Source organism: Cryptomeria japonica, chromosome 6 (assembly GCF_030272615.1).
Source record: "Cryptomeria japonica chromosome 6, Sugi_1.0, whole genome shotgun sequence".
Classification (NCBI taxonomy): Eukaryota; Viridiplantae; Streptophyta; class Pinopsida; order Cupressales; family Cupressaceae; genus Cryptomeria; species Cryptomeria japonica.
This window is the reverse complement of record NC_081410.1, coordinates 570,722,985-570,795,073: the sequence shown is the minus strand read 5'-3', so window position 1 is coordinate 570,795,073 and position 72,089 is coordinate 570,722,985. Positions and strand designations below refer to the sequence as shown.

Sequence of the window (72,089 nt, the reverse complement as noted above, 5' to 3'; positions counted from 1 at the left end):
CCAAAGTAACCTTTTCCTCTTTCAAAGAATCCAAAAGAGTCATTATTCTTTTCATATTCAGATATAAAAATTGCTGCCCCAATAGTATCAGCAAATTTCAAAATGGTACCTCTGGCCTTTTCCTCATATTTATTTGCAAAAATTGACTGAACCTGCTTCAATTTTTCAATTTCATCTTGAACATTTTCAGTTGACTGGAAGACAGGAGTCATGGGGGAAGGTGGAAATTCAATGATATGACTGGAAGGAGGGGGCTTGGAAGGATAAGAAGCAATCATTAGTTGAGAGGACTCACCCTTATGTTGTTGTCCTTCCAATTTACCCATTAACTCTGTAATGGTGTTGTCTTTGAAAGCTATTTCAAGATTTTCTTCATTATAGGCCTTGAGGACTACTTCTAATTTTACGTGAAGATCAGCTTTCTCTTTTACCTCCTTCTCGACCACTGCCATTCCAAATTTAGCAGACTCTAAATTTGTGCTAGCAGTTTCAATTACTCCTGTATCTTTGACTCTCTTTACTATCATACCCCCTGAGTAGTCAGATCCTGAGGATTCTCCCCTTCTTCTATTCTCTTCTCTTTTTAATGACCACATTACTAGATCTGCATGGTCATTACTATAAGCTATCCCCTCCAAGGGTTTTGTTTCTTTTCTCACTGCATCAAAAATTATAGCATCTGTTATATCCCATTCTGGGAGAATTAACACTCTAGCACTTTCAATCAATTTTCTCCCCTCAGGGGTAATCACCTCAAATTCCTTTAGCGTTTCTTGCTTTATTTCTGCTTCAATAGCAGATGAATCTTTATTTGGTTGCTCACCTTTTCTTTTTTTACATCTCTACTTAAATTGATCCATATGCTTTCTCCAAAAAAATTATAAAAAGGCTCTTGACTTCACAAAATTGTCATCGACTAAAAATTCATCACTGGCCTGTCTTATAATAGGATCCAATTCTCTGCCAGCAAATTCCTCAATAGTTAGGTCTATTTTAGCACCTGCTGGCTCCTCTGGCATTCCCTCCTGCAATTCTCCATAAGTGAAATAAATTTCTCCCACGCTTCCTAATTGCATTAATTTCTCAGCTACGGCCTGCTCATCACCTATAGGTAATGGGGATTGGGAAGGTGAATATAGAGCTTGACTTGGTCGTGCCTCTTCTTCCAATATCTTCCTCTTTGGGGAGGTTTGGGAATGAGGAGCATCCTCTATTGGCCTTTTTCCCTTTGATGTGGAAGGTTCATCCCTCCTAGGCATCACCACATTATAGTCCGATTTCTTGTACATTACATACTCTCCAGGGGGAATGATCTTAGTAAAAATGGGTTTGGTCGAAATGAGCTTGGCCTTCTTAGGATCTACCTTTATTACTACATCATTTTTCTCATTTAAATTTTGCATGACATCCTCAAAATACTCTATCAAAAATTTAATCTTTTCCCCGAATGGGTTAAAACTCTTTAATGGATCATAATTCTTATCAAAATGTTGGACATAATCAAAAGTTTTCTTATATACTAACCATTTTTCTTTCCTCACCTCTTGCTCAGCCAAGTTAAACTCATTCCTTATTAAATCTTAAGGGAAGTGGAACTAATGAACTTTGGCCTCACACCTGACCTTCTTTCTAAACATACCATTGAAGAAATCTTCTAGATCAACAAATCTAGAAACTGTTGTTGGCAATCTGTATGGCTTGAAGAATTTATCAAAATGCAGCCAACCCCCTTTAGTAATAACAAATTTATGTGCCATGTTAATGGTTAGAAAAATTGTTCCTCTGCCCTTATTTGTCAATTTTGTTTCCTGTAGACCCCCAATCTGCCTTATGATTTCAGCAATACCTATTTTCAAGGGAACCTGATAAGGGAGAAAGTATGGGGTTCCCCTGAAGCCATACACTCTAAAGACAATAGAACTAGGATATAGAATTATATCACCCCAATTATGTACAATTTTAATGTCTTCTGCAAACTCCTTGGGTCTAATAAATTTGAGGAGAAATTTTGGGATCCTAGGGTTCTCTTGACACGGAAGAATTCTTAGCTTGTATGCAAAGCATCTGTCAAATTTCAGATAACTAGCATCTTCTCTATCCCAAGATAAATTTGTACTCCATAATTGTACAGGCATGTCTTCACCATCTTTTTCTCTCAATAGGTCCATACCCTTCGCAAAATATTCTACACCCTTGAACAAAAACATGTGCATTAACATAGAATACCAGCCAAAAGGTCTATCCACTTTGGCATTATTGATCCCAATCAACCCCTCATGGATGACATTTACAAGATAGGGTGCAAAGTCATAAGATACTTCTATGGATGGATTAAGAATTTGTCATCATGAGCATGTAGTGAGTTGGCATAACATTCTCTGCATCTTCTCCAAAAATCTGACAGATAGACCAATATGTACCTTTAGCCCTCAAAGTGAAGAAATTCATAGGGAAAGGTTCAATTGTACTAGGCCCTACCAATGTTAGGCCTCCTATCTTTGCAAAGAATTCCCTCATTCATCCACTCCTAAGATGATCCTTCTGAGCATCATAAACCTTCCTTAGCATTTAAAAATCAATAGGCTCTAAATAACTTGAGGGTTCATTTAGCCAGAATACCTTTTTAACCTCATCAGCTGTAATTTCAATCAGAGGGCCTCAACTTATATTCCTTACAATCCTAGTAATAGGGTCATAGTTGTTCGCAATCTAGATCAACAAGTCAATATCCATGAAGACTCCATGGACCACCAATTTCCCAACATCTAATTCTCATAGGTTGTTTGTAGGAGTAGGTGCATTTCATTGACTAAACCCTACCCTGAGTAGACCTAGACCAGACATGCCTATCTGAGGATCTCTTAGCCAACATCTTTTTTCATACAAACCATCACCAATCTGTAGGAGAGAACACTTGGGCACAAGTTCCTTTAGTTTGGAAGTACTATTTGTGGACTGAACCAATTATTCCAGAAAATCATCGCAAATAGCCCTTTCCTGATAGTCTAATTTTCCTTTAAATTCTCGTCATGGTGCCATTTTAACAATCTAAGATTTATCTTACTTCAACTTTTACTCAAACAACCTTTCATAATTTCTAGAACTAGACAATATCAACACACAAGCAAAAATTACAAATCACAGTTGCAGAACAACTTACTTGTCGCCTGAGAACTCACAGAAGCTGCACACCTTGTCTTTGCTAACCTTCATGAATGTCTTTTACAATTACAATCTCAAAATAAGGTTTTATGAAGCAACCTCGGTGGCAAATCAACATTAATTACCATCAATGGAGCCACAAGCTCTGCAATTAATTTATTTGAATTTCAAATTTCCCAACGGACCAAAGGGTTTCTTCTTTATGATTTTTCCTTCGGTCAGTGATCCACAAAGAGTAAAACTCTAGCAACTCTCCATCGTGGTCTAGCAACAACCATTAGACCACGTAGAGTTAGCACACCCTTTAACCACGTAGGTTTTCAAAGAGGGCCCACCACACTTCATTCGCTTGCCTTTTTTCGTTGGGTCCTCATCGTGGTGTCACGACCACCATTGATTTTCCTTGGACCTAACCACAATTTAAAGCACTTTTTCCTCTTCACACTTTCCAAGCCCACCATACAGTTGTTAATCCATGAATAGTAAAAGGACTCGCAACTCTCCATTGCGGTCTAGCGACAACCGTCAGATCAAATCCTTACCCCTCAAACTTTAAGATCCCTTCATCACTTAACTGCCAGCGTTGGATCTCTGACCGGCCCCGCCACTAGCGGCTTGTCATTGAGTCGCGATGGGTATTCAACGTGCAACTTCCCATTGTGGTATCACGACCACCGTTGGATCAAATAAGACCTGCCTGACTTTTAAGAACCCGATGCATACGTTAGAAAACCATACTTAGACTTACGAAAATTAAAGTGATCCAACTTAAAAGATGAAACCCACCTAGACATAAAACTCAAATGGCCCCTTTTCAACGACATAAAGACCCTTCCGGTTAAGTGGAGAAAAAGGTAATGGACAAACACATTTTCCTTAGAGACAATAAGACATGAAGGTTTTTTATCAAATGTTCTCGAAATTATTAAACCCAAAACCTCTGGAAACCATTATCTTGCAGACAAGGAACAACCTAAAAAATTATAGAAAAATTTAGGCATATCAGGAATGTTTCAACACCTTCCAAAATACTGATAACAACGGCTCTAACTGGGGATGGTTGGACGTGAGATCAAGACAAGATCCTACCAAAACAAAACCCTAACCAAAGCAAACCTAATATATACAATTCTTATAGCTAATGTGCACGGATAAAAAGAATTATGAGAAGTAGTGCTTCAAGAATTGTCCATGCACTGGCATTTTTTGTAGCTCACCATTCATCCTTTGTAGAAAGTATGAGTCTTTTCCATTGACATCAAAGACAATAAAAGGGCCTATCCATAATGATTCAAACTTCTTGTGCTTTCCCTTCTCCTGTTCTCCAGCATTCCACTGAAGAACCTTAATTCATGGATAGATTGTTGTTCATGCATTGGGCCGCAACTATTTTGGCTCCAAAACAGACCTTTCGTATAACATGATAGCAACGTGCTAGTCAATCCCAGTCGTTTATTGCAAAATAAATGGTGTAAAACATGCGACTAACACGCGTGTTAGTCAATCTGCTCATGAACCCTTGCTAAGGCCAAGAGCAATACAAATTTGTAAACACACCTCAAACCTGCACCAAAAGAAATGAAAAACACCTCCTGAGAAATAAAATAACATACACTAAATCACTCTAAAAGAATAGTAGCAAGGTCAATCCATTTGGTACAGACTGCTACTACAAAAATGACAAAATTACAAGGTAAATCTAGAAATTGTCTTCAAAATCTATTCAAACTTGCTCACAAATGTTCCAGCCCATGCCATTCTCAGAGCATTTTATATGCCATTTTGGTCATAACCAACTCTTCATCGGTTGCCTAAGCATTGATTTGCTCAAAAAATGAAAAGTTGCTCAAAAAGTTGTAAAATGTTGTCAAGCAACAACTTTTGCTCAAATGTACATTTTTGCCTTTTATGCATTTTTACTTATATTGAACCTCCGAGCATGACTTCCTAATATTAAACCGACATGCCTAAATGCCTAATGAGGCTTTACAAGTCATTTTACATCATAATGCAAATTTATGTCATTTTAGGTTTACAAGGGCTCATAGGCCAGATTTGAGAAAAGAAACAACCTAGGTGACAATCATCCTTCAAATGACTATCAAACACACATGTGGAGCTCTGAGTAGTCCATTATTAAAATACCTAATCCAAAATATGGATCATCACCTCAAAATGTGGAAAATGCATAAAAAATGGTTAAAAGCTAGGTGCTCCTGCACCAATGGGTGTCCAACTTACCTATTTCAAGAACTTTGGAGATTCAACATTATACATTACGATTGTAATTAAATATTAGACTATGTAAACAAAAATTTAGAGATATACTAAATTAATAGTATTTGGAAACCTTGGTAAATAGTTTCCTAACACCTCATTTGGTATGACCAATCTCTTTAGCATGGTCTTAATTTCCCTATCTCTTCCATTTGGTAGAACAAGCTATTTTAGTATAAGGAATTCCCTTTACTCTTCATCAAAAAGTTTAAAGGAAAGAGGTTTGTTAGGAAAGGCTTCTATATGTTCAAATAATTGGGGCACCTCCCAATCTCCAACAAACATCGTGAACCAACGCAGATCTCGAGCTCTCTTATGATTGCGCATCGAATGTCGGTGAATGTGGATCGAGCATGGGAGCTTTGTTTTAGCTAGAGGTAGACCATACCTTAGTGGAAGGACAAACTGGAGACCTTTGTCTTTTCATGCGCTTTGGCAGATTGGTATCAGGCCGGTTAGATAAAGTATGTACAAGAAGGGACTTGACAAGTTCTCATAATAGTAAAGATATGTTGTTCGGATGAACCTTGATTGAAATTCGGGCCTGTTCTGGTCTCTAGACTTCTCTAGAAAGTCTGAAACTTTATATAAGGAATTGTTCAGATTGCATTCTTAAGCCTGGAAGTATCAACCTTAACCGATGGTGCATCATTTTGGTCTTAGTTGCCTGTGTAGAGAGGAATCGATCCAGGCCCAATGCAGCCGGCTATTTCAAGCAAACGATGTGCTCTGGAATGTTGTATGTTGGGTAGCTAATGGTATATTGGGTGATAATCGACACTGGTATGATGGGTTTGTTTATGAGCCTGTCATTTTCCCTATGGTTGACATATTCGATTCAAAGGAAGTGAGTATATAGAGGATCGACGGCTTTGTCAACCCATCTGATGGACAAGCCCTGGCAAATGCCATTCTAGAGTTGGATTATGATTGTTGGTTAAGCACCCTGGGCATATATTTTAACCACACTAACTACATCTCCTCTGAATCGGAGGAGTCAGACAGTGAAGACAAAGAAATTGCCCACAAAAGGGTAGCACGGGAGAGGAGGAAGAACTTCATCCAGGAGGCATGGGAGGTGTTTAGGGTAGGGATGAGGAATGGGAATCTAGATCCCTTGTGCAGACTACTCAACTCTGATGATAATTGGCTCTCAGCACTAGCCGTTGTCAAAGTAATGAAGATTGGAGAGAACATGGTTGGCATACTCCAATACATTGGGAATTACTTTTGTTGTTTATCTAAAATTTCTTGTTTTGCATATGTCACTTGAAACTACACTTCTATGACCCTATGGCAGACAATAGGAATAATTTTGTAAAATTAGCAGTAGCACTATTTTAGGTACTTACCCACTATGTTATAAAACATCTTTTTATGGTAAATAGAAAAAAGTGTCAGTTGACACTATGTTCTAAATGGCTCACCATTGTAGGTGCATGGAGTGCCTTTGATGGTCATTTTGTAGCCAATATTTTGACATTTAAAGATGTCATTTTCATCTAGATGTACTGATGAGGGATGGTAGACATTACAATTTGTAAAGAATCAATGCTTCTTAGACTTCATGCTGCCAATTTTTTAACACAGTGTGTGTTAAGTATTGATGTAGTCAAATACAAATTTTATGTCACATGAAGTATTGATCTATAGTTGTTAGTTTTTCCTTTTCTACTTTCTTGTTAGAAGCATACCCCTAAAAAAGTTAAATTACATCAAACAAGGGAATTGTACCTCTAAAATTTAGAGGAAAAATCACTTATTTAATAGTGATTTCTTCAACTATTAGTGATATTTGTCTTTATTGGTTCGGTAATTCAAGTCATTCGAATTATTATTTTAAAAAGACAAATTTCTTTACTAATAATAGGGAATGGTTTAATGAATGTACACAATGCAAGAATACTCAATCTTTAAATAGTTACTGTTATACATGCAACAAGTTTGGTCATAAGGCAGGTAACTGCATATCCAATACAAGAAGTGGAAATAATCCACAAGACATTCCATGTTATAACTGTAAAAAATACAAAAAAAATTAATAAGTATTGCAGAGGAAATAATACCAAGTCTTTTCTTTCAAAAAAGAAGGTTGATCTAACTCAAATAAAGAAGATGGAAAAGATGTAGGCTCAAATATTAGAAGAAAAAGAAAGAAGATTACACGTGGTTGCACAAAATGAATTTCATTTCTACGGACTTATGTTACATAACACTATAAGTTCCAATAGAGAATCTGAAAAGATAATAATCTTACTTATGTTTTGTGTCTTACGGAATACAAAATGACTCTCTATACATACATGACTCAAACAATATAAATGAAAGGACACATCCTTTCATTTGTACAAACAAAGACTAAAAAAATTCCTAACTATCCCTCTTAACTGCTATAACTAAAACACATGACAAAAACATAGATTAGCCTTTTCCATCTAGCCGCTAACCACATTTCTAGATATGATGAAGATATTTGTCCTCTTTATATGTAGTAGTGTTGAAGATAATATCTCTAACCGCTATCTTTTCTGTAACAAAACCTTCAACCTGCTCCCCTATTTCATTCATGTCCAACGCATCCGCACAGGCAATGCTAAGGGCTGAACTGAGTAGAGACCTGCATTCGGTAATCCACTGGTGCTTGTTTTTCATGACCCCTGCATCATCAACTACACCTGGAAATCCATGATTGATGATCCCTTTACAGTCCTCATACTCAATATTTAATTTTGTAGTGAATTCTTGATGAGTGTCAATTAGCCTTTTCACTTTATTTATCCTTTTGTCACTCAAAGTCTGATCCTGCAGTAGCATGTTTTAACCTATTAAGGATCCTCTGGTGCGATAATGTGTAATCCATGGTTTTCTGGTAAACAGTCTAGAATTCCTCCAATACCTTCTGCAGATTTTCAAACTATTTTGTCAATATCACACATGTTGTGTTTGTCCTTATGCTCTGTATTCTTTCCTTCAATTTTTTGTTTTCCTTGTACACCTCTTCACACTTCTTTTTCAATTTAGATTCGTCTGCTACTTGGGGTACAGGTTGGCCCCTACTCCTCAAAAGTTCTTCATACAACGATTTATACTTTCCTGCTTCTTTCATCAACATCTTCATCTGTGCTTTGTTTAATTTTGAGATATCAACTCCCATATCTACCATGACAATGGGATCAACCTCTCCAACCTTCAACTTCATCATGTGTCCAAAAGCCTTCTCCACATCTATGATCTTTGGCCTTTTATTTGGGGGATAAAGAGCCCACAACCGCATAGCCTCATCATCTATATCATATCTTGATCCGATGAAGATTTTATTCATGCCCTGAATGTCCAATTTGAAATCCTTCTTCTCTGAATGTAACAGGCTATCAAAAATGAAGGACGCACTAAGATCCCACCTTGGAAATAAGATAATCCCTGCCTCTACAAGAAGTTGCCTTCCTCTTTGTGGAGTCATTCTTTCCACTCCTGCATCAATATCTTCCTTTAGTTTCCAAAGCATCTCTGCCTCATTCTCTAGTGTTATGTCAGGCATTGCTTCTCTTAGCCTTTTCCCCTTGAAGTGATACAAGAAAGACTTGAATTCCTTTGAATTGATGAACTCATCATCTGACAGAAAAGAGGTATTCTCCTCTAGCCTAAAATCCACATCCGCATTTATCCTTGCAACAGTTGTGTCTTGTGCTTCAGGTTCTTCCTCCCTTTCAGGTCTCCTAAATCTTGAAATAGCTTCATTTTCTCCTTATTCACTCTCTGCCTCTTCTTCCTCTCCTATCTCTGGTAGTCGTGCTTCTTCTCATCTAGTTTCCATTATAAACTTTGGACTATCTGCATAGCCTCCTCAGACTCTTTGTTCCTGAAGATATCTCAGGCTTCTACATACTCATGAAAGTAATCACCCAGATTTTGTGTTTTCTTGCCCTAGTGGATATAGCCCTCAGGGTCATAGTTCTTCTGACCTGTGTGCTCATAGAGGTTGTAGTATTCTATCAAGCTCTTGTCAATGATCTCATATGCCTTTGTGGAGACAATAGTGAAATCACCAAAATGTAAGGTCCTAGGCAGGAAAACTTGTTTGTGAGCACCCCCAAAATACATTGCATTTGAGACACTCATTTGTCGTATAATCTCCAGATAAGCGATCCTATCAGGTGTAGGCTTCGAAAACACATAAGGAGCTCCTTAAAACCCGAAAACCCTAACATAGGTGAAGTCCTGACACACATACCAGTCACCCCAATTATGATTTACTCTAGTATCCCCATGTTCATGGGGTCTAAGGAATCTTTTGATTTCCTCTGAAAAAGACTCATCAAAAGACACTTGAAAAGCTCTGAATAAAGGCTACACAAAAAACTCTTCAAACTTGATATAATGGGATCTCATGAAACGTGAATCCCACAATGACTACCATAACTATACAGGTTGCTCCTCTCCATCCTTACCACAAATATTAAACTTTAGCTCCTCAAGCCACATTCCCCTGAGTCATCCATAAAACAAGACCACATGCATCAACAAAAAATAAAACTTAAAATATTTATGAGGGTTATTTTGAAGGCTCAAGAAACCCTCATGTATTTTCTCAACAACATAAGTAGCATAGTCGAATTGCCTTGGCTCATGCATCTGTGTGTCGGCAGCAAGGACCAGAGGTCCCATCCAAGCTATATCAGGGACTTCAAATCCTCCCACCTAACTGCCTGCCATATAGGTATACTACATATACTGCCTAAAGATATTGATATAAAATGGGGGCCCATCCTCTTCTATCAATTTTCCCTTTTCGACTTTATGAATGGCCAAATTCCATCCATTATACATGGTGTCCATCTTTGTATACTCTTCCTCTAGCTTCTCAAAAGACAAAGGAACATTAGATTCAAAACCTAGACCAAAAACCTCCTGGATGGTGGCTATTGAGATATGGATGAAAGCGTCACCATTTGGTAACTGGATACATCTTTTTGCAGCATTGTAAGCCCTAGACAATGTTTTCATCAATTGGACATTTACAAAGACGTTAGGGACTACAAGCTTACCCAATCCAATCGTCCATGGGTTTGAAATTGGGGCCGACTTATTTCTCCTTGTATAATGATATAAGAATAATTTGTGACCTCTAATCTTGGTCCATACATCGCCAATTTCTTTGAACTCATCCTCTAGTTGGACAGATGGGTAGGTTAACTTTTGATCTCCAAGATTTAACTCTTGGTGAGCTCATTTGATCGATCATATCACGGTTCAGCTTTCATTTCAGCGCACCTTCTCCCCCTTTAGACTTCTTAGAAGCACTTTCAGAGACTTCTGTGACGTTCCTCTTACCTTTGGAGCAAGAACTGTCCATATTTGAATCTTTCAAGCTTTCTGCAGTTTGATTCTCTGTAGTTTAATTTTGCTTCAATCTCTCTGTTAGCTTCAAACTGTTATGCAAAATCCTTGTACTGACTCTTCATATATGGATTTGACAGATTAAAAGCATTTACTCAACTTAAATCCTGCTATGATTTGCCTCATGCGAACACCAATCTACTCATTCTCTGCATTTAATAATGGTGGGTTTAGGGTTTTGCAATCAGATTTCGCAACGGCTAATCAGCATAACTTTTCTGATAATTCAATTATTTGGTGCCACGCGTCCTTCAGTCGGCATAGGTCTTACCAATCACTTTGCCTCTTGGATAGGTTCTACTTTCACCTTTATATCACATCAGCGTAGGTCATTCTGATACACCCTCATTTTATTTCTCTATGGCATTCTGCCCATCGGGTTTTGGCATAGCTCCAAATATGTTCCTTCGATAGTGAAAAGTTATTCCAATGAATCCCCCTTTGGTAGTCTGCATCTCATTCGTTACATTGAGTCACCTTATTAGGTATCGAGACAACTTATTTTATGTTTCCCCAATGACTCGATGACATTTAATTCATGGTTGTGCTTCCTTTTTACTTCTTCGGTCTATCGACATATAATTTCTCAATGAAACTTCCCTCTTGGTCATCGTGTTGCAAAGCTTATCGGGTGTCAGGATAACCCTTCCTGTGTTTCTCCGATGACCTGATGACATCGTGATCCAGCCTATTTCTTTTCAGATCCATCGGCTTATGTTCCCCTGATGAGGTAGCCTTCCTGATAACCGCTTCAGATTCATCATCGAGTATCGACATAGAGGAAAATGTCTTCCTCTGAAGGGTCGATGTCATCCCGATGACTTTACCTTGTTGCTCTTTTAGTCACTTACTTCGGTGTAGGCTATCCTGATGAAACCTCATTTCCATCCATCATGATATATACCCTATCGGGTATCGGGGTAGCTTTTTCTTACATTGTCCGTTATCCCGATGATTTCAATACATATTCTCTGCATTCTCCTTAGTTAGTGCAAGTCATACCGATAACCTCCTCCTCCGTGATCGGATTTTTCTTTCTTATCGGGTATCAGCGTAACCCAAAACTACTTTCACCGATAGTTTGAGCTACCCCAATGACTTAGTATTCCCACTTTTTGGTGTTGCTTCATTGGATAAAGTCATGCTGATGACAACGCCTTTTGCCACCTAGCCCATTGGGTATCGAGGTAGCACAAGATATCATTTTTTGACAATTGTCTACTTCACATTATCTTTCATTGGTGTAGGTTATACAGATCACCTCATCGGCTATCGGCACAACATTTTTCTCATGCCTCCGATAATGAATGTTATGTCGATGAGCACCTTCTTCTAAACTTCCTTTTGGTTCTCCTTCGGAGTGATTGGTCTAGGTCATGCCGATAAGTTTTCTCATTATTTATGCCAATCGGTCTTATCGGGGTAACTTACACCGATAGTTCAATTTTCACAATTTATGCAAATTAAGCACTTCTTCATATATCACTCGCACTTGTAACCTTTTATGGAAACTTTGCATGTACTAATAGATGATAGAGACTATTCACATAGGCCCAGAGAATGCCTTATAAGGCTCCCAATGCTGTCATGTTGAAACTTCCTCATGTAATTCATACTCAGTGCCAACCCTTAGCATGCCCTAGCGGTGCTTGTCCAATTCTAAAAATCAAGGTCTCAGAGGGATTTTTTCTGATACTGCAACACATATCCTACACATACAATCCAGCAATAAATGCTCTTATGTTTAAATGTACATATAAAATAGCAAAGTAATTTCTGAAGGAGGCAGAGTTAAAACTAAAACTCTTCGTTGTTAGCTTAGATCTATGCAAGGCATGAGCAATAGTCTGTCCATGAATTAGGGAGATAACATATCCTGGCTCCAAAATGGTAGTACAGATGACTAACACGCGTGTTAGTCGTGCATTTTACACCGTCGATTTTTCAATAAATAGCTAGGATTGACTAACACGTCGCTATCATGTTGTACAAAAGGTCTGTTTTGGAGCCAGAATAGCCACGGCCCAATGCATGAGCAACAATATGTCCATGAATTATGAAGATAACAAACTTCAAGTTGTGCTAACAGTAATGTAGCTTTGTGAAGTCATTTCTGCCAAGTGACCAATATCATGGCAAACACATTTGACATCAACCACTATCTCAAAAAACTATCACACTGAAGATATCATCACTATGGTTGTTTACTGTTGATAATGTCTCTATCTTTGTCTGATATGTACAGGACCAGGATGGGAAAACACCAAAAAATTGCAGGACATTATGGTATTGAAAGTTCAAGATGGTGGTGAAGGTTTGCGTCATTTCTGTTCAAGGGATATTCAGTGGATGCCTATTTGTGTCGAAAATGATTCAATGGTAGACCTCTGTGCAGCAATTCCACTCGGTATATTGGATGCATTCATCAGAGGGGAATCATTGCGCGAAGGTGTTCAAACCCAAGTCCTCTGAAAGCGGCACAATGAGCACGATAGTGGTGTGCACAACACGCATACAACAAAGATGTACAACCAATTCATAGACACATTCTTTCCTATTCTTTGTCTATGTTTAATGACATTGCAACTGTTGTTGGTAATACGAGAGTTGTTTTGGAAGGTATTGGTATTCTTATGGACCAGGAGACAGTAGGAAAAAGTCATCGAATAAGAAGTGCGCCTAGACATATAAAAAAAAAGAGGTTGTACATGCCAATTCATTGTTAAGGTGTTATATGGTAGGCCAGATGTGGCCATCTTGATATTGAAGCAACCGTTGCATGTAGACAAGAATGGTGAAGCTTGTCATGGCGTGGATGATACCAGCAATGATCTGTGCTCTCAATTTGCACCAAACCTTTCCAATGAATGAAAAGCATATATAGAGAGGCTATTGCTGATGGATGTGATGTTGATGCTATTATGGAAAGACATCTTGATGATCTCGTTTTTCATTACATGTTGAAGAAGAGAGATTCATTCGTCACACGCAAGGATGTTATCAACGCGGTGACGAGGGTCCATTCTATTCAGTCACGAAAGCATGTGCACGATGCCACTAGCATCTTAGAATAGAAAAAACAAGATGAGGCTAATTTTTTTTTCCAGCAGCCACAAGGTGTCGACAAACCTTTCATTATGGGAATACAAACGTCTTGGATGCTTGGCATGATGGTTCGATTCTCGCATGACTCAATCATCTCAATGGATTCAACATTTGCAACAAAAAAATACGGGGTAAGTCTCTTCGAACTTAACCTATTTTCATGCAGCCCATTTGATTTGTGGATGCTCATGATCTTCCTGTTTGTTGTTTAAAATAGTATCAATCGTATTCATGTCTCGTCTTCGACAAGAAGCAATCGTGGGTGCCTGTTGCATGGGTTGTGACATCGAAGAACAAGATCAAGGATATTCAGGTGTGGTTGATGGAGTTGTGGAGATGAGGAAAGGAAAAGAGGCCTGATTGGAGGATCAATGCATTTATCACAGATGATGCGAGTGCAGAGATTCATGTGATAGAGTAAGTGTAAGAGAGAAATGTTTATCTACATGAAATGAAAAATTATGATACGTTGGTCTATGTTTTATTTCAAATGAGCAGCCTCCCAGCTCAATTAAACATTTTATTCCTAACAGGAGTGTTTTTGAATGTCGTGTCATACTTTGTATTTGGCACGTGCATCGAGAATGGTTGAAGAATGTGTACAAGTATGCAAAGAAGGAAAGAGCATTGGACATTTTTCATTGTCTAGGGGCAATAATGATGGCAATGCATGAAAGTGAAGAGAGAACTGTGGAGGAGCTGCACACTTTCTTTGCCGAATTTAGTGATCAGCCACATTTTCTAGAGTACTTCTGCAGCACATGGTGTCAAGGAGAAGGCCGTATTGGCAAGTTGGACATTACCTTAAACTTGGCTTTATGACTTGTGTCTCATTTTGGTTGTCATTTGGTAGTTGACATCCTACTGCTATTTTTAATTTCTTTTTTTCTATTTTTTTTTGGCTAGCTATGTGGGCGAAAAAACTTCAAGAATTTCGCTCGTGCTAACCAGGACACAAATAATACCATCGAATCATACCATGGAAAATTGAAGTCGCTGCACCTAAGAGATGATAAAAAGACATGCTCGAGGAGGATGAACAATCTGTATTTTATGCTTGTGTATAAAGTGGAACCATTCTACCACCATAAGCGAGAATTGCCACATTTTGGATTTATCAAAAACTACAGGTTGACACATTTGCAAACTAGTATGGAGAGGGCAAAGGCAATTCCTGATGCCAATTGTGTTCCAGACGACACTACTTCTGGTTGGTACTAGGTGAAAAGTCAGTCCTCGTGCAAATGGTATGTGGTTAGCAAATTTGGGGATCACTTCTACATCTGTGAATGTCTGTGGAGTTTGCGAGGAAACATGTGCAAGCATGCATTGAAGGTTGTTGCAATGATGAACAATCCATTCCATGATTCATGTGTTCCGAGTAAGTGGATGGTCGTGAATGTTGATCTTTGCTAACTTAAAAGATGTGTAGTTCACTCTAAGATCTTGTTTCATACATATCCTATTCCTATGTTGACTCCAACATCTGCTAATACTAATGAAAACCCAACACCTGAACCTGTTGTTGATAGCATTTCAAATGCACATACAAATTTAGAGGATGTGAACACCATAATGTGGAACGAAGCAAGCAGAAAGTTAAACATGTTGTCGCAAACAATGCCAGGTTCAGGTGATAAACTAAGGGCATTTGTAGGTTGTCTGGATAGGTTCATGGCTGATCTTCAAAATATTGGTGCCATGTCATTTGATTTTAGTCCCTCTACCGATCCAGTCAATACAACCACCGAACATATGTGGCCTTGGTTTAGTGCAAGTCGGGTCCGTCATCGCAATCGACGGAAACATAGGCAGAGTACTACGAGTGATATCTGTCATGATGTTTAGCAGCCTGTCACCTTTGAGTTCCCCTTTGAGACTTCTAGGAGGAGAACGGGAAAGAGGCAATTGGACCATGCACCGGAACTGCATGTCCTTGCCACTGCATCGGTTGTGTCTAATATAGGTTGGTACTCTAGTGTCACCTATAAGTGGTTTCTAAACATGTCAATTTTGCACGCATTTATTTAGTTGTGATGTCTTGTAGTCGGTGAAAGTGATCCACACTTATGTGTGATAGTGTTCGGCACCCCCTCAACACCTGGCCATAGGAGTAATCATTAGCGATTGGCTTTTGATGGTCTTTTACGTGGACAAGGATCACAGAATGATCCTCACTGATACTAATTTTGGTATTATTTGTTCAAATTAAGTTTTTTGTTTGTAATTATGTCATATATGTGCTTGATGTTTAGCCATTCTTCATTCAACCTGTTGCGTAATATGGAACAACTTTGTTTATTGTAGTTGTGTTGTAATGTTTACTATTACCGTCCCTAACCATCTTTTATAATGTATCTTTGTATGCAAGTCTATTTTTTTCACCATTTTTTATCCCTCAATGGCTTTCACATACACGTCGGGTGACAGGCACAGGTTTTATGCAACTTAATTTTCAGAATTACGCTTTTATGTCTTCAATTTATTGAATGCTCTTGTTAAATAATTAATACTCTTATGGTGCTCTTATGTCTTGCTAATTTTTAGTGCTTAACACTCTTATGTCTTATATTTATTGAATGCTATAGTTATATTACTAACACTCTTATCGTATGTATCTGCAGACTGCTACAGAGGTTGGCAGAGAACAACAAGGAGTCTGCCTTATTTTAGTGCCTCCTAGATATCCTTGTTGCGGATATTATCTGAACGATAACTCCCAAACGGGCTAGTGAGTGGACCATTTGAATTGGAAGACATTATACCGAGGATAATATGTACACTGTCCACATAGAAGAGGTGATGTTGTTTGCCCGATTGTCGACTCCGGTGACAGTCACTTTGTATAGGCGACTATGGCCAGTTTATTTCGCCCTTACGTACTGGCCAGTCACTCTCCCTCAATTTCACATAATGTGTGCTGACAGACCCCATTGGAGACATGGACGGGCCCTGGTGCCACACTTTGTTGAAAGTATCGAGGATGTCACGACATTCTTTCCATGGAACCTCGTTATTATAGACTACACCTACTTTTTCACGGGTTATGATAGTCCTCAGCCAACACCGAGGTTTGTCGGGATACAGAGTAGATTCCCAACGCAAAGGAGGTCCTCTCATTAAAATTGAATAACTATTCCTATATGACTATGCTCTTTTTATAAAACAATTAATTTCTATGGTTACATAGCCGATCTTTGTACGTCGTTTGTCTCGATTGTTTACGATTTATATGTTTGTGTCGGTTATGTTTACAATTTATATGTTTGTCTCTACACACTTTATATGTCTACAAACCAATACACTTTATATGTTAATTTAAATCTAATAAATATAATCCTTTCTCTAAACATGTCATATCATTAAGTCTACTCTAAAAGGAATAGCATTGATTTTTGTAATAATGCAATTTTGATATGCAATGAAATTAAGATGTGAGATATGGAATGCAAATGTGTAAATTGTGAAGACATGGATTGAAGACAATTTAAAAATGCATTATAATTACAATATAAACAATTAAGATGTGAGATATTGGAATGCAGATGTGTAAGGTTAGGTTTTAGAAATGCATTATCGTTACAATATAAACAGTCCATTACATGTCATCAAAGGGAATGGGGCAAGATAATTGAAGACAACACTGCACTATGTGTATAACACTAGTAGATAGTATAAAATAATTTCATAAGTGATTGACAAAGAAATTTAAAAATTGAACATAAATTACATATAGTAGAAATTATCGACAAAGTTGTCAAACATGGGAAAGACAGTCCAATATCAGCGAAATCAACTAACACGGGGTGTAACTCGATTTTGGTGATTCATGGACTGCCTAGCCACCATTTCCTTTTGGCCCACGAAATGGTGAAATCGACTAACATGACATGTTAGTCAATTTCGCTGATTCACGGACTAGCAGGCCACCATTTCCTTTTGCCTCGCGAAACGGCCAAAATGACTAACACAACATGTTAGTCTATTTCGCCGTTTCGCGGGGCAAAAGGAAATGGTGGCCAGGCAGTCCACGAATCACCGAAATCGACTAAGACGTCGTGTTAGTCGATTTTGTTGATTTCAGACTAGTTGGCCGCCATTTCCTTTTGCTACACGAAACGATGAAATAGGCTAGCATGTCATGTTAGTCAATTTCGTCATTTCGCAAGCTAAAAGGAAATGGCGGCCTACTAGTCCGCGAATCAGTGAAATAGACTAACACATTGTGTTAGTCGATTTCGCCATGTCGCGGGCCAAAAGGAAATGGCAGCCTGCCAGTCCGTGAATCAGCGAAAATGACTAACACACCGTCTTAGTCAATTTTGTTGATTCACGGACTACTTGTCCGCCATTTCCTTTTGCCCCGCAAAATGGCAAAATAGACTAACACGTCGTGTTAGTCGTTTTCGTTGATTCCCAGATGGTCGCGGCTATTCTGGCTCCAAGCCACCATTTCCTTTTTTCCCAGACGCCTCTATTCTGGCTCCAAAATGACAGTATCATGCGTTTTACACCGTCGATTTTCCAATTAACGGCTGTGATTGACTAACCTATTGCTAACACGTCATACAAAAGGTCTATTTTGGAGCCAGAAACTGACTAACACGACGTATTAGTCTATTTCATCGTTTCGCATGGCAAAAGGAAATGGCGGCCAGCCAGTCTGCGAATCAGCAAAATAGACTAACACGTCGTGTTAGTCGATTTCGCTGATTCATGGAATGTATGGCCGCCATTTCCATTTGCCACGTGAAATGGAGAAACTGAATAACATGGCATGTAAGTCTATTTCGTCGTTTTGGGGGCCAAAAGGAAATGGCGGCCACGCATTCCGCAAATCAGTGAAATCGACTAAGATGTCAGGGAGTCCGCGAATCAGCGAAATCGACTAAAACGACATCTTTGTCGATTTTGCTGATTCGCAGAATGTGTGGCCACCATTGCCTTTTGTCCGAGGAAATGACAAAATAGACTAACACGTCGTATTAGTCGTTTTTTATGATTTACGGACTGGGAGGCCGCCATTTACTTTTGGCCCGCGAAACGACGAAATAGACTAACACGTCATGTTAGTCATTTTCACTGATTTGCAGATTGGCTGGCCGCCAATTCCACGTCCATGTCTCACGGCAAAATAGACTAACACGTCGTGTTAGTCATTTTCGCTGATTCGTGGACTGGCAGGCTACCATTTCCTTTTGGCCCGCAAAATGGTGAAATCGACTAACACGGTGTGTTAGTCTATTTCTGTTGGTATTTTGGTATGATTTTGTCATTGATGTCAACACCTACTAAACCTTATCAACTCTGGCATTTTGGAGAATCAGCAACATTCACCGGCAAGCAAATGACTTATGCACAGTCACTAGTATCTGGTACACCAGCAGGATATAATGATCACCGACACTTGGAATGGCATGGAAAACACTTGGTTATGTTGAAGACATCGTTTGGACACTTTGTCTTGGAAAATCATTTATTAGCATATTCGTGTTTGCATATTTGTTGTTACCGGCAAATAGGTCTAGGTTATACACCGGCAGGTTTATCTTTTCCAGATCAGCATGGCACGCTATGGAGATGACTTATTATTGTTGTAAATTCATTAAGCCGACATGTTGAATCGGTTATTGCATCAGGAATTAATTTATTTGTAAATTGATTTTATTGTCATATCTCTTAGAGCCGACCTACTAAAATTGGTCCTAGGTTATGATATAAATGTAAGATCTTATTTGTAAGATCGGACGTGGAATGTGAAGAAGGATTGTGTGAAGGTATATGTGAGATTGAATAGAGCTATACACACAGACATCATTTGAAGGTGAAGCATGGTTTTTGTGAAAGCATATCAGAACTACATCGGTACTGAATCCAGCATATGAAGATGCTATTTTGAACAGTACATCCTTATTGGATTTAACCATCCAATTGTAGTCAGTGTGACTCCTATTTTGTGTTTGAGCAATGAGCTCTAGGCGCTTGGCCTTTCTGCATGTGCAAACCCCATTTGTATACACTTACTATCTTCAGTAGTATCATCTGATTGTGGGTAAGGTTTCCCACCATGGTTTTTCCCCTTACAGGGGTTTTCACGTACAAATATTGGTGTTAAGTGTTGTGGATGACTTTGTCTTTTTGTTTCATGCATTAATCTTTACCGGTATTGCAATTATCTGATAAAACTGTCCACCAGTATAAAAGACTGGTTCACCGGTATTAAGCAGTAAGTTGGTTAAGTTGTTTTTATTTTGAATTTATTTGACAACTGATTCACCCCCCCCTCTTAGCTGTCTCTGGGACCTAACAATTGGTATCAGAGCTTAGTCCTCTTTTGTGGAAATTTAACAGCTTGAGGAGATCCAATGTCTACTAACTATTTCAGGAAGGACAGTCCTAAACTTGATGGAACCAACTATGGCATATGGAAGATCAGAATGAAGACACATTTAAATTGTATTTGAAAGGACATCTGGGATGTTACAAAGAATGGCTATAGTGCTCCTACTCAAAGCCAGCCTAATCCACCTAACTTGACTAAAGATGAAGAAAATGATTGCAAAGCAAGAGAAGCACTTTTGAGAGCATTAACAGATCAACAAATCATGGGATTATCAGATAGATCAACTGCTAAAGCTATTTGGGATCATTTGGAAACACTAAATGAAGGAGATTCCACAGTCAAAATTGCAAAGCTTGAAAGCTTCCGGGTCAGGTATGAAAATCTGAAAATGGAAGAAGATGAAAGGATTTCTGCTTTTATGGAAAGAGTTAATGAAATTGTTTTGGGTATTAAATGTTGTGGAGGAACCTTAAGTGAAGATGAAATTGTTTCAAAAGTTTTAAGAGGATTTCCATCGGCATATAAAATGAAGGTCACTGCTATAAATGAGTTAAGAACAATGCCTAATACATCAGTAACTAGAGATACATTGATTGGAAAATTTTCAGCCTTTGAAATTGAGTAATTTGGTCTTGTTGCTACTATAAAAACAGATTTAGCCTTTAAAGCATCAACATCATCTACATCATCATTTGACAAATCTGATTGGAAAGCCTTTTATGCAAGAGAACTTGAAGAAAGCAGGAAAGAAAATGAAGAACTTGAAGCACTATTTGCAAGGAAAATGCCTAAAGGTCCAGTTGGAAGTAAGTAAGAAGGTAAAGCACCCTTTAAATGTTTTAATTGTAATAAGATTGGTCATATGGCTTCAAGATGCCTTGATATACATGCTAGACTAAGAGAATAAGCTAGAAGAACATACAAGCCTAACCCTGAATATCAGAGATACAGATTTAAGAAGAATAAAGATAAATCTTGTTACCTTGCTAATGAAGGAGTGACTGATGATTCTGATGAGGATCCAACAGACAATGGATGGGTTTTTGTTGCTATAAAAGAAGATCAACCGGCACCTACAGTCCAACTAGTAGAGCAGGCCTTGATAGCTAAAATTGAAGTAAAGGATGAATGAATCATTGATTCAGGATGCTCACATCATATGATAGGTGATAAAGGTAAATTCTTGAACTTTCAAGAATATAATGGAGATCTAGTGAGATTTGGAGATGATAAAGCTTGTCTGATCAAAAGTAAAGGTACAATGTCTCTTGATGGTAAGCATAATACTGAAAATGTTTACTATGTTGAAGTTTTAAAGTATAATCTTTTGAGTGTTGGTCAATTAGTTGAGAAAGGATTTCAGCTACAATTCAAAAACGAAAAATGGAAAATCATGAATAGAATTGGTTTAGAAATTGCAACCGGTAATCAAACTAGAGGTAATATCTTTCATTTGAATAACAGTGAAAAGACATGCTTGATTGCACATATTGATGAAAGTTGGCTATGGCATAAGAGACTATGTCATGTAAACTTTGATTGCATGGTGAAAATCAGTACTACTAAGGCAGTTAGAGATTTACCTAAAATTGTCAAACCAAACAATACAGTATGTAAGGAATGTCAATTTGGAAAACAAGTTAGAACTACCTTTAAAAGTATTCTAGAAAAATCCAATAATGCTCTTGACTTAATTCATACTGATTTATGTGGTTCAGCTAGAACTAAAAGCTTACAAGGTGATAGATATTTCATGCTAATCATTGATGACTATTCTAGAATGTGTTGGTTTACTTTTCTCAGAGAAAAATCAGAAGCACTTGGGAAGTTCAAACTGTTCAAAGCTATGGTAGAAAATGAAACCAGTAAAAAAATCAAATGTCTAAGATCAGATCAAGGAGGAGAATTTACATCTAATGAATTTAATGCATCCTGTGAAGTGAATGGAATCAGAAGACAGCTATTAGCACCTAAGACACCATAGCAAAATGGTGTTGTTGAAAGAAAAAATAGAACTATCTTGGATGCAGCTAGAAGTATGTTATCAGAAACAAATCTACCACATGTATATTGGAGAGAGGCGGTAAGTACAACGGTCTATACATTCAACAAAGTTCACATCAAAGGTGAAACCGGTAAGACCCCTCATGAACTATGGTTTGGTATTACTCCTACTCTTAAATATTTCAAAATATTTGGAAGCAAATGCTATATTAGAAGAGTTGAGTATATTGGGAAATTTGATCCTAGAAGTGATGAAGGAATATTTCTTGGTTATTCATCTAAGAGTAAAGCATATAGATGTTTCAACAAAAGATTACAAAAAATTGTTGAGAGTACAAATGTGAAGATTGATGAACAATTCAGAGGAACTTCAAAGTATATAGATTTTGAACCGGCAACAAAAATTCTAACAAATGAACCTACACTGAACCCACCGGTATAGAATGAAGATCCAGTTACACCGATATCATCTGAAAATTCTACTATGATTGAGGAACAACAACAAACAAAGACACCTCGGTATGTAAGATTGAATCATTCTGAAGATCAGATAATTGGAAACAAGTGTAAAGGAGTTATGACAAGAGGAAGATTGGCAAATGAAGAGGTATGTCTTATTTCTCAAATTGAACCATCATCAGTTAATGAGGCATGTGAAGATAAATATTGGATTAAAGCTATGGAAGAAGAATTAGAACAAATTGAGAAGAATAACACTTGGACATTAGTTCCCCGGCCTAAAGATAAAAATGTAATTGGAACCAAATGGGTATTCAGAAACAAACTTAATGAAGATGGTAAGGTTATCAGAAATAAAGCAAGACTAGTGTAAGGGATATTCTCAGAAAGAAGGAATTGATTATAATGAGACCTTTGCACCGATAGCTAGAATTGAGGCAGTCAGATTATTTTTGGCTTTTGCAGCACATAAGAACTACAAAGTATATCAAATGGTTATTAAATGTGCATTTCTGAATGGAGATCTTGAAGAATAAGTTTACATTGAACAATCTGATGGATTTTCTTTGATAGACAACAAAGATATGGTTTGTGGGTTAAAGAAAGCTTTGTATGGATTGAAACAAGCTCCAAGAGCTTGGTATGCAAGATTGGATAAGTATCTTTTGAAGATTGGTTTTTCTAAAGGTAATGCTGACAGCAACATATATTTTAAAGTGAATAATGATGACATCTTGGCTATAGAAGTTTTTGTTGATGATATAATCTTTGGAGGAGAAGATGGATTATGTAAAGACTTTTCTATTGAAATGCAGCAAGAATTTGAAATGTCTATGATTGGAGAAATAAAATTCTTTTTAGGATTGCAGATTTCACTGGCTAATAAAGGTATATTCTTGAGTCAATCCAAGTACTTAAAGGAGTTACTAAAGAAATTTGGGATGGAAAACTCTAAACCGGTAAGAACACCTATGACTACAAATGACAAACTATCACTCAGGGATGAATCTACACCTGTTAATCCAACTAGGTACAAATCTATGATAGGAGGTTTACTGTATTTGACATAGACCAGACCTGATATCATGAATGCAGTGTGTATTCATTCAATATTTTAGAGTAATCTTAGAGAAAATCATGAATCAGCAGTAAAAAGGATTTTCCGGTACTTACAAGGCACTACAAATCTTGGATTATGGTATCCTAGAGATGAAAACTTTGAATTATGTGCATACACAAATACAAATTGGGCAGGAGATGTGGATGATAGAAAAAGCACCACTGGCGGAGCATTTTTTCTTGGAAGCAGACTAGTTTCTTGGTTGAGTAAGAAACAAAGTTGTACATCCTTATCAACAACAGAATCAGAATATGTTGCAGCAGCAACTAACTGTACACAGGTACTATGGCTTAAACAAATGTTGAAAGACATAAAGGTAAAATGCAAGGAACCTATAACTATCTATTGTGATAACACTGTAGCAATTGATATATCTAAGAATCTGGTACTACATTCTAAAACCAAACATGTTTCCATCAAACTGAATTTTCTAAGGGAAAATGTTGAAGCAAAAGAAATAAAACTGGTTTATGTGAATACTAAAGAGCAGATTGCAGATATTTTCACTAAACCTCTGCCTAAGGAGACTTTTGAATATCTTAGAGATCAGCTTGGGGTCATACCCCCACTAGTAGATACTTAGAGAGTTGATGTTTGTCATCAACCGACAGAATTAATAGAGAAATCTTTTACTCCAGCTTTGATGAGGAAGCTACTTCTCAGGGGGAGTAGTTAGTATACTAAATTGGTTGGTATTTTGTAATGAACTTGGTTTTGTAGTAACTTTGGCATTTGATGTCAAAGGGGGAGAGATTGGTATGGAAAAACACAAGGAAACACATGTCACTCTCAAGGGGAGAGATTGTTACTTTGAGAAAGATTACTTATATTTTGGTAATTATTGGTATTTTGGTATTTGGCATTTCTGTTTTGGCACTTTGATGGTTTTTCCATCTTGTGTTGCCATCAATGCCAAAGGGGGAGATTGTTGGTATTTTGGTATGGTTTTGTCATTGATGTCAACACCTACTAAACCTTATCAACTCTGGCATTTTGGAGAATCAGCAACATTCACCAGCAAGCAAATGACTTATGCATAGTCACCAGTATCTAGTACACCGATAGGATATAATGATCACCGACACTTGGAATGGCATGGAAAACACTTGGCTATGTTGAAGACATCATTTGGACACTTTGTCTTGGAAAATCATTTATTAGCATATTCGTATTTGCATATTTGTTGTTACCGGAAAATAGATCCAGGTTATACACCGGTAGGTTTATCTTTTCCAGATCAGCATGGCACGCTATCTTTTCCAGGTTATATGGCACGCATATTCGTATTTGCATATTTGTTGTTACTAAAATTGGTCCTAGGTTATGATATAAATGTAAGATCTTATTTGTAAGATCGGATGTGGAATGTGAAGAAGGATTGTGTGAAGGTATATGCGAGATTGAATAGAGCTATACACACAGACATCATTTGAAGGTGAAGCATGGTTTTTGTGAAAGCATATCAGAACTACATCGGTACTGAATCCAGCATATGAAGATGCTATTTTGAACAGTACATCCTTATTGGATTTAACCATCCAATTGTAGTCAGTGTGACTCCTATTTTGTGTTTGAGCAGTGAGCTCTAGGCACTTGGCCTTTCTGCATGTGCAAACCCCATTTGTATACACTTACTATCTTCAGTAGTATCATCTGATTGTGGGTAAGGTTTCCCACCGTGGTTTTTCCCCTTACAGGGTTTTCACGTACAAATATTGGTGTTAAGTGTTGTGGATGACTTTGTCTTTTTGTTTCATGCATTAATCTTTACCGGTATTGCAATTATCTGATAAAACTGTCCACCAGTATAAAAGACTGGTTCACCGGTATTAAGCAGTAAGTTGGTTAAGTTGTTTTTATTTTGAATTTATTTGACAACTGATTCACCCCCCCTCTCAGTTGTCTTCGGAACCTAACAATTTTGCTGTGAGATGTGGATGTAGAATTGGTGGCCAGTCAGTCCCGGAATTAGCGAAAAATAACTAACACGACGTGTTAGTCTATTTCGTTGTTTCGCGGGCCAAAAGGAAATGGTGGCTTGCCAATCCATCAATCAGTGAAAATGACTAACATAGCATGTTAGTCTATTTCTCCATTTCCTCAGACAAAAGGAAATGGCGGCCACGCATTCTGCGAATCAACAAAATTGACAAAGGCATCGTGTTAGTCGATTTTGCTAATTCATGGACTAACACGTTGCTATCAAGTTGTATGAAAAGATTATTTTGTAGCCAGAATAGTCGTGGCCACTGCATTGAGGGCACCACAAACAGAGGAGCCATCTGATCTTCTGAGAATACTGTAACAGTATGTTGTACCTCATTTCAATGGTGAAATCAAAAGAAGAATCAGAAAATTTCTCACATATATATGAAGTGTTACTTTGAATTTCAATTTGTTTGTTTAAAGAATACAAGTATAACTAACCTACGCGTTATACTCCACCTTATTCGTGTGCTAAAGCTTAAATAGTTAAATACTCATTGATCTATATTTAATATTTACGAAGAAGAATACTCATTGAGCTATCTTATGTACTTGCGATTCAGTTTACCCATCATTTATAAATAAGCATTTTTCAGTCTTCAATAAGCAACTATTATAAGCAGGTGGAAGTTAAGAAAAAATGCCATCATACAATTACTGGTTCTTTTAAATCCACTATATAAAAACCATTACACCTATAGATTTAGGTTTCAGGTATAGATTCACCCGCCTTGGTTTAGCGAAGCCTAAAGTGCAGGGGAATTTGATCTATCGATCATTCCCATTTGTTTGCCAAGACTGATTTGGAAATCATTAAGAGAAGTGCCAAAACCATTCATCATACAAGATGTGTAGAAAAGCCACATATAACCATTCAGAAAGCATGAAAAGTGTACAAGAAACCAATCATTAACCATTGAAGTTGTTTAAGTGAATTCAATCACATTTATTGAAAATAATCATTCATGAAGCATACAAAGTGTTTTCTTAAATGAAAGAATATGTCTGATTACAAACAACCTGCACTACTGCTGACCTTTTATTCAACAAGAGTCAACAATATACATCTAGAAAACTTTCGTAATAGTACAAGCCTCTTATGGAGGCAAAGGTTGAATATTTAAATGACTTTTGTTTCCCCCAATGGTCAGAGTAAGGGGAGGCACATCATTCCCATCATCTTCATCGATTACGGAGGTAGACACCTCCGTTTCCAGTACTGAGCGCATTGCGCACAAACATCTAGCATGCCCTGCATCTGGTCACTTATGATTTTGTTTCTTTTAGCGCATGCCTCGCGCACTACCTCCTATCTCTCATTCGCCAGCTGCAATCTACACACTTCCAGCTCAAGATCTGTATTCTTATCGTCCAAGTCCATGACCTTGTTATTAAGTTCCATGCATTTCTTATTGAGTTCAGTGCATTTCTTATTGAGTTCAATGCATCTCCTTTTCACTTCAGTGAATTTCCATTCAAGATCAGAAACAATCCCCTTCAGCCTTTCATTTTTAGCGTGGGCCATTTTGACCTTCTGCATTAACAGTTCTACATGCATGGCTTCAAACTTCATTTTGTCCATCCCATTGTTCCTGTCTGCAAAGGGTGGTGGTGGTTGTCTTGCAGAGTTCCCTAAATCGTCGTCAGAGGTGAGAACATCGGGCATCCCATTCACCTTTGAATTCGTAGCAGGCGTTCCATTATGTGGAATAGATGTTTCGACACCCTTTATTTTTCCTGTTTGTGCTCTTCCTATTGCCATCCCTGCAAACAATGCCAAAAAAGAAGTATCAGTAGACAGCTGGACAAGACAACATGAAAAATGCAGGAAACAATAGTTTAGGCCAACATGAAATGAACAGGTATATGTTGCATTTTTGCATGAATAACATTATGTACAATACAAAAGTTAACGTGTTCACTAAACTGGGCACTTGGGTGGCAGGTTACCTGTCAATTGGGAATCCATGTTTTGGGAAGATAACTCCATTCACCACTCCTCATCCTACATCCAACTCATTACACATTTGCCATGAAAGTATAACAGAAGTCTGGTGTATTTTAGTTGATTTTTTTTTTGTTATTTTTTTGTTGTTAATTCATTTTAGATTCAGTGTTAAAAAACAAACAATAACAATGGTATATTGAACTGTCGTAAGCTACAGTGGAAAGATAACATGGTTCACAATTTCAATCAAACATTCTGCTTGATCTTTATATGTAAAAGAATTGCAGGAACCCTATTGCTATGCAATAACAAAACTTATGCATATGCAATATGTAAGAGACCTTGAACAAATCTTGAACAATAAACGACTATCATCGACTTTAATGTACCATCCACTATCATTATTAAAAATGTTGTGCACCAAAAATAGGTTTTTGAAGTTATTAAAGGGTAGTTGATGGTGTAGGATCACCATGAAACAGTCTAACAAATCAAGCCTTTATAGTTATGTTGCTTAAAATAGCACGAAAGGTTGAAAATAAAGTACAATTCATTTAAAACGTAAACAATAATTGAGAGGGTTTAAACTATGGTAAGGTAAGACCAATCTCAATATAACATCTCCAAATCCCATCTGAATAGTCTATCAAGACTGATCTTCTATCACAGTATCTCGCTATAAATATTAGGAAAGAGGAACAACAATGCAGATCGAAAAATATTATTGTCTTTGTTGTTTGGATTGCGCAATGGAGTTGACAGCACCGTAAAATGCTTTACGCTTTTCTCATTCTTATGCAACTCGAGAGGGGTGATTCCAAGTGATCATAGCCTCTAAATTGCTCGTATGATCACAGGGCCGCGTTTAACATCCTCTTTTTGTGGCTGGACACTTTCACCAACTTTATCATGCCACATACAAATGACATCATACGAGTGTTGCCTATTTCATTCCATTGGAATAAGATAAACAATGGAATGAGAAGACAGAGGAAGGGATATTGTCATCTTTGAAACTTACCGTGGGTGGGGAATAGACCAGGTATTCAATAGGCCACACCGCCCAGAGTTTAGGGAATCCGACAAGACATCGGCGAAGGACCTGGGCGAGGCAGTTGTGCATTTGCATCAAAGACTTTGACGATGTGAACTTTAGCACAATGTCGTGGGACTGGAATAGTATGATACATTACACCCTTCCCTAGGCCATCAACAACACCTTCCCCAACCAATTCCCCATCCACTAGTAGGTGGACTTTAACTCCAACAGCAACAACGTGAGCATTTTCAATGGCACACTCTTCTTTGTCTTCCACGGTTGCCTACATCAGTAATGAGTGGACGTGGTCGCTTAAATAAAATCCTTTATTCCTGACCATCAAACATAGGCAAATCAATTCATGGCAATGCAATACAAAAGTACGGAAATAGCTATCTCTCCCGGCCCGTTGCCCCCATCGCAGTCACGGTATGCATTTGTACATCCATCATCATTTCCCCCAGACTCTTTCTCAAGGCTTTCTTCTATCAGATTATGTTGCAAAACATGACACATTGTACAGGAGTGTAAGTACACATTAAACCCATATACCTACGAACACTACTGGACCAAGGCCGATGAATTTTACACGACTAAGGCAATAACAGGAACACAGATAATGGACACAAACCACAACAACATAAAAAATGCTCTGCAATATAACATTGCCTCTCACCGCCTGTTATCCAAAATAAGAGCCCAATACCTGTTCATCTATGCTCTTATCCTCCAATGTTTGCCCCAATTGACTAGACTCCTCTGCAATCTTCTCGCCACTGCATGCACTCAAATTGCCATTCAACTTCTCCCTCCAAATAGACTTTTGAAGTTTCTCGTCCAATACCGTGGCCAACTGCATACAAAAAAAAATTACTCTATAGTATAACACACCATGTGATGATATAGCACTACATGTCATGCACAATGGCACTGCATTACCTGTTCATCTTTGCACCTATCCTCCAACCTTTGCCCCAGTTCAAGAGATTGTTCTGCAATCGTCTCGCCACTGCATGCACTCGGTTTTTCAATCGTCGTCTCCTTCACCTTCTTCCTCCTAACAAACGTCTGATATTTTGGACTTGGTTTTTGGGGAACACTACACACGGTTTCATCAAGCAACTGCATTGACTGTTCTTTTCTCCTATGGTCCATTGTCTTCCCCAATTCAGGAGATTGCTCTGCAATCTTCTCGCCACTGCATGCACCTAATTTTTTATTCGACGTCTCCTTCAGCTTCTTCGACAAAACAGACTTATACCTAACAGACGAACGAGGTTTTCGACTTACTTTTTTAGGCACACTGTGTTCTGTGTCATCCAATACCACGGGACAGTCCATGCTCCCTCCACGAATCCCATCAAAATCAGCCTACAATGACATGGACGAAATAGTCAACATACTACACAGTCGAGTGCAAAGCATACCATGCAATGAAAACACATATGGATAGGCCAACAGACAGTCACCTTCGATGACAAATGTGTGGCCTCATTTGAAGTCTGACTTGTTTTTTCTGCGCCATTCTTCTTTTCTTGCTTCCTCGATGAATCACATGCAGGCTCATTGACTGGCACGTTTGTTTCAGGATGTGAAGTCTGCCTTATTTTTTCTGTAGTATTCTTCTTTTTTTGCTTCCTCGACAAAAGAGATGCACCCTCATTTGTTTCAGGATCTGAAGTTGGCCTTGTTTTTTCTGCAACATTCTTTTGTTTTTACTTCCCCAACGAAACAGATGTAGCCTCATTCACTGGCACGTTTGTTTCATGATTAGCCTTCGATGCCAGAACCTCCTCATCATGGCCTTCACTATCACTTAAACTTTGGGCACCAGCATAGGTTGGGTCAATAAGTCATTCTTCAGATGTTTAAAGGAATTTAGTAAACTACAAAATAATAGAATCACTAAAAATTACCTCTTGCAATATTCTTTCTTTCTAGTAACTCTAAAACCTTCTTCCTTCTCCCCTCCCTAACCGGACTGTTGTCGTACACTCGCATTGCTTCCTTTATCTCTTCCTTTCCTTCGATAGGAAGCTCATCACATATTTTCTTTCCATATTTCATGCACACCCGAACAGTGACTCATTTTTTTTGCATACTGTGTCATATATCCATTTGGTATTCGATATTAGACTCCCTCTTTTTCAAGTGCATCAGCAATTTCTTCGTACGATCTGCGCTGCGTTGTCCACTACCACATGCTTGACGACTACGTCGTGCAATCCCCAATAATGGAAGTTGATTTTCTCTGGCTCTATGCATATTAAGCCTCCCTAGATCCCAAAACTGATAGCCTCCATTTTGGGAACAATAACGGAAGAGACAAAAGTAGTGCAACCTGCCATTAATATGTTCTCTTTTGTGATCGGCCTGTTGCTGCGCACAACCAACAAAGACAAAGCGTCACATTCAATTTTGCACTAATCAAGCATTATAAAGATAATCCAATATATAATGACTAATAGTGGACCTCCTTGATACTCGCCCCTCCTCCTTGTTCCTGTTCGTGAGCGCTGACAGAATCACGTTGCCGTTTAGTCTCTTGCTCTATTCTCACCTTGTGCTCGCTACGAACATCCCCTTTTTCACTCTCACCATCTGGAGCATCAATATAATCACCCTCATCTACATTTCCAATGGCCTCATCTTCCTCACCAGCACAACCACTATCATAATGTTGTTCAATAAAATAGCACACATCATCGATGCTTTTTATGCCCATGTATATATCTACTTTTCCACTTATAAATCCCAACTTCCAGCAACCGTGCCATGCAATGATGGAAAAAAAATATAATGCAATGATAAATAATTACTAGTGTTGTTATCTAGTCCCTAAGAAGCCGACTTGACAATGGGTTCAAAATTGGAGACCCAACTCGTGACTCATTCAGATTTGAATCCCCAACTAGTCCCTGACTTGAAAGCCCATCTCCTGACTCTTTCAGATTTGGATCCCCAACTAGTCCTGCATCTAAAAGCCCAACTCCTGACTCTTTCAGATTTGAATCCTCAACTAGTCCTGGATGTGAAAGTCCAACTCCTGAATCTTTCAAATTTGAATCCTCAATTGGTCGTGCATCTAAAAGCCCAACTTTTGACTCTTTCAGATTTGAATCCTCAACTAGTCCAGGATGCGAAAGCTCAGCTCCTGAATCTTTCAGATTTGAATCTCCAACTGGTCGTGCATTTGAAATCCCAACTCCTAACTCTTTCAGATTTGAATCCTCAACTAATCCCAGATGTGAAAGCCCAACTCCTAAATCTTTCAGATTTGAATGCCAAACTGGTCCCGCATATGAAAGCCCAACTCTCTCCTGGGTATACAAATTGGTTCTCCAGTCGCACACTTTAAATAGTGACAACACCAAGCAATAATACATGTTGCATAATCCATTAAAACTACTTAGCTTACAGGAAGGCCGATGTCACGTGTCACTGGGAAGCGACTGCGACCAACTCCCAGAAGATCATCTGCCTTTAGCTCCAGTAACCCATAATCAAGATCAACAGTTTCCCTCAACCTTCTTCGCAATGCAATTGACATGATTGAACTGGAAAAAAAAATGCAATTTATATTCTTCACAATATTAATAACACCACACATTCACCACAAATGACACAACCAACACACAATCGGTTATTCCCACATTGCAATACAAAGTCAGCATGTCGTTGTGTTATGTACAACCCAGCTAACGGTTTAGCCATAAACTATCCATGACATTCCGCTATAGAACATATTTCGTTGCAATTGCAATGAAATAATGACTATGATCCATCACCAACGCTGTCAAAAAGGCTTCATGTGTTTTCCCCATCCAAAATACAACACCAAAACTAGACTTTGTTAAGGATTGATAAAGAAGGATGCAAAACATGCTTAACGCATCGGTTGCGTCTATTTTGGCTCCAAAACGGATCTTTCCTATAGCGTGTTAGCGACAGGTTAGTCAATCGCAACTGCTAATTGCAAAATCAACATTGTAAAAGGAGTGTGCAACAATTAAGATGGTTAATCTATGTCACAAAATACACAGGGATTCATTAGCATTAACAAAGTCTTTAACGATAATTAATGGGTACAGAGACCTCCAATTCATTATTCCAAAGACACGTGTCTTTTGAAACGAGTATCTATTCTAAAGCTTCCATCTCTTTGTGGATATGGGAATATTATTATTTATTAAAAACATAGTCTTAAGTTACCAAAAGAAAAAAAACATTGTGAAGGATAGACACATGAGGAGTTCGTCATGCCAACCGGAGACATCTGAAACATAACCCCAAATAACATTTCAAATCGGAGTTGGATCATCGAACACATGTAGTTCTCAAACATCAAGAACATCAATAATCTAGATATACAAATACACTGGGATGAACATAAACACTCTCATGCAAATCAACAGAATATATACTGCAGTCTTCGAGTGAGATTAGGTGCGTCCAACTTGTGTCAGACATGTCTATTTTGGCTTCAAAATGAGATTGTACCAACGACATGAATCGACATACATGGGACGCATCTATTCTAGTTGCAAAACAGACCTATCGTACCAATGACATGCATCAACATTCATGTCCGAGAATAAATATATATGCAAATGCATGTGGCAGGCACCTAATAGCTATATGAAAGAGAAAGTGAGGTAAAATGTTATGTTTCAAATTGAGATTCTTTTACGTGGTCTTCACCTCGTTTACATGTTCTGGTTTGCCTTTTGATGCAAACAGACTCCTGAAAATCAGGTTGTTGACTTGTTGATGCAACCATTTCTTGACTGTACATGACTTTCTCTTGTTTAGGAGTTGATCTACTGTTTGTTGACAATTAGGAGTTAATCTACTTTTTGTTTGACGATAGAAAACATGACTCCTTTTTTATCTACCTAAGGTGGAAAAAGGAAGACTAATGCGCGAACGAAAACATTATTGTTGAAGGCCTCCTTGTTGAAGCAGCCTGCATCTATTCTGGCTCATTGTTGAAGGGGGATTTATGGGACTGCAGTTTTCTATGTCGTGATGCGGCTTGGGGTATGTTGAAATCCGCCTCTATAACTCGTATTTTTCCTGTTTCAGTTTGGATTTTATTTAAAATCATCAGGGTTTGCATTCTTTATTTGCATTTCTTATTTGCCTCTATATGTAGCCAGAATAGCTTCAGCCTATGTTGAATATTTGCCTGTTTTGGAGCCAGAATAGACACATACCGTTGCGTTAGGGTTAGAGACCGCTAGGGTTAGGTATTCTTTTTTCATCTAATGAGCACCTAAGAATAATAGAAACAGAGCATAATATTTCCTTAGTTTCTTTTATCTATGTTTTATTCTGTCATTTTCCTCTATATTACAAAGGACATGTTTGTTGAATTGCAGGGTCACGGGATCATCTGCATCACCTTTTCTATATGTGTGTGTGTGTGTGTGTGTGTGTGCGTGTGCATGTGTGTGTGTGTCTGTGTGTATATTGCTTCATATTCACACACACACACACGCACACAGATATATATATATATATATATATATATGTACTAGCACATGCCAAACCGCAAACAAACAATGCAAACCCTAAAGGTTTTCAACAAAATCCTAAAAATCCGCTGTCAACAATGAGCCGTCAACAATCAAGCCTTCAAAAATCGGACGCCCTTCAACAATGAGCCAAAATATACGTAGCCTACCAAACCCATATATATATATATATATATATCAAGCAATACACACACACACACGCCAGTAGTTATTTATTTTTTTCTGGCTTTTAATGTGCGTGTATAAGAAGGAGCATTTCATCTTTAACAGCTCTGCTCACTATGGAAAACTGACACATATAATTATGGAAATATACATACCTTTAAAATCTTATAGATCTTCTTCACTCCGCCAAACCACAAACAGAGAACCTTGGTATCCTGACATGACCATGCTGCAAAATGATGCCTAATTTTCACAGACAGAACACAAAATGACACAGGAAATAAAAAAAATTATTGAATGTCTTAGGGTTTCAAATTACCGTAGCTACTTAAACCTCCACCCAAATTGTTGTCCTCTGGACACCTCCCGAGGGCACACTCACAACCACCTCTGCGATACAAAAATGATATAAAAAATTACAATAGAAAACACAGGGTTGACGAAGGAATCATAAAACTATCATTATCTGTTAGGGTTTAAATTTATCGATGTCGTCATAACCCTACACAACAATCTTGAATCGTACCACCCACCCATGCACTACGATACCTCCTCCCTACACATGAAAAAACCTGCATGTTAACAAGCGATAACAATATACCCAGACAACTCACGTTATGCATGCGGTCGGCTTTTGTCCTCCCCTTCAGAGCCACAAAAATTTTGACAATGCATACATTATTGTTGAAGGCCTCCTTGTTGAAGCAGCCTGCATCTATTCTGGCTCATTGTTGAAGGGGGATTTATGGGACTACAGTTTTCTATGTCGTGATGCGGCTTGGGTTATCTTGAAATCCGCCTCTATAACTCATATTTTTCCTCTTTCAGTTTGGATTTTATTTAAAATCATCAGGGTTTGCATTCTTTATTTGCATTTCTTATTTGTCTCTATATGTAACCAGAATAGCTTCAGCCTATGTTGAATATTTGCCTGTTTTGGAGCCAGAATAGACACATACCGTCGCGTTAGGGTTAGAGACCGCTAGGGTTAGGTATTCTTTTTTCATCTAATGAGCACCTAAGAATAATAGAAACAGAGCATAATATTTCCTTAGTTTCTTTTATCTATGTTTTATTCTGTCATTTTCCTCTATATTACAAAGGACATGTTTGTTGAATTGCAGGGTCACAGGATCATCTGCATCACCTTTTCTATATGTGTGTGTGTGTGCGTGTGCGTGTGCATGTGTGTGTGTCTGTGTGTATATTGCTTCATATTCACACACACACGCACACACACGCACGTAGATATATATATATATATATATATATATATATATATATATATATATATATATATATATATATATATATATATATATATATATACTAGCACATGCCAAACCGCAAACAAACAATGCAAACCCTGAAGGTTTTCAACAAAATCCTAAAAATCCGCCGTCAACAATGAGCCATCAACAATCAAGCCTTCAAAAATCGGACGCCCTTCAACAATGGGCCAAAATATACGCAGCCTACCAAACCCATATATATATATATCAAACAATATACACACACACACATGCCAGTAGTTGTTTATTTTTTTCTGGCTTTTAATGTGCGTGCATAAGAAGGAGCATTTCATCTTTAACAACTCTGCTCACTATGGAAAACTGACACATATAATTATGGAAATATACATACCTTTAAAATCTTATAGATCTTCTTCACTTCGCCAAACCACAAACAGAGAACCTTGGTATCCTGACACGACCATGCTGCAAAATGATGCCTAATTTTCACAGACAGAACACAAAATGACATAGGAAATAAAAAAAATTATTGAATGTCTTAGGGTTTCAAATTACCGTAGCTACTTAAACCTCCACCCAAATCGTTTTCCTCTTGACACCTCCCAAGGGCACACTCACAACCACCTCTGCGATACAAAAATGATATAAAAAATTACAATAGAAAACACAGGGTTGACGAAGGAATCATAAAACTATCGTTATCTGTTAGGGTTTAAATTTACCGATGTCGTCATAACCCTACACAACAATCTTGAATCGTACCACCCACCCGTGCACTACGATAACTCCTCCCTGCACATGAAAAAACCTGCATGTTAACAAGCGATAACAATATACCCAGACAACTCACGTTATGCATGCAGTCAACTTTTGTCCTCCCCTTTGGAGCCACAGATATTTTGACAATGCATACATATAACTCCAATGGAAGCGCAACTCCTTCGCTCGGTCATTCAACCGGGGACATTGTGATGCCACGATCGACATGAATTTACATCGTCGAATATTTTGTTTCGCCTCCACCACTATGTTCTGCATGCAGCTCTCGTACGAAATAAATTGTCAATTTTTGCGAAAACAAGTTTTCATTCAAAATTTAAAATAAAAAAAATTGAAAATTGTGCCCATAACACGTGAACACCGATGTTAGTCGACTCGTGGATGTAATAAAGCAGGTTACCCAAAAAATGTAAGCCGTGTGGCCATTAAAAAAAAATATATCAAAACTGGCGATCACCAAAAATGTAAACCGTGTGGTCAGCAGTATGTTAACCACCTCGCCCAATGTAACCATCGCATCGTCGTGATATCGATCGGGAAAATGTTAACCGCGAGCAAGCTTTTTCGTCAAACGCAAAAAGGCAACATCATCCATGTCATCGCTGTGACCGATACATCCATGTCATCTGTGGGTCCCAGGCACGTTGGTCTTATGGACATTTTGAATATGAATGGTATGCCTTCTGCATCATGTAGAGGCATGCCGTTTTGGAGCCAGAATAGCTACAACCCATTTTTTTCAAGCAATTACAAATACATAAAAACAAATGGTGATGGAAGGAATAAATGGACGGTTTGATAGATCGTCTTGCATCTTTCTAAAGCATTTTGGACTATTTATGACGGAAATGAGGTCGTCCTTTTCAAATAAGAAGAATTAAAAAAAAACAAATCAAATCTACCCTATTACAGAATCTCATCTCAAAACTTAATATCAACAAGGACGCAAAGCGTCAAGTTCCTGCCATTAGTATAATTAGTTTAGAGTAAATAAAAATAGAAATAGAGGGAGAGAGGGAGAAGGAGAGGGAGAGGGAGAGGGAGAGAAATACATAGAGAGATAGAGAAAGGTGGAGGAAAAGATAAAAATAAAAAGAGAGAGAGAGAGATAAGGAGATAGATAGATAGAGAGGAAGAGGTAGAGGTAGAGGTAGAGGGAGAGATAAAGGTAGAGAGAAAGATGAGTACATAAGGAGTGGATGAGATAGATAGGTATAGAGGGAGAGGGAGAGGGAGAGGGGGAAATAGAGGTATATGTGGCAATATGATAAAAAGATAGAGGGAAAGGGATAGAAGCACATAGAGAGGGGGAGAGCTAAAGAGAGATAGGTAAAGAGGGAGAAGAAGGGAGAGAAGAAAAGATAGTGTTATCAAATTTTAATTTAATATATTAAAATTCCTTTTTAATATTAAAAAATTCTCTTGTAGTTGAAAAGATTTAATTTTAATTGTTTAAAATGAGTGTTACTAGATTATATAAATATTGTTGTTAATGAATATTAGTTTAAGATTAGCAATTACAATAAATTTTGAATGTCTTAAATTTTTATCCATAATTTGACTAAAATTAATTCATTACAAAATTTATATAATACACAATTCAATGAAAATAAAGATTTTATTACATTCAATGAAACTTTAAAATTTATTACAAAATTTATATAATAATAATATACAATTCAATGAAAATTGAAAAATTATTACAAAATATATATATTATGTGGATTGAGTCATGATGTCACTATATATATTAGATTATTCCTTAAGGGATAAAAAAGTTAGAAGTTGGAAAACCTAAAACCATGAGATTTTTCTATTAACATTTTTATTAACCGTGATGTGTTTTTAAATGAACCAATCACTTTACAAACAAAATTATCACCATTACAATAAATACTGTAAAAAATCATTTGAATTATAAATAATAATGTTTTTTTATAAATCTAATTATTACTAATTTAAGAGAGGAGGTGAAATCAAATAAGTCAATGAATTACAAACTGGCTTTTTACTTTTCATACAAACTCAATGACATAACCCACTTGCCACAATAAAGAAGGGAATACGTTTTTAAACTTATGATTTAATTTATTATTTCAATTAAAAATAATTACAATTAAAATGTAATTCTAATTTATTTCATTTTATTTTTTATTAATAATTAATTAATTAATTCTAACTATATAAAAAATAAAATATAAAATAAAAATGTAAAAATTAAACCTTAATTATAATAAGTCTAGTTCCTAAGTTCTTCAGCAAGTATTCAATAGTAAATAAAAAGCAAAAATTAAGTTAATTAAAAAGACTCCCATTTCCGGTACATGGTTTAAGGAATATTTTTTAAAACCCTTTATTAAAAGCTTTAAATGATGCAAGCGAAGTAAAAAATAAAGTAAATTAGTAACTTTAGAAAACTTTGAGACACATCATTTTGTTTTGTAACAGCTGTTATTCATACAATGAGCCAGCGGGACATGTGAAAAATCAATTCAAACGCTAATTTAAATTTATTTTATTTTATAACCTAATAAAAATTATCAAAGCTAATGCCAAATTCAAGTTAAGCAAAATAGGAATCTACAGTGCCTACAAAATAGGAATCTAGAAAACTTAAGCAAACATATTAAATTGACATATCAGAACCAAAATCTACAAGTTAGCTTCGAAAATAAAGCAGAATTTTTAAAACAAAGCTTGAAAAACAAACAAAGGTATTGAATAAAGCAGAATTTTTAAAACAAAATTTGAATAACAAATGAAGAAGTCAATATTACCAAGCTCAAACTACTGTGGCCTAACTAATGCTATGCTCGTTGTTCAGTGGGAAAATATTAACCACATAAATTGCATTTCTCAATGCCTGAAACATATTAATTCCGCATAAAGCATTCAATAAGCATATTTTCTGGTGATGCGATAGCCAAACGTGTCATACGATTGCCAACTATCAATAAATGCTTATGAAAATTGAAATAATACAAAGTTCTAAAATTTTATTAAATTTTTCAAATAAATTTAATAAAAAATATAATTTCTTCAGCTACTGTTACTCCGATTAGCCGATAAGAGACAAGTTAAATGTTTTTTTTTTATTATTTAAATATATATTAACATTCAAACTATACAACTTCATATGAATTCTTAATAATTTTGAAAGCTGATTGGTTAACTGAAAGAAATAAATGCACCAGGCGGATGCATAAGTATCCTGCCTAGCGGCAGAAACTAATGATAATACATACCTTTCCTTATAATGAATGCTGAAACGTGTATTGTGAAAAATACGCTTAGCACGTTTACCTAGTAAAATATTATTAAAAATCTGAGCTTTTTCGAAGTAGAGCCTTCAAAGAGCCGCGTCAACCATTGCTAACTATAGTTAACTATTAGCCAGAAACTGAATAAAAATGGGTACCCTCACACCACTGTTATCCGGAGCTCTCACCTGCGACGCGTGGGAATCTTGCCTTCTTCTGGGAAAGCAAACAAAATAGGGATTTTCACGTTCTGCAGTTTATATGGATGCTCTACCGTTTTCTTGGTATTCTGTGCTTCTTACCGCTGGTTCATTTCTTTTGTTCTTCTCTATCTGGAGAAGAAAGAGGAGGACATGGCTTCCTCTGCCTCCTGGACCTCCTGCTTGGCCTGTTGTGGGAAACCTCTCTCAGCTGGGAAAGAGGCCTCACCAGTCTCTCTATGCCCTCTCTCTCAAATACGGCCCATTGATGACTCTCCGTTTGGGCATGAAAACAACAGTGGTCGTCTCCACTCCTGCCATGGCCAAGGAGGTTCTCAAAACGCACGACCACATCTTAGCCGGGCGGACGGTGTTAGAATTCGCCAAATCTCTGTCCCATCACAAGTCTTCCCTGATTTGGGGAGAATACGGACCTCACTGGCGCAATCTCCGACGTATTTCAACTGTTGAGCTTTTCAGCCCCAAAAGAATGGAAGCTCTAGAACACTTCAGAAGAGATGAGGTATTTCACACAATTCGACTCATTTTCGAGGAGAAGGGAAAGGTAATAGATATTGGGCGGACTGCGTTCTGCACGTCTCTGAATTTGTTAGGCAATATGATCTTCAGCACAAGCGTCTTCGATCCACTCAATCCGGCTTCTGCGGGGTTCAAAAATTCCTTCTCGGAGATGATGAAGCTCGGTGGAACGCCCAATTTGGCTGACTTTTTCCCGATTCTCCGGTTCCTCGACCCCCAAGGTGTTTCCAGGGAGACGGCCAAGCTTTTGAAAGGTGTGTATGATTTTGTGGATTTGTTCATACAGAAAAGGCTCGCCTCTGCTAGCGAAAGCCTTGAGCAGAATGACTCCAAGAAGGATTTTCTGGATGTACTGCTGGATTTCAAAAGCGAAGATTTCACGCTCGTTGATATTCGAGCCTTGATAACCGTAAGTACTGGAAAAACCCAAAAAAAGTTTCTCAAATTTCTGATATTTTAGCCAGAATGTCTTACTGTGGTAACGTTTTGCAGGACTTGTTTATTGCAGGTGCCGAAACGAGCACTACAACAATAGAATGGGCCATGGCAGAATTCATTCGCAATCCGCAGAAACTAAACCGAGTCCGACAAGAATTGGATGAAGTAGTTGGTTGCAATAGAAGAGTGGAAGAATCTGATCTAGATCATTTGCCTTATCTACATGCGGCTGTGAAGGAAATATTCCGATTGCATCCGACTGTTCCTCTTCTGCTCCCCCACAAAGCTGAGAGCTCCTGCGTAATCGGGGGATTTGTGATACCCAAAAACAGCCAGGTGATGGTGAACGTGTGGGCAATTGGGATGGACCCTGCAATTTGGAAGAGTCCTTCAGAATTTGTGCCGGAGAGATTTTTGGAGGGTGAGAATAGCAAGATTGATTACAGGGGACAAAACTTTGAGCTGATTCCATTCGGATCGGGAAGAAGAATTTGTCCAGGACTTCCATTGGCAAGTCGTATGATTGATTTTGTTTTGGCTTCTTTGCTTCATTCCTTTGACTGGATACTTCCAGATGGGATGAACTCCGAACAGTTGGACATGGCGGACGAGTTTGGACTTACTTTAAAGAAGGGCGTAGAATTAAATGCTATCCCTGTACCCCGTCTGCCACATCATCTATACTAGTGCTCGGCGAGAAGTATTGACCTATGAATAACGTTGATCGTTTTGTTTTATTCTCTTCACAGCTGTTATTGTATTAATATGATATATTCTAAAAATATAAGTATTTCAAGTGTTAAATATTTATTAGTTCCAGGATATTTATAATGCATTTATAATGTTTTGAAATAGCTTAAATTGTTATTATTCATCGTCCTTGTCAACCAATGAATTTAAAAATAAATTCAAATTAAAATGCATTTTTATTTTTTCCAAAATTAACATGTCAAATTTTTAACAAACATTATTTAAAAATTGATTTATTTGTTGCATGATTGGTCTCTATTTTAATGTTGTAAGTTTAAAATTTAATTTTCATCATAAAAAAAATAGAATTTTGAATAAAAGTCATATACATTTAATACATTTGTCAGTTGCTCTACACAAAAAAAAAAAAAATATTTAAAAAAGTTTCTAGTTGTAAACAGTCGTACCACATCATTTCACATGGAACAAATAAAGAGATGTATGCCACTTGTTAGGTGGCGGGGCCCACGGATTCATAAATGTTCTTCAGTCACATGTTCTCATGTCTCCACAAATCTTATAATGTTTACAACTACTTTTTAATTAAAGAGCCAATATTAAATTCATTATACACATATGCGCGATTCAAAATTTTGATAATGATCTCTTAATTTTCTCATTGTTGTGGTGGTATTTACATGGACGGTCAAATGATTTTATATATATTTTATATTAAAGTATATAATTTTTTTATATATTATTAAATATTTAATTTTTTTATATGTATTTTTGTTTAATGTGAGATTCATTTTAGATTTAAGTACTAATGTAGAAAAAAATTTCAATATAATTTTTTTAATGTATTCATTTTTTTAATAGGGATCATTAATACATACTTACAATCTGAATAGCTAATATCTTAGGAATCTCTTTCTTCAAAGATGCAAACACTAAATTTATCAATGTTTGTTTGGTAAGTAGTAACAATATTATAATGTAATAAATTCATATGTATATCTACTACACAACAAAACAAAGATCCCACATGATCTTTGGGGCTTACACACAAGTGAGTCTTGCTTGTTTTTTTTTAATTTTAATACTAGCTTACATATATTTGATTTTAACCAAATATATATATAATATGCCAAGAGATATGTTTGTTGCAATGATATGTAATATTATTATTGCAATTATTATTATTATTATTTCCTGTTTGATATTACAATATTATTATATTATTACGTAGAGATATATGAAATTTTAAATATCTATTTAGACTATTTTATATAATATATGTGTTGCAAGATCAAAGCAAATACTAAAATTTAAGATATATTAAACCTTATTTAATGATAATGTTTAGGGTTTATATCATGGTTAGGGTTAGCATCAACGTTAGGGTTTGGTTTTGGTTTAGGATTATGATTAGCATTAAGGTTAAGGATTACAGTTAGGATTATGGTTAGGGTTAGGGTTAGGGTTATGGTTTAATATTAGGGTTAAATTTATGGTTAACGTTAGGGTTTAGTGTCAGGGTTACAATTATAACTGAGGGTATGGTTAGGATTAGGATTCAGTTTATGGTTATGTTTTGGATGAGGGTTAAGGTTAGTATTATGGTCAGGGTTAAGGTTTATATCATGGTTAGGGTTAGGAATATGATAACAGTTAGGATGTATATCATGGTTAGGGTTAGCATCAAGTTTTGGTTTTCGTATAGGATCATGGTTAGAGTTAGGGTTAGTATTGGGGTTAGTCTTAATGATTATAATTAGGGTAAAGTTTAAAGATTATAATTAAAATCACGATTAGGGTTAGGGTTAGGTCTAGAATTATAATTAGGATTACGGTTAGGGTTAGGGTTAAAATCGCATAGAAAGATAGTCTATGATGATAGCTATGAGAGTTAGGGTTTGGGTTAGGATTAGGGTTGTTAGGGTTAGGGTCTAGATTAGAGAGAGTTATAGTATTATAGATAAAATAATAGTTATAATTAGTTTTAGTTAACGATTATAATTATTATTGTAGTATAATGCTTGGGGTAAGGGTTCAGGTTCAGGTTCAATTAGAATCAGTATTAGGGTTAGGGATAGGGTTTAATTACGATTAGGGTTAGCATTACAACTCAATTAAGGTTATAGTTAGTGTTGTGACTCAGGAAGGGTTAGGATTCAAGGATAAAGCATGTTGTTAGGGTTATGGTTAGGATTAGGTTTAGGGTTAAGACTAAGTATTATTGTTAGGGTTAGGGATTAGTGTTATGGTTAGGGTTAGGGTTAGAATTAGAGTTATAATTCTAATTAGCATTAGCGTTAAATATTATAATTATTGGTTAGAATTAGGGTTAGAATTAGGGTTAGGGTTAGAATTAGGGTTAGGGTTAGGGTTATAATTATAATTAGTGTAAGGGTTATAATTAGGGTTAGGTTTAGGGTTAGTATTGGGGTTAGTCTTAGTGATTATAATTAGGGTAAGGTTTAAATATTATAAATAGTGATTATAATTTAAATTAGGGTTAGGGTTAGGGTTAGAATTAAAATTAGCATTGGGGTTAGGGTTAGGCTTAAGATTGCAATGAAAGATAGTATGTGATGATAGCTATAAGAGTTAGGGTTTGGGTTAGGATTAGGGTTGTTAGGGTTAGGGTTAGATATACAGTTAGGTTTAGGGTCATTATCAGGTTAGGGTTAGGGTTAGGGTCTAGATTAGAGGGTGTAATAGTATTATAGATAAAATAATAGTTGTAATTGGTTTTAGTAACGATTAGAGTTATTATTGTAGGATAATGCTTGGGTAAAGGTTCAAGTTCAATTAGAATTAGTATTAGGGTTAGGAATAAGGTTTAATTAAGATTGAGGTTAGCATTACAACTGAATTTAATAGAGCTTTGTTTGAAGGTTAGCATTAGAATTCAATTAGATTTATGGGTTATGTTAGCATAAAGATTGGGGATAACGTCAAGCATAGGTTGGATTTACAATCGAGGTTACTTCAGGGTTATGGTTGACGTTCAAAATAGGGTTTAAATAGTAATAACGGTTAAGGTTAATTTTAGGATTAGGATTATGGTTATGTTACAATTGCTATTATAGGATAATGCATTCATAAAAATTATTATCATTTTATTATAAAATATTAAAAAAATTCTTCATTATTATGTATTTTTCTTATGAATTGGTTTTCATTATTTAAATATTTTTATGAGATTAATACCTTTAAATTTTGTTGTAATAAAATAAAGGCATTTTAAAATAGGTTAAACTTGGTTTTAATTAAAATAATCTTATTAATACAAAGATTAAAATAGTTTAAACTTTCTTTTGATTAAGATTACTTGTTTTATTCTAACTCTACTCTTATAAAAATTAAATTCTAACCCAATACAACCTTAATGCTATCCCTAATATAACCCTAACCCTAACTATAATTAAACCACAATCTTATTTAAGGGTTTAACCATTGAGAAATAGTTATAAACAGTTAATAATTAAAAAAAAATTATCTGAATAATAATTTAAAAAATTTATTAACTGTATATTATACACTATAATTATTTTAGATTTGTATATTTTTAAAACTATTTTAGTAGATCTAATTATGATTAAAATTTTAAAAAAAAAATTTAATCTTTATAACACAATAAAAAGATAAATAGAAAAATCACATGTAAGTAAGTATAAATTTGTTTTTTTCAATATAAAAACATTATATTTTGATGACTAAAATTATTTGTTTAAATATGTGATTTTGATTTTTTAAATTTAGAAAAATTAAATTTTAGAAACATACAAGTTTGTTTTTATCTTTCTAAATTGATAACTAAGATTCTTGCAACATTATCTTAACAAAAAAAAGAGAAAAACGATATGTTCTATCACTCTATGCAAATATAATTTAGAAACATTATATTTTTATTACTAAAATTTAGAAACATAAAAATTATTTTTGATCACATGTGTGTATAAATTTTACTTTTTCAATATAGAACATTATATTTTGATGACTAAAATTATTTGTTTAAATATGTGATTTTAATTTTTTAAATTTAGAAAAATTAAATTTTATGTTTACAATTTAGAAACATACAAATATAATTTAGAAACATTATGTTCTATCACTCTATGCATATATAATTTAGAAACATTATACTTTTATTACTACAATTTAGAAACATTAAAATTCCTTTTGATCTTGAAAAATCACATGTATTTATAAATTTGATTTTTTCAATATAGAAACATTATATTTTGATGACTAAAATTATTTGTTTAAATATGTGATTTTGATTTTTTAAATTTAGAAAAATTAAATTTTATGTTTACAATTTAGAAACATACAAGCTTGTTTTTATCTTTCTAAATTGATAAGTAAGATTCTTGCAAATTATCTTAACAAAAAAGAAAAAAATGGTATGTTCTATCACTATATGCAAATATAATTTAGAAACATTATATTTATCTTAGAGTAACTATAGTTCTAGCTCTAACCCTTTATGTACCCAAACCCTAACCCTAATTTAATCATCAAATTAGTATTAATATTAGGGGTAGAGGTAGAATTAATGTTTGTGTTAGAGTCAATGTTAAATTTAGGTATACTATTAGAATTTAATATAGGTTTATATGGTTATAATTAGTGTTAGGGTTAGGGTTATAGTTAGTGCTTGAGTTTGAAATAGACATGAAGTTAGGGTTAAAATTTAGAGCTAGAGTTAGAAAAATAGACATGAAGTTAAGGTTAGAATGTAGAGCTAGAGTTAGAATTAGAATTAGTGTTGCTAGAATGCAAATTAGTGTCAACATTATATCTAGTTAAGATTATAAATGTTTAATAAAATCATGCCATCAATTATATAGCATTAGTCCATTTCATCGGTTACAGTTTGTCCATGAATGTGCGTTAGTAACGGTCAAAGAGCATGTAGACTATGCCATATGCCTTTGTAACTGTCAGAGCATGCGATATTGATTGTTGATGTAACTACCAGCAAATCATCACGGATGGCTTCACTCGTTCTGTTTACACGAAATATTTTACTTTTATTCTATCCTTCACTCCCCCTGTTGTGACTATATAGGAATGCCTCTCGGCGTAAAAATATAGGTGTAAAGGTGAAATTATAATTTTTTTTTGTAAATTTATATTTAATTTTGTGTATATTTCTTTGAAGATGTTTTCATATAATAATATTTTGATAGATGATATATTTTTGTATTAAGTTTAATTTTCACATTTTGGTTTTGATATATTTTTATTTATTTTCATTTGAATCCATTTTTAAATTGGTTTTTTTTCTATTTCAAAATATCTATTTCATTTGTATGGATCTTTTTCAAATAATTCAATATTGATAAGAATCAATCCTACAAAGTATACAAAATGGTATCTAAATCTTAATACTCCAAATTCATATTCAAATTTAAACTTCTTCAATCCTTTATATTAATCATTATGAAGTTGTCTAATATATTTTCCATACACTATGTTGTTATGTCATGATATGTAATAAAATGAAATGAGTATTTAATTTTATATGAACCAATTATCATCATGCTCAAAAGGGTAATAATTACAAAGAAATTAAATTCTATATACTATTAAAAAAAACTAAAAATGCAAAATCATCACATAGGACATCTACATGATTGCAAATGTAGTCTTTAATATTTCTCGTTGTCATTATTTAATTCGCTAAAGGGTTTGACCTAGGAGAACTTGTTCACTTGTCGTATTTATGTCTACAAACACCACCGTAACATATGCATATATCTATAAGACAATGGAAAGACACTTTTCATTATTACATTTTGCTAGTCCATTCCCACACATCATAGATCAATTTTGTGTACTACATGAAGTACTTGATAATTGAAATTAAACTCGCGGAGCTTGAGATCCATCTACATCACTCTTTATCAATTTAGAGTTTGATCCATCTACATCACTCTTTATCAATTTAGAGTTTGAAACATCCATCAAACTAAGATAACTAATATTTCAAAAATGACAAAATATTTCAATCGACACCTATATCATCTGTCCATAATCGATTCTAAGACTACATACACCTATCCATTTTTTAATTATAATACATACTTGTATTTTAATTAATTTATCCTAGCTCAATTATTAGATAATTATTTTTATTTATTTATTTAATATCTTTCTCTCCCTGACCCTTTGCATCTTTTGTTATTATCAATATCATATCATTTATTAGTTCCTACCCTAGACAAGAGACTTAAAATTACATTTATTAAATATGTACAAAGAAAACTGTTGCCTGTACTGCTTTGTTCAACTTAAAATTATAGCTAAACAGGACCTAATCATGTGGTATTAATTTTTTTTTACAGTTGTATTCAACTATCGTCCATGGCGTGCGGTAACCTCATCGTAAGTTCTGGCAAAGAAATCTTTTGGATTCGCAATATTAAATTTTTAATAGTTTTTAACCTTTCCCCCTAGTTTAATTGTTCCCATTGTGCACGTCAAAGAATAGAGAAAGAAACGATTACTTTTGCACTGCAGAGCGAGCAGATTGTGTACGTACATGTGTGTTGGGAGGCGGTATTTCCCTTAAAAGAGGATGTTAAAATAATTGAATTCTTATGTATATATTTAATATTAATTTTAGGTTAATGTTTTTTTATCTTAATATTAAAGTGCTTTTATTGTTTAATAATTATTAAAAAATTAAAATTATTTTAGTTTTGAGTTTGATTTTTTTTTAGTTTATTATTTTAATTGTGAAATTTGTGTATCTATGTCATTTTTTTATTTATTCTAAGAGAGGAAATTAATGTATATAAATATTGATAAATTGCATAATTTTACATAAATATATGGCATTTATACATACAAGCATTCCTTTAAAAAATGTATTCTATAATGTTACTCTCTATTGATATACAAATGTAATAAACATCTTGAGAAGGATATGTCCCCATTGTCTTCTACATGGATTTTTCTTAAGATAGATATGTTAGATTATTTGTATTGATTTTTTTTTAGTATTTATAAAAGACATCTCTTAATATTTTCTACATAATTCTTCTTAATATAAGCATGTTAGATTGGTTGCGTCACTTTTTCAGTATATTTATTATTTTTAGTTTTATTGTATTTTTAAAATATTTTTATTTTATGTATTAATTTGTATTTTTTTTTTTATTAGATTTAATTTATTTAATATATATGTGCAATGTATAGCTTTAAGTTTTTATTTTGATTTGATTTTGTGCAAACACACATACACACAATCAAATCCAAAAGCATTGATCATAATATATTTATTTTCTTTAGTTCTATTATTTATTTTGGATTTTTATAGACACCATAATGACATAAGGCTCTTTTATACCATTGTATAATTCATCTTGTTGTAATAATCAATTATGGTTGATTATTATAGTTATTGGTATTACAAAATATATTTGTTGGGATTATTATTATTATTATTGAATAAGGCAAAAGTACAAAGAACAATAGCTGCAACAATAGTCACAACATATTATATAATGTCCAATGTAATATGTTGTGACCATTGTTGAGAGTCTTATTATTTTATGGTTTTTAAATTTTCACCCATGGTTCAAAAGTAGTTTCAAAGCATCTGTGAATCAATTTTGATATGCAAATTAATAATTACACATGATTCAAGATTGAGTAGATTTTTATAATTATATTGTTTTTTATTAGATTAGCAGGGAGGCAGCCCTGAACCGAAGAAACAACAACCAACTTATGAGATCATACAACCATCAACACACAAAAACTGATCGCCCTTAAAAAATAATCTAAAACTTTCATCACCCTATAGCTATTTCTACTCATATGAAAAAGCTTCCGGTTGTTAAACCAAATAACAGTAGCTAACCTATTAACCTTCTCCTTAGATCTAATTATCATAGAGTTCATATCAGTATTAAACCTAATATTAACATTTCTAGAATAGTCATAAACCAAACAGTTAATCGAAAAGGATTTGTAGAACCCACAATTGTTCTAAAAAAGACAAGTCTTAACCATAAAAGCATAAACATAAACATAACTAAGAATAGCTACTCTTTCTTGAGTAGGTTCCAATTTTTCTTTAACCTTCCCAGATTTTGAATCTATATATCATCTTGGTCCATATCCTCCTCCTTGCTCAACTCGTACTTGCCCCTCTTAGCCTTCTTCTTTTTATTCCTTTGAATTTTGCCATAACCAGAGATTGTCCCCATAGCAACCTTGTTCATGACCCCGTCAATAATTTGGCAAAGGGAATTAACAACATCACATAATTCATTAATCTTCCCATCCTGTTTTGCATTTTCTTGCTCCAGAGTAGATAGTCTTTCTTTCATTTCAATTAACTGCCCCTTCATCTTATAACTTTCCTCATGATTGGTTGATATGGGCAAGCACTTAACAATTTCATCATCTTCTGAGTTATAAGGGTCCACCAGGATTCTAAGCAGGGAGTCATGTTCAGTCTATGTTTTACTACTCTCATCCTCCCTTTCCTCTTCATCCTCAGGTTCACTTTCAAAATTATTACTCTCATTCCTCACTTACTCTTCTTCCTCCATATCCTTATTGGGGTTATCAATCTTCTCTTCATCTTTAGGGTTATCTTTCTCATCCTCTTCCTCATCAAGTTCATAGATTTTTCGGAGGGGAGTATTGATCTGTTTGAAATCATTTTTCTCATAATTAATTCTTCCTTTAGACCGAATACGGGCCGATCTTCTCTCTCCCAAGACAATGTCATACTTTTCCTTATTCTAATATTTTTCCCCTTTTTTCTCAAAGTTATGAAGCTCTAAGACAATGATGATACTTGACCCAACAGAGTCACTGCTGGTCTTCTTATCTTGTCTCAGGGTGTTTTTGGGGGTTTCAATCTTTCCTTTATTAGTGTTAATGTCAAGAAGGGTCAATTCCAAATATTCCTTTTCAAGTACCACAACCAAACTAGTAGAAATGGTTATCATTGAATTAGCAGGGCCGAGAGAGTTGTGGGTTTTCAGAATTGAGGGTGGTAGGTTAGGGGTTTTAGGAAAGGACTTTTTGGAGATACCAACACTTCCAGAGGTAGAGGCAAGACTACTAACAATGGAGGAATGATCAACAACAAATTTATACATCAAGTAAATGAGGCCTTGATGGAGCGGGGGATTCGCCCCATTTTGAATACAGGTTTTAAGCGAGGAAAAGAGAAAAAGGGGCATATTGATTTTCTCCAAATTCCTAACATGGTTGAGGATCGGGAAGTGGTACCCATGCACAATTGGGTACCATCCCTCAAGAGTAAAATACCTCATAACATAATAACTAACCAACAAATAGGGTTGAGGTAAGACAAAATGATCATTACCCATTTTGGAGATGCACTCATTTCTCGCCGTTCCTAAAAAAATATCCTCATAAACTTCTTGTAATCCCTCGCACTCTTCCTTTCCACTAGCTCTCCATCGTTATGAAGACCAGTAGCCTCTACAATATATTCAGGAGTAATAGTGAAGGAGATTCTACCAACCATGACCTTCCCATTATGCCAAGAGTTGCAGACCCTGGCAGAGAGCTCCTTGTTGTAGCCTTTAATCGCTAAGAAGAAAGTGGTAAAACCCGCCTCATCAAGAATATCCCACAACTCCTTATTATCTCTAAGTCCATCACAATTTTTAGGTTCAGTGCATTTGAGAGGGTCCCCCATTTCAAAATTTGTTTGAGTAGGGGTACAAAGATTTTGTGAAAGCTACCAGACAAAAGATTATAAATTTTCCATCGCCTGCTTCCTTTGGAAGATAAGTTTTTAGAATTAAATCAAACCAAAATTTAATCTTTCTGGGGTCCTTGCATGTGCGACACCAATTGAAATTATTACTCATTAAGGTGGCGTAAAAATATAAGTTTCTCCTTATCTTTATCATGAAAGCCAAAACTTTCCTGATCCAAGAGCAATCATCATCCGAAGCCATCGTACTCGCATCGGGAAAGTTCTTGTCCATGTCATAGACCACATAGGTCATCTGACATGAAAGAAAACCCATGGGGTCATGACTCTGAGTCATCACAAGCCTACATAAGCTCGTGTAGGGTTCCACCACATAAAAGACATATTGACAAAATTCCATCAAGGTATAAAATTTGAAAAAGCCATAACTCCAGTGAAAAATATCCTTATCCTGCCCTTTCTTCTGACTTTGAATTTTCCTACGGAGGATAAGGGCCCCCACCTTGGTGGGCCTAATGAGCATTAAGAAAAAAAAGGGAGTGTGCACATTAAACTTTTTGAAGAAACTCAATCTAACATCTCCATTCCATTTCCCGCCTTCTTTTTCAAGTTTCTTCTTTCCTATGCACGGGTTTCCTTCAGCTCTATAGAGTTGTTCTCGAACTTGAATACATGTCAATCCAACGTATTGAGACTTTGATTCACTTAAATGTCAACCACCCTATTACCTTCTCTGTAGACATGTTTTATTCTAATTTCATCAAACAAATCTATCAGCCATTTGCATATACCAATGATCTCTTTGATTTCCCATGGAGGAGAGGTGACATTATTGAGACAGTTGACAATGAGTGTAGAATCTCCTTCTAGAATGATATTTCTTCTAGTGATTTCAGAAAGACATTGGAGACCCATCCAAGCTGCCCAAGCTTCCACCTCGTTGTTATTGGTAGTACCTAAACTAGATCCATACCCCTAAACTAAAAAGCCTCTGTGATCATGGATTAGACCTCCCGCTCCCGAGATTCTTAGATTACCTTTAGAGAAACCATCAAAGTTGCATTTAATCCATCCAACTTCCGAGGGTATCCAAGAGAATGAGGTTCTTAGGATCATGTTTTGCCAATTTACATTCAAAAAATTATGTTGAATTCTCCAACTCTGTTTTAGTCTGAGATCCAGCTGAGAGGGGAGGGTTTTAGTGAAACCAATAGATTCAAATTCACATTTTCTTTAATCTGCTATATGATTATGTTGGCAATAATTTTGTTGCTTCTCATCTCTTCTCTGAATATCTTGTTGTTGCGTTCCTTCCAGATATTCCAAGCAAGAAAAGGGGGGTTTTGATGCCATATGCTCTTGGCAATCGGGTGGGAGTAGGGGGAAAATTTCCTTGCATCAAGGAATTCTTTGAAAGACTTGAGTTGCACCCAATAAGTGTTAAACTTCCTCCAGATTTATCCCATATTTCACGAGGAAAGTTACAATGTAGGAAGATGTGATCAATACTTTCAAATTTTATATAACATAGTTGACACCTATTGACCAGAGAAAACCCACTTTTATTTAGGTTATCTATAGTAAGAATTCGACCATGAGCAGTTCCCACCAAAAATAGTTAATTTTAGGAATTAACTCCTTTATCCATATAGCTTTCCATAAATCATCTCTATTATTATTATCCTCCAAAAGGTGATAGACAAAATTAACAGTGAACTTGCCAGAAGTACTCCATTTCCAAATCCATTCATCCTCCTCCCTAGGATTGTAAAGAGAGGAGTTTGGTAGCATGGATGAGAGGTTAGTGACTTCCTTCAAGATCAAACTTTTGGAGGATGGAAGCACATTTGGATCAGAGGAGACAAGTCTTCTCAAATCAATCCAAGATGCAAGACCTCAATTCCAAGTTAGAAGGTCATGCACTTTCCCCCTAGATGACAATTTAGGAACTTCTTGATGTTGTTTAGATGTGGGAGAGAATCCAAAGGTTGTCCCTACACCCAAGTGTCTTTCCAAAACTTAATCTTTCTTCCATTACCTATAATGACCTTTCGATTTATTTTGATGTCCTGTCTTGTTTTAGCCACACTGTTCCAAATGGTTGAGCCCATGGGGAGCTCCTCTCGATAAATAAATTTTTCCCCATTGTCACTTGGGAAATATTTAGCTTTCAAGATCTCTGTCCAGTCTTTTTGTTCCTTAGATACTTTCCATCCTATCTTAGTAATAAGTGCCTTATTAAAGATTTTAATCTTTCTAATTCCTAATCCTCCACAATTCCAAGGTCTGCACACTTTGTCCCAAGAGACCGAGGAGAGTCTAATTTTTTCTTCCATACCGGACCATAGGAACCTTTTTGTATCCTTTCAACTTTATCCGCCACCACACTAGGTAACTTGAAAAGAGAGAGGTAATAAATAGCCACAATTTGAAGGCAAGATTTAACAAGTTAAATTTTACTTGCCATAGTGAGAAGTTTCCCTTTCCAACTGGCTACCTTCTTTTGAAATCTCTCCAGCAGGCCATTCCAAAAGTTCTGACTAGGGTGATTAGAGAAAAGGGGTAAGCCAAGATAGGCGTTCAGGAGAGTAGCAATTTGGAAACCAAGAATGCATCATATTTTAGCTTTTAGTGAGGGTTTGACATTAAGAAAAAATAGTTTTCTCTTCACAAAATTAATACACTGTCCAAAGATGGAAGCATAACTATCCAGGGTCTTTTTCCAAAGTTTAGCCTCAAGATAAAATCCACACCAAAGATGATAGTATCATCAATAAATTGTTGATGAGTGATAGGGTTTAGAGATGAAGCAACTTTGAAGCCTTTGAGAGAACCCTCACATTTAAGTTTTTCAAAATTCCTCCCTAGCACTTCAGCAACAATAATGAAGAGATAGGGTGAGAGGGGGTCACCCTATCTAAGCCCTTTGCCACAATAGAAATAACCCTTGGGGCAACCATTAAAAAGGATCGAGAGCCTGGGGGTACAAACACATTGCTCAATCAAGTCTAAAAATTTACCCTTAAAACCGTATCTCCTAATAACTTCAAGGAGAAAGTCCCCAAAAACATTATCACAGGCTTTAGAAATATCAAGTTTTAGAGCCATTGAAGGTTTCTTGCTAGAATCCATAGAATGAACCATCTCATGATCCACCATGACCGCATCAAGAATATGTCTTCCTTCCACAAAGCCTTTTTGGTTATTGGAGATCATTTTGTCAAGCAAGGGTTTTAATGTATTGACCATAGTTTTGGATATTATTTTATAAACAGTATTACATAAACTAATAGGCCTGAAATCCTTGGTGGAAATGGCATTGTCATTCTTTGGAATAAGAGAAATAAAGGTGGCAAGAAGTTGTTTCAGGAGATTACTTGATCTGTAGATTCTCTAGCAGCATTAAATAGGTCATTCCCGACAATATCCCATAAGTCTTGAAAGAAAGGAGGGAATCCATCCAAACCCGGGGCCTTGTTAGGAGAGAAGGAGAACAAAGCAGTCTTGACATCTTGCATAGAAATTCTTTTGTTGAGGTCCAAGAGATCCGAATCTTCAATAACTTTAGGTATAATTTATAGCATGTTTCTCATATCCTGATTCACCCCTTGGGTCATAGGTTGATTAGTTTTATAACAATCAATGAAGAGATTTGCCATATCCTCTTCATCATCCACCTTAGATCCATCCTCCCTTATAAGATATCTAATTTTATTTCTACTTCTATTTTTCAAAGTGGACTGATGAAAAAACTTTGATTTTTTATCACCATCCAAGAGCCACTGGATCCTCGACTTTTGTTTCCAGTAAAATTCTTATTTTCTATTGAGTCTAAGCTACTTATTTCTAATATCCAATTCCTCCTTGGAATTTTCTTCTAAATCCTATTGTTCTTCCATTTTAGATTGGATAGCTTGTAGATCTCTGATTAAGGTCTTCTTCTCCTCAAAGATTTATCTATTCCAGCCCTTGACTTTTTCTTTGAGAATCTTTAGCTTTTGGGTAATTTAAAACATGGGTGTGCCCACAACAGGAGGGTTCCACGATTCTTCAACCAACCCTCTAAAGTATTTATGTTGAGCCCACATCATTTCATACCTAAATGGGTAGGGCTTTCTAATCCCCGGTTCATCCATTTTTAGGATGATATCACTGTGATTTGATCCCAAGCGAGGAGAAGATATAAGGTAGAAAGAGTCTAGGTAATTCCAATTTGAAGAAATCAGGAATCTGTCAAGCCTTACCTAAATAAGATGATCTCCATGTCTTCTATTAGTCCAAGTAAATTTAAAACCATTGAGAGGTATATCCAAGAGACCAGAGGAGGCTATGAAGTCAACCAATTCACTCATACTATCCGAAAAATCTTCATTACCACCATATTTCTCTGAGGGATAAGGGGGAGAATTAAGATCTCCAACAATCATCCATAACTCATCAGCTTCATTATCAATCTAGGTATTTATGGATATCCATAATTGGGTTCTAATACTGCGAACATTAGGAGCATAGATATTAACTAGGGTCCATTGCAAATTAAACTTGATATTCTTAATTTTGACAATGAGTGAATTCCTGTCAGAAGAGACCAAGAAGCCTTCCAAAAGATTGGGATTCCAAAGGGTAGCCACTCCCCTGAGGTACCAACAAAGTCACTATTTAAGAAATGGGCCGAGGGCTAGAAAGAGTTTATGGCTCTTTGAAAATTCTCTTTATTCGTCTCACTTTCCTGAATCATGAGGATTTCCACCTTCTGTTCCAACAAAAGACAATTGAGCATATGTTTTTTTATGGGGCTATTAAGGCCCCTTACATTCTAGCAGATAATAATCATGAAAATACAGATCCTAGAAGCCCTACTCACCTGAATAGGGGTGAATCCCATCAAATTGGGATTAGTTCCTCTTTTTCCTATTATCTGTGACTCCATCCAAGGTTATTTGCTTACATATAGCTACCTCTTGTTCCATTGTCCTTTGTCTAGATTCCTTATTAGAAGGGCAACCCAGTTTACTGTTACCCCCCCACATCAGCTTTCTTGTTCTTCTTCTTGGTGGGAGCTTGTTCCCATTCCCTATCTTCTATCTCATCCTTTTCAGACCAATGTTTTGACTTTGTTGGTGGTGGAGTAGCAAAAAAGCCTAGCATCTGTTGGTTTTCTTTTAGGTTACCAAAGCCCCCATTTATCATGTTCTTGGGAGTTACCATCAAAGTATTCCCAGCCCCCAAACATACAGTTGGTAAGATGGGAGGAACATTTTCTTTTGGTATACTTTCATTTTATATTTTTAAGGGCTGACTTTACATGTTAAAATGAAGATAATTATGATATAATGTACATAAAATTATATTTTTTAATGATTTAATAGATGTTTTAAACATATTTAGATTGGAATAGTTTAAATCAATAATATATATGTTATTCGATAAATTTAATATTATTAAATAAAAAGTATCTTAAACTTAATAATTCTATTATTTAAATTTAATATTATTAATAGTAGAAAATACTTTTTTATAAAGTGAGATATTTTGAAGAAATAAATTATATTTTTTTGAGAGGACAAATTTTATAATATTTTTTGTGTTTGAAAGTTTATAAGAAAATACCAACTAGCTAATTCATATGTAATTAAACATAGAAAATAAAATAATATAATGTGGAAATGATCTTATATAGTAATAAAATTTTGTTGTAAACTTCTATGTTAAGTGATTGTTTGTTTATTTATGACAATATTTGACTCACACAATCTATTACAATTCAAAAGCTTAATACACAAATAAATTATATAAGATTTAAGTCTTAAGTAAATTTAATAGGAAAAAGATCATTTACTCTTTAATACTAATTTAAAACAATCAAATTACTTATATATTCAATATTTCATATTATTTCATAAAATAAATATAAAAATTTCATATTATTCCATAAATAAAAATAAAAATAAAAATTCTTAAATAGGTCATATGAATTCTTGAAATTTATATAACAAATTTTTTTTAAAGAAAACAAAAAAAACAATGACTAAAATCCACCTTAACATATGCATATATATATCTATATGACAATGGTAACGTTGTCATGTCCACTTTTACCCAAATGAACATAACACAACACTAACATTTTTTTTTTTTTACTTCAAACACATTTAACATAACATTTTAATGGAAATGCAATGCCTATAATGTACACACTGAAGAGATACAACAAAAGATAAATAATCTACACCATACTCAACTGAATTGCATAATATATATTTTATTATTGTTTGTAGTTTTACAATTGTAATATGTAACAATTTAAAAATATATATTTTGTAATGTAATGCCCAAAATTTACAAGCTTAATGGGCATTACATAACCTAAATACAACACTCCAAACATGAATTTTGGAACAATTTTTTTTTCTAAGAACTCAACATAATGCATTTGCAAAACTACAAGTAGTAGTAAAAGATGGCATGCAACCTTTGCAGCCAATGTTCAATGTTAAACAATAACATAAATATTCTTTTGGATAAAATTAAACATACCTTCCCTATAGCCAAGTTTCTCTCACAATTCCATCGTTATGTATTTACCTTTCTTCTCAAACCTGCACCTGCAAGCTATCTACTTGTCTAGATGTTCAACACATTGTCAAGGATTATTAGATACATGATCATCATAAGAAATCATATCATTACTTTAGTTGAATCAATCATACAATAGACAACAATTGACTTTATAAAGATGAAAGTCAATAAGGCATGCATATTAATAAGAAGGTGTGGGAAGATCAATCAAACGCAAAGAGAAAGACCTAAGGGCTAGACCTAATGTATCAGAGGCTCATCATAGATGGCCTTGCCTACGTGAAGGCGCAGAGGCTTCATAGTTCATAAAAGAATTTAAAACCCATCTAAGATGATGGTATAAGAGTGGGTATGCAACCCTTTCTAGGGTCCAAATCCCCAAACAATTTATTTGTCAACTGCCACCCACTTATGTGAAACAACAACAAACTCACTGATAAGAATATACTTTACATATGCTAATACCCCAATCATTACCCAACTGATTCACAACTAACAATTACTCTGGTAGATGGTGTTTCAAAAGGATCAAGGGCAAGGTTAATTTGGGTTTCTATCTAAACAAAAAGCAAATAGATAGTTACAATCCAATGAGCTAACTTGATATAATGAGATAATAGTGTAGAAACAAACAATACTTTTGAACTTCCTCTAGGCATAATTGTGCCAATAAGATCCATTTTCAAGCTCAATTGGATGTAAAATGTCACCAACATAAAAAGACATAGCTTAACAACATTATCACATGCTCACTTTCATTTGTAATTATTTGGATAGTAGCATTGTCACCTAGATAAATCAGTCCTATTACTAATATGTAGGTGCTTCTAAACATAATAATGGTTAGTAAAGTATAGGTCATACTTATAATATAATGTTATTAATCAAAATATGCTCAAACATAACATCTTAATCAAGGTAAGTCTAAGTGTACTCAAACACAAGACCTAAGTAATCCAGATATATTGTTTTGTGATATTTATGCACGCCCTCAAATAATATAGAGACGTATTCTATTATAACATGGATCAACTATATTGATATTGCATTCATACTAAGAGGCATAATTATTTAGAAGACTCATATTAGTAGTATAGTCTTGCTTTCAACAAGGGCAATCATCATACAACCAACTCTAGCACTAAGGATAAGAGGTAAATCCATCAACACAATAAAATTTAATTTAGACCTTGAAATGTGTATGCCCAGGTCCTTAAAGCGTATATACACCTCATGGATGTGGGTGAAAACTTGTTCTAAGCTATACCTTTGACACCATTAACTATATAATATGGAGACACCACAATATTTTTACATTATTACAATTATAACATTGTGCATGCACTTTACATACCTCTATCGCTTGTTTAAACATGTTGCTAGTAATTGTTGAGATGCCATCTGACATGATCCATAGATCTGAATGCAATTTTCACTTGCAATATCATGAGCTTATTTTATTAAGATCAATTTCATCATAGAATCTCTATAGTGGTAAATCAGTTGTATAGCATACACAAAGAAATAACAATCCTAAGAACTTATAATCCTCACATCTCATAAAGTGTTTCCACTTAATTTGCTCACATAGGGAGGATCCTCACACCCAATTCAATTGAAAGACAATTTCTCCATTTGAGGTTACCATTGCATAGCCAACTAAGCCATATTGTGTTTTCAATTTCTCCTTAAATACACAACATTCAAGAGCATAATTAGATTTTCCCACATAAGAAACATATCATAGTTAAGCAATATATCTCCTTTTCTGGGAAGTTTAAAGTTGTTGATGCCTATAAGTTCATCTCTAGATCCTTCTCCCCCCCCTATTGGACGAGTATGTAAAACAAGCTCCTAATTTATAAACTTAACATCTTCTTCTAGTTGTTTATGCAGGGCAAGATCTCTACCATCGATAACCTTTGCAAAAGAGGTATTCCTCTCTCTAACATATATTTTCTCTATAAAGAGGCGGAGGAAAATAATGGCCATCTTCTGCTGCATTGCGCCTATACCAAAGATATCTGGAATCACCTCCTTAAAATTTGGAATATTGTCTGGGTCTTCCTTGTTTCTACTCAGCGAATGTGGTTTGAATGGAAATGCCCTTCTGATAATCAGGCCTTAGGTGTTCTTTGGAATCTTTCTCTTCCTCATATTGCTTGGGGCATCTGGAAAGAAATAAATAATAGAGTTTTCAGGGACTTGGATACTCCTCCTTTTGTTGTGGCTGTTAGAATACACAATGCTATCAAAGAGAACTTCCTCCATGCCCACCCCAACAAAAAGAATGACTCCCCCATTCCTACCCTTCAAGAGGATTGGGATACTATCAATCAGTGGCAAATTGATTGGAACATTGCCAACCCTGTCCACAAAACAAATCAGGGCACACAAAATGTTGTTTGGCATCCTCCCCCTATGGGCTGGATCAAAATCAATATGGATGGGGCAACTAAAGGAAATCTTGGGTTGGCCAGGTGCAGGGGAGTGGCTAGGAATCACTCTGGTCTACTAGTTTCCATGGTGGCGCTTCCCCTGGGCACCCAGACTAACCATTACATAGAAGCCAGTGTTTCCTACATTGGGCTACACATGGCTAAAAGAGAGGGTTTTACTAAAGTTTGGCTGGAGTCCGACTCGCTAAACACTATCAATTGCTTGAGTGGTCGCACGAATCCTAACTAGACGACTGCCAACCTGATCAAGGATTGCCGAAATATAATTAATGATCTGACAAATTTCAAAATCTCACACATATATTGGGAAGGCAATAAGGCGTCAGATCTACTGGCCAATTTGGCGATGGGATACATGGCAAGTAACTGGTGGAGTAGCAGGGATGCTTTCCCTGAAAATCTATGCGATCTGGCACGTAACGATTAATACATAATCAATGATCCCTCATCATGACATGACTAAGTTGATAGGGAAATGACTCTTTCTGTTTTTCCCTAATAAAAAATCTAGAAATGTCCTCGGTGACTGGTTTTCCTATCTAAGTGTGTGGCTTTTCTGCTACTATTTTGATATCCTTTGGGCATGGCTCATTTTCTGTGACTTCTTGGCGATAGTGACCTCCTATTATCCAGCGACCAGGAGCATAATGGGAGGGGATAAGAACAGACAAGAGCCCTCTACTTGCGAGAAGTGGAAAAAGAATAAAGACGTTTGGCAAGAAGTCATTGATGGTGGTCTCGTCCCCTACCTGGATAGGCTTCATGGCCCCTCTCCTTTGATTACAGAGGCCTTTATTAATGGATGGAAAAAAGGGAGTCTCAAGGCTTATGGTGCCAAATATCAGATTAATGAAACTCTGGTGGCGACGGTCACTGGTCTGGCTATGACTGGAAGAAGGTTTTACAGAGACAGAAAAATGAGGGAGGAGGACTTGTCAAGCTTCTCTGACAAAGACAACAAGTGCTCCAGAGTCACCAAGATGGCCGACGGTAGCTACAATAGGAAAGACCTCATGGCCCCATGGGCTGATATGGCTGAGTTTATAATAAGATATATCACCCTTGATGGTAGGTATGCAAGCCTCTTCTCCTACCATTTCACCATTTTAAATCATTTTCGCCATGGTAAAATTATCTTTGTTCCCTACTATCTTGCCTCCTCCCTTGAGAATAGCCTAGAAAAGCACCTAGAAAACCCGAGAAACCTTGTTCTTCATGAGGGACTTATCGTCCTCATCATGGAACACACCAAATCCCTTGAAATTGTGCCCCCGCCTGCCAAGTTTGGTCTATAGATGGAGGTCCAAGATGTCTCTAACTCAAAGATGGACCTGGATGATACTGGGGTTCCTATTGATGACCTTGAATATGAACTTGTGGATGAAAAGGAAAAGATGGTCACTCTTGAGATGCTCGATAGCAAGAACCCTCCTAGATGGGCAACTAGTAAATAGAAAACAAATAGCAAGTTGATCTCCAAGGCCAAACCCCTCACCAAAAAGGAAAAGTTGGCGGCGAATGATCACAGCCCGAAGATTACAGACCAAGGGATTAAACTGGACATCCCTATCAATGTCCAGAAAGATAAACAGGGGAAAGATAGTAGTCTGATGAATCTTGTCATGGAAGCCACCAGAAGCCAGGAGCACTTCTAGGAGTGGGTTGAGCATGGAATCGACACCCTCAAGATGAGGGTTAAATAAATTATTGACATTTTCACTGCTTTCCCTGAACCCAACAAGATGAAAAAGCTCATGATCATGACTCAAAAACTCTCTAAGAATGTTGAGGTAATAAAATGTAACCATGAACAAAGGATTGATAAGGTGGAACAATCCATGGCTGAGATTAAGAAAAATCTCAAGATTCTGGTCGACATTAGTAAAGAATCCATGAACAACAGCATTGAAGGGCTTGAAAATATTAATGAGATGGTTGTTGCTTATAGATCCTTCCATAGTGACTCAGTGAAATAACGTGAAGGATATAATGTGGTTGTTGGAGACAACAAAACCACTAGACCCAATTCGAGAACCAAGAGCAGAAGCAACAACAAGGGTACCTCCAGATTCATCATGGAGGAACTTGAGGAAATCAACAGGATTTCCATCCAAAAGAACAAGGATCTGGTGCTCTCTCTCAACTGAGAGCTTTTTTGCTTTAGCTTGTTTGTGTGTTTTTTGTCTCTGTTTTTGTTCGGGGTTGATCCCCTGTTTTATTGCTATTTCTTGTTGGATTGCCTGTTTGTCGGCTGTTGTAAAACTTTAGGTTTCGAGTCCTTGTAAAACCCATTTATCCTTATGAAAAACATATCATAGTTAAGATCTAATCATAAAATAAATGACTATATTATCAAACTCAAGTGTACTATCTCAAGGTAGCACCAAAACTAGAAGTATTTATGTCCCTTAATAGGTGGGGCATCACAGACGTATTGTTCATAATTACATTCTATTAGTCCATTCCCACACAACATAGATCAGTTTTGTGCATTACATGAAGTTCATGATAATTGAGATCAAACTCGTAGAGCATGAGATCCATCTACATCATTCCCTTTATCAATTTAGAGTTTGAAAAGTTCATCAGAATAAGATAACTAATCTTTCAACAATAACAAAATATTTCAATCAACGCCTACATCATCTATATCCATCATCGATTCTAACACCGTGCACACCTATCATTTTACTTAATTAAAATACATACTTCAATTTCAATTTTCTATCCTAATTCAATTATTAGATAATCATTTTCATTTATTTGTTTAATCTATTTCTATCTCTCTTTCTCTCCTCTATCTCCATCTATACTTTTATCTACTCTAAACTAATCACACTATTGGCAAGAACTTGATGCTTTGCCTCTCTTTTTCTATTCATTGTCATGATAATTTTGATATGTATTAACCTACAAATAATATTGATTGTTTTGTTTTATTCTCTTCAATAGTGTATATGTTTCAAAATTTGCTACTATATTATTATGATATATTTTTCAAAATATAAGTATTTTAAGTTTTAAATATTTATTATCAATATTATGAAGTTATGATTAATTAAAAATTATTTCATCAATTAAATATTATATCATTTATTAGTCCCTCAGACTAATGTTTTCATATTGCTCAAAAGTAATTAATTCATTCACCAGTAACAATGCTAGCCAAGGAAATAAATCATTATCCTATAGTTTGTGGAGCTTTTAATTTAAATAATATCTTTGCTAGTTTTTTTTTTTTTTTTTTTTTTTTTTCCTACTATTGGCTGAGCACTTTTATTGTTTTTCTCTTTCAAAATTTAAGAAAAATTATTTTGTCCAATCAAAAATGAGGGGAGGTGAACAATTAAAATTTTTATTAATGTTGAAAATGGATTTAACAAGGGATCTACACACGCGGATAATATTATCTCCAAATAAGTATCTGCATTCGTTATTTTATTTTTATTTGTTTTTGGTTTACATTTTATATTATAATATATTTTAAATTTATAAATAAGTTAATTTTTTTATTTTTATATTTATTTTTAATTAAATAAATTTAATTAAGTTTAAAATAAAATAAAATTTAAAAATTAAATCTAAGATTAAATTTTAATATTATATTTACAATAAATTTAATGATAAATTATAATTAATATTATATAAATTCAATTATAATAATATAACTTTAAAATAATTATAATTAATAAGCTGGACCACGTGACTAGAGAACCAGGATGAGATTCTCCTTTAGTGCCTTATGCTGCTAGTAATATAACTATAAGTACTCCTTAGTGACCCTTTTTTGGTTAGTGGATGACTGTATATGGTTACTCGGATAGTCTCTCTGTTTTCACTGCTTGATGGTTGAGGCTCTTCCTCCCTTGACTTCTTTTGTATAAACTCTCTGATTTTTCGGTCTCTCGATTTCTAATATAAAAAAAAATAGAATAAAGATTATTATATTTAATTACTAAAATGTTATTTCTATAGATTAAGTTATAATTTTAATTTTAATTTTTTTATATTATATTTAAATATAGTTCTAATTATTTACAATATGTTTAATTAATTTGATTAATATTTTTTTTTGTAAATTAGAAAAAAAATTATAAGGTTTTGCAAATGGGGTTGCAAGTTAAGTGAGTTTAAACTTGGAGGAAACTTTGTGGTTAAGTGTATTTGAGTTTGAGTAGTATTAGAATGGGTGACCTTCTAGGAAGGCCCAATGCTTCACCTCTTGTGAGCATCACGTAGATATATAAAATATTTTTCTAAGTTCACCTGGATATATAAACCGTTTTCTAACTTATCAATTGTTATTTCATTTGAGGCTTCGCACTATTAGGCCAATATAGTTTGTTTTCTCATTGCACATGGATTAGAGCTAAGAAAATATGAGAAATGTCCATGTCCACTTCCAATGCTACATTTATCGTTCAATTGAGCTTGAACAACAAACTTATTCTCTAACCTTTGCATACATAGTAGTTGGTCCTTTGCTCCCGCATTGCTACAAATCTCCATTTTTTAGAAAATGGTAGGGACTCAAGTTTTATCACAACTCTTGTTTTATTTGTTTTAATGACAAGTTTTAAAACATTAATTATTAAATTATTAATTTTAAATTAATATAAATTTTTATGTCACATTTGTAATTAATTATATAAATAATTAATATTATATTAAATAATCATTAGATATTATTGATATATTTTATTGATTATATTATATTAATAATAATAATATTCTATTTACCAATGTAAGGTAGAAATACCATCAAAAGATTCTATATATTTTTCTAGGAAGTCAATCTTCCTTGGGCTAGCTTGGAGGTTTTCTTTCCTTGGTTCTTTCCTACTAGTGCCCACACCGAACCGAGATGTAATATACTTTAAATCAATAAAAAAAATTCGGCCCTTGGCCTATTACCTATGAAAAAAAAAAAAAATTCTATTTACAAATCTTTTTGTTTATACTACATTATTAAATAATATTTAATGGTTACGGTGAATAAGAGTATTACTAATATATCTTTGACTAATTTGAAATTTAATTTAAGTAGAAAGAATTAGTTTAAATAATTTGGCATGTTTCAATCTTTTGCAATTCATGATCTTTTCAAAATAAGTAACCTTAAAGATAATGAGAGGGAGAAGAGGGAAGCACAATTAAAATCAATTAAAGAAAGAATGAGACCTCACAAATATTATGGAAAAAATCTAATATAGTCACAATATGAACCAAAGTTTCCAAATAAATGCTCTCAAAAGATGAAAATGATTCAAAGCTCCAAAATTATAGAATCTTGTTTTCCTTCACTTTCTTAATAGATCAATGTGTTAACTAAGACACCATTAAGGAGGTTATTGACTTGATAAGTGTGTGTGTTCTCTTAGGCCAATTTTGTTGGAACACTAAATCAACTATAATAAAGTATATAAAAGATGTCATTCATCATCATGCAAATGGATTATATGTATATCCAACTCTTTTGTTCATTAGAAAATGAAAATGTGCTCTAGATATTCGTTTTATCCTCTAAAATAAGAATAAAAATTAGTGGCACATTTAATGTTTTTCAATGATGAGTTAAAAAAAATCATTGATCCGAATTATGGATTCGGATGACAAGTGAGAACCTGCCATATTGTAAATTTTGTTTATAAGAACCAGAAATCATCGAATTGAAGCAAGCCAAAAAAGTAATCTATTTCATTCAAAAATCCAACATATAGAAGTTCATGAGATTCCAAGGGTCACAGAGACCTCTTGAGAATCGAAGCCCAACAGTCACATTTGTTTATTACATAATAAAATCTAAAAACTACGAAATTTTCAAAAAAACTATATGAAAATTTATCCTAACTTCAACTAGACATAACTTTCTACTCGGTACTCGAAACTACGAGCTGTTGATCTCGTTGGAAAGGTCTCCAAGAGATGTAGACCCACATTTGAAAGATGCTAGTGGCAGGGGCTAAACATGCCCTTAAGACCTTCAAAATTGCAAAATACTAACATATAGATAAACTAAACTAATATATATATATATATATATATATATATATATATATATATATATATATATATATATATATATATATATATATATATATATATATATATAATTCAAAAATTCTTCTGATCAATCATGTCATGTAAAAATATAATATACCTAGTGAAAAAAATGGAAAGATATAAATGGTGGGTTAGATTAATCTAATGTTTCTATATAAATCAATAAAAGTAATATTACTTATATATAATAGAGGTATTTAAAGTTTTTTATATATGATATTATTTATATTCTGAAATAAATATATTGTACATAAAAAATAAAAAAATGTTATGTGTGTGTGTGTGAGAATGATTGATAATTTATGATTTGTTTTTTTATCTAAATTCTATTTATATATAAAAATAATATTATTATTTTGTAAGTATATATTATATTTTTTAATTTATAAAATGAAACTTTTAATTTTAATTTGAATAAGATATTATTATTTATTTTGATTTGTCAAAATTAAAAATTAAAAATTATAAACATCTTCATGCATAAAACATTTTTTTTTCAATATATAACTTCTATAGAACACCTCAAAATTTGGAAACAAGTTTTTGTTAAAGAAATTTTGAATTGCTATTTGGTGAGAGGTGAGTGAAGTTTCTTTACTATTGTCAACTATTGTTTCAATCCATTGTAGGGTTTACAAACAAAATTTTATGTCTTTTGCTTATGGACTTCCAAGACTACTGCTTAGTTTGTAATACATGTGATGAGAAGTGGGTAAAAGAAGATGTCAGATTAAATTGTGAAAATCAACTTTATCTTAGCATCTTCTTTTACCCACTTCACATTTTTAAAACTTGTTTTTGGACTTATTTAATAATATTAAATATTTATAAAAAAAATACATTATTGAATATATTATAATATGAATCATTTAATAAATAAAAGATTAAATTACTTTAAATAAAGATTTCTGTTAAAATTTTTATAAAAATTAATATTTTGATTTAATAAAATTAACATAATTAATTATGTTATATATTTGTATGTCAACTTTTTAAATTTCCTTTTCGTTGTAACATAATGTCTGATGATAATACACAGGCCATCGCAGAGGCCCAACAGAGGAATTCTCTAGACGAGAATGGTCGGTTTGCATCAACGGTGGCAATGATGATGGAGCGTAACGGATATTCTGCCAAAGTTAGGCATGGATTTGGGAATAATCCACAACAAGGGTTTAAGGCAAAGACGTCCTACCTTCCAAATTATGCGAACATTGGTTATAATTTTGGTGTCAATGAGTGCAAGCCTTTCGATAAATTTCCTCATCGTAGAAGTGGGCGAAGCAGGGAGGTGGAGCAGTCGGAGACAACAGCGATGGCTGAGCGGAAGCTTCAAGATGAGGTGGATGACTGGGGTGCAGGGAATGCTGCAGCTTATGGTGCTCGTGAAGCTTGTGCTTGTCCTCCTACGTATCTGAAATGTGATTCGCGTGAAACCGTGCTTTCTCCTGAATTGTTTGGAACAAACTTTGATGCCATCCTCGTTGATCCGCCCTGGGAGGAATATGTACATAGGGCTCCTAGTGTTGGGGATCATATGGAGTACTAGACATTTGAAAAAATTCAGAATATTAATGCAATTGCAGATACTCTGTCATTCATTTTTTCTTTAGGTTGGTAATGGTGTGGGATTTGATTAGGGACGTCTCTGTCTCAAAAAGGGGGGATTTCGGCAATGTCAAGATATCTGTTGGTTCAAGACAAACAAGGCCAATCTATCTTCAGGCGTGCGCCATGATTCCCACCCATTATTTTAGAACTCAACATTGTTTAATGGGTATTAAGGGAACTGTTTATCGAAGTACCAATGGGCTTATAATTCATGCTAACATTGACATAGATATAATCACTACAAAAGAACCACCTCAAGGATCAACTACAAAGCCTGAGTATTAGGTGGGGATTTTGTCATTTGTTGACAAGGTCTAACTCAAGCTTGGTTGTGCAATAGTCATGCCAAATAAGATTTTTCTTGTTGTTGATCTTTGTAGGATAAGGTAGCTAGATGATGGTGTCTGAAAAAGATGACAAGCTTTTATATGTTATGTTAAAGGGGAGCACATGATTAGGTGATTGTGATGGAGGAGTTTATTTTAAATCTACAGAAAGTATTGTTTCTGTTTGTGGTTTGGTGGGCGAGTTTGTCTCTAAGAAATTAGTAAAAGAAGATATTTTTGATTTTGATTTGATTTGGAGAAGGCTTATCCAAAATGTACATGAACAAGAGTTCGCGTAATTAAAATCTTGTAGCCTGGTTGTAATGTGAAATTAAAACTGGAAATGCAGATTGCCCAGTGCATGGCTATACTAGTTGGACTTCACGAAGGAGATTCTTGGGAATATGAAGGCCAATGGTCACATGACCATTCGCCTTCTCAACTCTTGGATTCATAGCTGAATATGAATGTATAAATAGATTTGTGTAGTCTATGTACTAGATTATATTGGAGATTGGTTAATAGAAGTGTATTCCTTGCTTGAGAGTGGATGTAGCCTTTATGATGAACCATTATAAACCTCTTGTCTCGTGTCCTTGTGTTATTTTCTCTCTCTATTTTTGTGTTAGTTTCTTTCTCTATTTTATGTTGTTTATTTATTTTCTCTTCTTGTTTTAAATTAACAGCAAAATGGAAAGGTAAAAGGAAGATTGTCGTTGTCTCCGGGGAAAGGTAAGAGGAAGATAGAGGAAGGCGAACCTAGAAAGGAAGAGGGTACACAGAGAAAAAAAGGTAAAAAAGCTACTTTGGAGGAAATTCAAGAGGATAAGGGTAATCAGAAGAACACGGAGATTGCTTCTGAGGACATTGGTAAAGATGGAAGTGAGATGAAGACCGATGAGTTTGATGGAGAGGAGAGCTGAAAGGAAGAGGAAGTGGGAGAAGAGGAAGGAGGAGTTGAGGAAGTATCCGATCAAAATAGTTCGACCCATAGTATGAGCATAGGAATGGTTAACAGTTAGCCTCTAGAAGAGCAGAACAAGGTTAATGAGGAAAAGGAAATAGAAATTGAGCAGGAAAAGGACAAGGAAACCAAGCAGGAGAAGGACAAGGAAACCAAGCAGGAGAAGGACAAGGAAAATTCGAACAGGTGTCCAGATAAAGATGGAGAGGGGATTATTTTGGACAAACTCAAAAACCAGTCTGAGGCTCGCATGGGTTTTGACAGGTGGGTTTATGAAGGAATCAAGAAGATGGAAAAAACAAAGAAACAGAAGGAAGAAAAAGGGAAGAAAACCAAAATAAACCAGAAACAGTGGAAAAAAGGAATGGAGGAACAATTGGAGAAGCTAGAAGCTCAGATTGGTAATCTTGAGGAAGGAAAAACAACTATGAAAAACTTTCTGATGATGATTCCGGACATCCTTACCTCCGTTACTAATAATTTAGAGGATATTGCCAAGTTCCTTGAAGGTTCCAGCACCCCCAAACCTATATTGGATCTTGATATGGATTAGGATACTATTGAGGAAGGAATAGTGGACAGTGCTCCTGGTGGTGTGGCGAAAAGAACAAGGGAAAGCATGAAGAAATTTGATGCCGCCTCTTCCAAGGATATCCCTAAGCTTAGGGATAATATCAAAGATTTGCAAGGGATTAGCATAAATTTGGCTAATGCCTTAAAAAACATGAAGTAATTTGTTTTCTGTTTCGTTTATGTTTTAGGTGGACTTGGCTGGTTTTGTTGGGCTTTTTTGCTAATTTATGCCCATGACTGTGCTGGTTTTTTGACAGTTTGTCTTTTCTTATTGCTTAATGCTTTTATCTCTTAAGGATGTTATATAAAGGGTTTCGGGATCCGTTCAAAACCTTGTTTTCCCGTAATAAAAAACACAAGCACGAATATTATCGTTTGAAATGATCAAGTCAATGGAAATAGGAACAAGAAAAACAAAAATAGAGTTGGGAGATGTGGGCCTAGGCACCTAAGTTGTCAGCTTTGAGTGTGTCTGTTAAGCCCGACCATAATAGCACATAAAAATATATATATATATATAATTATATATTATTTATATAATTATTATTTTTATTATATATAACTATTAATAATAAATAATTAATTATTACATGTAGATTTATATATAATAGGGTGTTCCCACTATAATGGGTAATAAATTTGGGACATAAAAAAATTTAAAGCGAGAGAGGAAATTGTTTGCAAGCACCATTGTTCGAAGGTTGGCCTTCATATGAAAGTCTTGCAATCACCTTCATTCGAAGCTGATTCACATGTCACCTTTGAATGAAATCCTAAAATCAAATATATTTTTTAATAAAATAATGCCTTTGAGCGAAGTTTACCTTCACCCAAAGGAATTATTTTATTATTCTTTTGAAAAACTTAGTTAAGCTCTCATTTTTTACCTACAAAAGCAAGTAGAGGGTAGAGGAAGCCAACACTATACACTAGGGAGAACTAAACTACCACACCAACTCATAGCATGTAATGTTCCTTTGTGTGAATGGGCCACGTGTCTTAGAGTGAACTAGTGTAATACCAGGTTGGTATTTTCAAACTGTAATTCATTTCCTGGCTTTTCTTTTGATTTCCTATACAATTTCACTCAAGGAAATGTATTTGTCAAACAAAACTAGATTGTAGATTCCTTGAGATTGGCCACCATATTGAGTAGCACGGTGGATCTTACTAAATTTTTGGAAATCAAGTTTCTTATTACCAAATTTTCCTGATTAACAGTTAATTATTGGCTTGACATCTCCCTTTTACATTGAAAACTCTTGGATAGCCCTCATTTCTATTACCTAGCTTCCAATTAAATATTGTCAAAGTATCAATTTTGAGTTCTTGATGCAAGTCACTATCATGCTTCTATTATTAGATTTTCTTAGGGAGTGGATCAATTAGATGTTTGTTTGTGGCTTGTTTGGTTCACCCTTCTCACTCTATCTTCATCTTCCTTATTTCTCCTATTGAGGTGGGATCCTCTCTTATTAATGTGGAGAGGAGTAATGCAGGTGAGGAGTTGATTAGTTGTTGGGTGTCCCAGGTTAGAAGTTACTAGATGGTTTTTGGGAGCCTTTTGAAAACCCATGAAGGTTTTGGGCACTTTTTAAAACCCTTGAAAGTATTCAGAGCCTTGTTAAATCCCATTTTGTTGGTCCCTTTTCTCTAGGAGCTATGTTCTACTTGGTCAAGCCAATTGCCTTCCTTCTTTGTACAAGGGTTTAGGGCCCTTTCAAAATCATGCTTACCTAATCAAAACCAATTTTATTGCCAATGGAGATCATTTGACTATAAAATAATAAATTTAACTCTCAACAAAGTTTGAAATGAAGGACATTGGTGTGGAAATAGGCATTCAAGGAGTGATTAATTGAAGAGATATATAGAATAAAAATATTTGGCTAGGCCAAGTAAGTATCTTGATACTATCCTAAGATGATTCAGTATGTAGGGTTCTAGACCATTATATGTTCTTGTTATGATATGAATAAAGTTAAATCTGTCTCACACTGTCTTGTTGGCAATAATGCAACAAACTAAGAGGGGGGGGGGGAATTGGTTTACTCACAAACTCTACACAACTCAAACTTAAATTC

The 72,089-nt window shown here is 35.2% G+C and overlaps 1 protein-coding gene across 1 annotated transcript; it reads left to right on the top strand.

The window, feature by feature from the left end:
- Positions 1-39,848: 39,848 nt before the first annotated feature.
- LOC131856130 (cytochrome P450 76T24-like) lies at positions 39,849-41,749 on the top strand. Its single transcript, XM_059207492.1, has 2 exons — positions 39,849-40,984; positions 41,068-41,749. The coding sequence occupies exons 1-2, from the start codon at positions 40,097-40,099 to the stop codon at positions 41,698-41,700; spliced, it is 1,521 nt and encodes a 506-aa protein (XP_059063475.1). The 5' UTR covers positions 39,849-40,096; the 3' UTR covers positions 41,701-41,749.
- Positions 41,750-72,089: the final 30,340 nt, after the last annotated feature.

Excerpts from the sequence above, each read along its gene's own strand:
- LOC131856130 (XM_059207492.1), top strand. The coding sequence starts at position 40,097 with ATGGATGCTCTACCGTTTTCTTGGTATTCTGTGCTTCTTACCGCTGGT. Across the intron at positions 40,985-41,067 it reads ATATTCGAGCCTTGATAACC|GACTTGTTTATTGCAGGTGC; the intron begins GTAAGTACTGGA and ends AACGTTTTGCAG.